The sequence below is a fragment of the Citrus clementina genome, unplaced genomic scaffold, assembly GCF_000493195.1.
Source record: "Citrus clementina cultivar Clemenules unplaced genomic scaffold, Citrus_clementina_v1.0 scaffold_3, whole genome shotgun sequence".
Taxonomy (NCBI): Eukaryota; Viridiplantae; Streptophyta; class Magnoliopsida; order Sapindales; family Rutaceae; genus Citrus; species Citrus x clementina.
In genome coordinates, this window is record NW_006262339.1 from 43,145,218 (window position 1) to 43,212,453 (window position 67,236).

General features: G+C 34.9%; 13 protein-coding genes across 18 annotated transcripts in view; 6 read left to right on the forward strand and 7 right to left on the reverse strand.

The window, feature by feature from the left end:
* The first annotated feature begins 573 nt into the window (after nt 1–573).
* LOC18048033 (probable E3 ubiquitin-protein ligase BAH1-like 1) lies at nt 574–3,141 on the forward strand. Its single transcript, XM_006443726.1, has 6 exons — nt 574–769; nt 1,109–1,362; nt 1,480–1,740; nt 2,106–2,243; nt 2,651–2,709; nt 3,036–3,141. The coding sequence occupies exons 1-6, from the start codon at nt 574–576 to the stop codon at nt 3,139–3,141; spliced, it is 1,014 nt and encodes a 337-aa protein (XP_006443789.1).
* Nucleotides 3,142–6,860: 3,719 nt separating this feature from the next.
* Nucleotides 6,861–9,401, forward strand: LOC18048035 (glutathione gamma-glutamylcysteinyltransferase 3). Its single transcript, XM_006443728.2, has 9 exons — nt 6,861–7,003; nt 7,082–7,238; nt 7,375–7,613; nt 7,708–7,871; nt 7,985–8,036; nt 8,118–8,345; nt 8,438–8,938; nt 9,064–9,127; nt 9,261–9,401. Exons 1-9 carry the CDS (start codon nt 6,929–6,931, stop codon nt 9,314–9,316), a joined length of 1,536 nt encoding a protein of 511 aa, XP_006443791.2. The 5' UTR covers nt 6,861–6,928; the 3' UTR covers nt 9,317–9,401.
* A 320-nt stretch (nt 9,402–9,721) lies between these two features.
* On the reverse strand, nt 9,722–13,765 carry LOC18048036 (glutathione gamma-glutamylcysteinyltransferase 3). Its single transcript, XM_006443729.2, has 8 exons — nt 13,490–13,765; nt 13,228–13,384; nt 12,907–13,145; nt 12,566–12,729; nt 12,330–12,381; nt 11,688–11,915; nt 10,973–11,485; nt 9,722–10,066 (listed from the first exon to the last, which is right to left on the reverse strand). Exons 1-8 carry the CDS (start codon nt 13,562–13,564, stop codon nt 10,010–10,012), a joined length of 1,485 nt encoding a protein of 494 aa, XP_006443792.1. The 5' UTR covers nt 13,565–13,765; the 3' UTR covers nt 9,722–10,009.
* Nucleotides 13,766–15,670: 1,905 nt separating this feature from the next.
* On the reverse strand, nt 15,671–21,674 carry LOC18048037 (glutathione gamma-glutamylcysteinyltransferase 1). 2 transcript variants are annotated; one of them, XM_024188485.1, is made up of 9 exons: nt 21,474–21,674; nt 20,823–20,979; nt 20,012–20,250; nt 19,095–19,258; nt 18,057–18,108; nt 16,945–17,172; nt 16,319–16,828; nt 15,960–16,013; nt 15,671–15,776 (listed from the first exon to the last, which is right to left on the reverse strand). In XM_024188485.1, exons 1-9 carry the CDS (start codon nt 21,546–21,548, stop codon nt 15,687–15,689), a joined length of 1,569 nt encoding a protein of 522 aa, XP_024044253.1. In that variant the 5' UTR covers nt 21,549–21,674; the 3' UTR covers nt 15,671–15,686. The 2 variants fall into 2 exon arrangements, with proteins under 2 accessions (XP_024044253.1, XP_024044252.1); XM_024188484.1 differs by having other exon boundaries at nt 15,671–15,793.
* Nucleotides 21,675–28,185: 6,511 nt separating this feature from the next.
* On the forward strand, nt 28,186–29,879 carry LOC18048038 (piriformospora indica-insensitive protein 2). Its single transcript, XM_006443732.2, has one exon. It carries the CDS (start codon nt 28,315–28,317, stop codon nt 29,716–29,718), a length of 1,404 nt encoding a protein of 467 aa, XP_006443795.1. The 5' UTR covers nt 28,186–28,314; the 3' UTR covers nt 29,719–29,879.
* Nucleotides 29,880–30,205: 326 nt separating this feature from the next.
* On the reverse strand, nt 30,206–31,607 carry LOC18048039 (CRIB domain-containing protein RIC8). Its single transcript, XM_006443733.2, has 5 exons — nt 31,440–31,607; nt 31,191–31,345; nt 30,981–31,081; nt 30,813–30,879; nt 30,206–30,697 (listed from the first exon to the last, which is right to left on the reverse strand). Exons 2-5 carry the CDS (start codon nt 31,249–31,251, stop codon nt 30,291–30,293), a joined length of 636 nt encoding a protein of 211 aa, XP_006443796.1. The 5' UTR covers nt 31,252–31,345; nt 31,440–31,607; the 3' UTR covers nt 30,206–30,290.
* Nucleotides 31,608–32,916: 1,309 nt separating this feature from the next.
* On the forward strand, nt 32,917–37,681 carry LOC112100044 (putative disease resistance RPP13-like protein 1). The gene is made up of 2 exons (XM_024187654.1): nt 32,917–37,421; nt 37,568–37,681. The coding sequence occupies exon 1, from the start codon at nt 33,046–33,048 to the stop codon at nt 37,387–37,389; it is 4,344 nt and encodes a 1,447-aa protein (XP_024043422.1). The 5' UTR covers nt 32,917–33,045; the 3' UTR covers nt 37,390–37,421; nt 37,568–37,681.
* Nucleotides 37,682–37,772: 91 nt separating this feature from the next.
* LOC18049323 (TBC1 domain family member 15) lies at nt 37,773–43,051 on the reverse strand. 4 transcript variants are annotated; one of them, XM_006443734.2, is made up of 12 exons: nt 42,732–43,051; nt 42,452–42,605; nt 42,182–42,277; nt 41,782–41,885; nt 40,992–41,197; nt 40,453–40,575; nt 40,279–40,367; nt 40,011–40,116; nt 39,184–39,281; nt 38,672–38,917; nt 38,495–38,578; nt 37,773–38,378 (listed from the first exon to the last, which is right to left on the reverse strand). In XM_006443734.2, the coding sequence occupies exons 2-12, from the start codon at nt 42,557–42,559 to the stop codon at nt 38,367–38,369; spliced, it is 1,272 nt and encodes a 423-aa protein (XP_006443797.1). In that variant the 5' UTR covers nt 42,560–42,605; nt 42,732–43,051; the 3' UTR covers nt 37,773–38,366. The 4 variants fall into 4 exon arrangements, with proteins under 4 accessions (XP_006443797.1, XP_024043424.1, XP_024043423.1 ...); XM_024187656.1 differs by having other exon boundaries at nt 37,773–38,410; XM_024187655.1 differs by having other exon boundaries at nt 37,773–38,578.
* A 1,966-nt stretch (nt 43,052–45,017) lies between these two features.
* Nucleotides 45,018–46,536, forward strand: LOC18049324 (60S ribosomal protein L14-1). Its single transcript, XM_006443735.2, has 4 exons — nt 45,018–45,117; nt 45,260–45,361; nt 45,620–45,862; nt 46,281–46,536. The coding sequence occupies exons 1-4, from the start codon at nt 45,115–45,117 to the stop codon at nt 46,335–46,337; spliced, it is 405 nt and encodes a 134-aa protein (XP_006443798.1). The 5' UTR covers nt 45,018–45,114; the 3' UTR covers nt 46,338–46,536.
* Nucleotides 46,537–47,017: 481 nt separating this feature from the next.
* Nucleotides 47,018–51,379, reverse strand: LOC112100299 (WD repeat-containing protein 55). 2 transcript variants are annotated; one of them, XM_024189346.1, is made up of 15 exons: nt 51,168–51,379; nt 51,040–51,072; nt 50,875–50,939; nt 50,691–50,778; nt 50,526–50,598; nt 49,946–50,052; nt 49,694–49,736; nt 49,513–49,569; nt 48,959–49,035; nt 48,769–48,817; nt 48,623–48,669; nt 48,441–48,514; nt 48,253–48,308; nt 47,702–47,801; nt 47,019–47,483 (listed from the first exon to the last, which is right to left on the reverse strand). In XM_024189346.1, the coding sequence occupies exons 1-15, from the start codon at nt 51,260–51,262 to the stop codon at nt 47,416–47,418; spliced, it is 1,032 nt and encodes a 343-aa protein (XP_024045114.1). In that variant the 5' UTR covers nt 51,263–51,379; the 3' UTR covers nt 47,019–47,415. The 2 variants fall into 2 exon arrangements, 1 of the variants encoding a protein (XP_024045114.1); XR_002906628.1 differs by lacking the exon at nt 48,253–48,308 and having other exon boundaries at nt 47,018–47,483.
* A 5,161-nt stretch (nt 51,380–56,540) lies between these two features.
* LOC18049325 (serine/threonine protein phosphatase 2A regulatory subunit B''alpha) lies at nt 56,541–60,275 on the reverse strand. Its single transcript, XM_024187552.1, has 13 exons — nt 60,188–60,275; nt 59,777–59,962; nt 59,152–59,224; nt 58,954–59,056; nt 58,373–58,478; nt 58,092–58,182; nt 57,686–57,827; nt 57,403–57,550; nt 57,155–57,264; nt 56,932–57,067; nt 56,728–56,859; nt 56,607–56,641; nt 56,541–56,547 (listed from the first exon to the last, which is right to left on the reverse strand). The coding sequence occupies exons 1-13, from the start codon at nt 60,188–60,190 to the stop codon at nt 56,541–56,543; spliced, it is 1,272 nt and encodes a 423-aa protein (XP_024043320.1). The 5' UTR covers nt 60,191–60,275.
* Nucleotides 60,276–62,692: 2,417 nt separating this feature from the next.
* On the forward strand, nt 62,693–63,769 carry LOC18049326 (F-box/kelch-repeat protein At3g23880). The gene has a single exon (XM_006443737.1). The coding sequence runs from the start codon at nt 62,693–62,695 to the stop codon at nt 63,767–63,769; it is 1,077 nt and encodes a 358-aa protein (XP_006443800.1).
* Nucleotides 63,770–65,600: 1,831 nt separating this feature from the next.
* LOC112099993 (homeobox-leucine zipper protein ROC2-like) overlaps nt 65,601–67,236 on the reverse strand; it is a 1,892-nt gene continuing 256 nt past the window's right edge. Inside the window, exons 2-5 of the mRNA XM_024187553.1 lie at nt 66,299–66,562; nt 66,094–66,204; nt 65,807–66,016; nt 65,601–65,706 (exon numbers count right to left, since the gene is read on the reverse strand). Of these exons, the coding sequence (XP_024043321.1) occupies nt 65,611–65,706; nt 65,807–66,016; nt 66,094–66,204; nt 66,299–66,562 (681 nt within the window). The 3' untranslated portion in view covers nt 65,601–65,610. The remainder of the gene's footprint in view (nt 65,707–65,806; nt 66,017–66,093; nt 66,205–66,298; nt 66,563–67,236) is intronic.

The window sequence follows — 67,236 nt, forward strand, 5'->3', positions numbered from 1 at the left end:
CCAAATAAAAATAATCCATCGCTTTCCCTATAGAATTCCATATTGAATCAAACAATATGAAATTCCATAAATTAATATTTCCTCTCCACTCTCCTTCTTTCCTTTCCCCTCATCTTTTTTATGCTCTTCTTCTCTCCTTTTATTTCTTCAAATGAAACCATCAAATACCACCTAAATTTTGAAATACATCATATATTGACAATACCACCACCTTCAAATTAAAATATTTTCAAACTTCTCAAATTCTATGTTTCTCTCATGGTCTACGCGTCATTACTTTATTTATTTATTTTTTTCTCCAACTGATGTGGCCAGCAAGCTATTGATGGAAGTTGACTTTCCTTTGAAGCCAGCGGCACTGAAGCCATGAATCTTTGTCATTAATAGCCGCCTTCATGATAAAAAAACTGAAGAAATCATTTTCATACGTAAGTTGACAACTTTTTTTAAAAAATTATTTATTCATTCATTGATTAAAGCTTAAAGCTAAGATCAAGTGGTAGCATTAATTCTCTAAGATCGATCGAGCTCGTCGATCTGTCTTCTTACTTCTTTCAGTCGCCTATCCGCGCCATGAAGTTCTGCAAGAAATATGAAGAGTACATGCAACAAAAAGAGCAGAAACTACCTGAGGTTGCTTGCAAGAAGCTAAAGAACATATTGAAGAAGTGCGGGCTAGCTTTTCAATCTCAGAGAGACCCTGAATCTAATTCCAGTGCTGATGGAGTTGTTGAAATTAAAATTACCAGCTGCCACAATCATTGTCCTGGTATGTGTATCTCACAAACATTAATTAACAATCCGATTATGCAATATAATTTGCTGAATCAATAGTATGTGGTTTGATCTTAATTTATTAGAAATTCACAATCTAATTCATAGTCTATTATCTGTTGAAATTTACTTGATTATTGCTTTGATTTCTTAATGCTCAACACAAAAGCTCATTCATAATTATATATGATCGCTTATTAATTTTACATCTGTCTTTTTTAATTTTTAATTTCACATACTAGTTAATTTCTTGAGTATCCATTTCCTTGGATTTTTTTTTAAAATCTTTCTCTTACATGTTTAAATTAATTCATATAAAATTATCAATGTATAGTGTGCGATGGAGCCTTCTTCCCTTCGCTTGTGAATGACATGTCGGCTGTTGTAAGCTACTTCAATGAGCGTGCAAAGAAATTGATTGAGCTTCATCAGGCCGCTGGTTTAAAGAAGTACTTTCTCTGGATTAAAGGAAAAATGCAAGGGGAAGGCACCCATGTTTCCAGCTTAATTGAAGAAGGCAAAGAAGTAGTTGTCTATGCACTAATCAACGCCATTATGATTCAGAAATTACTCAAGAAATATGATAAAGTTAGTGTTAATTGTTGGTTTATTAATTATATTACAGTTTATTTATTTGTTATAAATCATCTATTTCTTATTCAATATTGTAATAGATCATTTAATTTTGTGGGATATATATTGTAGATTCATCATTGCTGTAAGCAAGGGCCGGCCTTCAAATCTCAAGCTCAAAGTATGCAAATTGAAATCCTGCAGTCACCATGGCTGCGCGAGCTTGTGGCTCTGCACATCAATTTGGGGGAAACCAATGTCAGTTCAAGCACCGCAGAGGCCATTTCATCCGAAGGCTACAGGCTAACATTTAACGACGACAAAGTATCACTCTCTTGTCAGCTCTTTGATTCCATCAGGCTTGATATTGAGTTGACTTGTCCTGTATGCCTGGTAAGTAATTAATTAATTAATCCCTTTCTTAAATCCTAGTAAATAGATAACAACAGGGATTTGTTAAAGTAATTGCTGAGCAGTAAAAAAAGGTAGGTGCTATATATATCTCAAGCAATCCCATCGTATGTTAAGCTTTTGACTACTGTTAATTGTAATATATATCGGTAGTGTATTGCAATTTAAAACACAAAAAAAAAAAGGGGGTAGGGTAGTACCATTGATTGTACAAAGCACTAAACACGTCCTTTTATGTACAGATGCTCTGAAGGAAAAAGAACCGAAAAATTTTAATTTAACGTACTTGTGAGTTATGGCCTTTAATATACACATATAAGGTGTGCAAAATTTTATTATGGTAACAGGAGACGGTGTTCGATCCGGTTTCTCTGACATGTGGTCATATATTGTGCAAAATGTGTGCTTGCTCTGCTGCTTCAGTCTCCATTGTTGATGGACTCAAGTTAGCAGATCCTACAGAAAAATGCCCTCTATGTCGAAAGGTAATTTCTCTTTAATTAATATTGCTAGTTTTCTTGAACTAGCTTCTTTGTTCGCTTTATTGAGTTTGAGCTAAATACACTATCAGAGACCATTTTTCATGGAAAAATGAAAAAGATCTCTGCGGCATTAATTTAGTCATTAACAATTCAAATTAGTATGAAAAGCAAGTGATTAAACTCAATTTGAGGGTATGAGTTTCAGCCCCCACCAGGGGGTTATTTTATTCCCTATCTTAAAAATTTGGAGTGGGGTAGATATCCCCAAATATGAGTAGGGGTAGATTCTTGAACTATACTCGGTAGCCGATCTTTGAACTGTACTATAGATTGTAATATATTTGTAGACCATATTAATTTTTTTTTTATTTTTAAATCTCTTTCCCTAAATTGTATTAATTTGATTCCAGGCAGGAGTATACCAAGGAGCTATACACTTGACAGAGCTCGGTATTCTGTTAAGTCGAAGGTTTGTTTATATATGCATATCAACTATTTTTAATTGGAGATAAGTACCTACGAAATCGACATGCAAAATTTATATATAGGAAGAATATCTCCAGCATATGATTTTAATTTGCGAGAGAGGTATGTAGGTAAGTGCTTTTTTGCGACAACTCTCCCAATACATAATGATTAGAAAGCATAGAGAAGTGTTTATTATAGACTCTTCTTAAACTTAAAAGAAATTTTAGCCAAGGTTTGTAATCTTTTCTTTAATAGGGGTTGCCTTCAGGCTTCAGTGTTTATGCTGTTCCTCCAAATTTATCTAATTAATGGTTGTTATATAAACAGCTGCCGGGAGTATTGGGAGAAGCGGCTTCAGATCGAAAGAGTGGAGAGGGTTAAGCAGGCAAAGGAGTATTGGGAGAATCAATGTCGGGCTTTCATGGGAATTTAAATAGCCAAATTACGTACTTAAAATAGTATTTGATTATGCTATTAGATTGCATGAAATTAATAATTCAAAATTTTAAGTTAAAAATTAAAAATAACCTTGGCCATAAATTAATTTATGTCAAGCCATGAAATCCTTCAGGTTCCCTGTCTCCGTAAGGAAGACTATCATTTTTTCCCCCTAAAAGAAAATAATATCTTATCACTTTTTGCCCCATAGATTTCATATTTTTCGGTTGTCCTTAGACAGCAAATAATATGCCCATTTCACGTCATCAAAAGAAGGATTCCACTTTTTGCTAATAACATTTTGATGTCAAAGTACAGGAAAACTTTCCTATGCTCATATGATGTTAGACCAGTTTAATTTTATTATGATGAGAAGGTTATAATTTAGAGTTTTAGTTGCAAACATTTTTGTTTTCACTTAGTTATCCTTAATACGAGTAATATAAAAGTAAATATATTAATAATTAATTAATGGAGCTTGTCTATTTCAAATGAAGTGGATGAGGAGAATGAAAGAGTCATTTCAGAATTAAGTGATCAGATTCGACAACTTCACTACACTAATTGAATGGATATCAATATCTTCCTCAATCATCCAAATGAGTAACAAGTCATGTATGCTTTAACTAAAGAAGAAATCATTGCTCGATTAGACATGAAGAGAAATGAGATGATCCTGAAGATAATAGCTCGGAAATACAAGTTCGAGAAGTTAGAAATATTTTAACTTCAATAAGAAGGTGTACACTCTAACGATTTATTATCTAACTACAAGTTCAAAGATTTTGTAACAACTCTAAAAAATAAATTATTATCTTAGACAACTTTAAAAATATACTTTATTTCATGTTAGAATTTAATAATACTTTTTACAATATATAAAGAATTATTATTACGTAGAGGCAAGTTACTTAAAATGGGATTTAAAAAACTAATAACTTATTATAATATGAAGTTTAAACTTATTTATAACTGGCCTAAGTTAGCCGAAATTTTTTATAACTATATGAAAATTATTCTAATATAGAGTAAGGACTATAAAAAGAATTTACTGTATGTTGGTGCTTAGGGTTTTTGACTTTTGAATTACCTTCCTCCTTGCACATGCATTATGTTGGTGTGTGCTTCAAATTTTTATTAATCAATGCAAATGTTAATGGGTTATTTTTACATACCTCCCCTGAGGTTTCACGTAATAACAATTTAATAGAAAGTATCTCCGTATTTTTACATCCCTCCCCTGCCGTTAGTATTTCTGTCAGTTGACCGTTAATGGACGATAGGATGACGAAAATACCCTTTCAAGGCTGACAGCTACGATTTCCCGTCAAATTTTGGCAGTGTAATGATGCGAGCGAGCGTGGGCTAGCATGCATTTTTTTTTTTTGAAAAGGGAAAATAACATTTTCATAACTTCAACAAAAATAGTACATCAATTATAGGAGCTAGAACACCAACAGCGGAATCACATGGGCCGCGGGAGGGTTACAGAAAAATGTTTCATTGTCTTGTAACTTTCTTTTTAATTAATTAATTAAAATAAATAATTTTTTTGAAATATTCCTTGATTGGGTGGCAAATTGTTGTTTGCCGATTGGGAAAGAGTTAAGAACAAAGTTGTATTTCAAAATTATAAAACCTTAATAAAACCTGAAAATAAATAAAGTTTACTTTTAATCAAAAGAATATGATGCAGAAAGTTAGAAAATGACTTCCATTCAAAGAAAGGAAGCCATTCGTTTTGTTACTATTATTTGTTTAAGGGAAAAAGAAAAGAAAAGGAGCCACAAGAAACTGGTGAGCATTGAACGAAGCAAAATTAACTGACCACTTACTACTTCATATTTAAACTTGGAAGTGGGGGAACTGTAAACAACTCAACAAATACTCAGCATCACCAAACATTGGAGCTGTCAAAGAAGTTCTCTCCGAAACCCGTAAACCAAAACCGAAGCCAAACCCATACCCAGTTTTTGCTGCTCATATGAAACAAGAGTTGCAGCAACAACAAGAACGAGAACAAGAGAAAGAGGCCAAGATTAGTGATAGCCCCCGCAAAGTTGAAGCCTTTGCCAAGAATGCTCAAGATAAGCAGAACTTGAGCAGCAGCAATGAGGAGGAAATCATGTCTCAAGTGTCCAAGATTTGCAGCGTCAGCGTCAGCGAGAGCCTCTCAACGATGACTAATGTCACTGACATGAGAGACATTGAAGATGGCGAGTAAGAAGTGAGGCAACGACCGAGAGTGATTACTAGATCTCCGGCAAAGCCGCCGCCGAGAAACGGCTTCAGAAGAGACCGGGTCGTCAACCAATCCCCCACCAGGAGATCCGACCAATCACCCGCCAGACGAATTGGCAGCGGGTCCCCAGTTTAGATCCATGACTCGGGTCGGGTCAAATTCCCTGGGAGAAGAGACCGGGGCGAATGCTCGAGAGGAGTGACTGGATGAGAAAGGATGTGGCTCTTAGGGCTCACTTTGTTTTGTGAAATTAGGAATTAGGGGAGCGAAATCGTGGGCTGCAACGGCGAGACATGGTGCGGCATGAAGGAATCACCGGGAGGGGTGACCGCATGAGAGAGGATGTGGTTGTTAGGGATTTACTGCAATAGTTTTCCCCCAAAAAAAATAATAAGAAAAAATTTTTGAGTTTTTTTTTTAATTTTAAATGAGATTTTACGATTTTAGCCTTGTATATTGATGCTGTACATAACTTTGTGAAACTGTAGGGGAGGGATGTAAAAATATAGAGATACTTTCTATTAAACTGTTATTACGTGAAACCTCAGGGGAGGTATGTAAAAATAACCCAAATGTTAAGCTCAAAGCTTTGCACATTGTGCAAATTCAATTTTGTTTCCTCGAAATCGATGGATTAGTTGTAGGGCCGTGTGCTTTAAAGAAACGAATAACTCCTCCCAAAAAAGGCCAAAGTCAAATTTTTGTGCCCGTTGCATGTATCTTATAAATTACGTAAGGTAACATAAACCCTTAATTAAGTTCTTAGATCGATTGCTCCTAATCAATCAATGTTCTTGCTGGATATCTTTATTTTAAAATATTTGATAATACGTAACGAACTATATTTAAGAGATTAATTATGTGGGCTTGCAGAGAGAAAATATTTATAACTTTGAGTAATGAAAGATACAATCACAAGTTTTTTATATAAATTGATGTATAATAATATAACTAGTGGTGGTGGTAATATTACGTTTCGAATTTTTGAAATATGAATATTTCAAAAATCAGGAAAAAAAAAATTTACCCTATAGAGTCTTTAAGCTTGGAGTTCTAGTTTAACTAAAAATATTCTAGCGAATCATACTGCCCCCCTGTAAGGTTAAAAGGAAATTCCACAACTTACCTACGCGCATGGCCACTTTTGTGATCTTTCCTCTTTTATCCGTCACCTTTAGGCTTTGATTGAGACTGAATGCCGATTCCCTCTCCTTAAAGAAAGGAGAATAAATTGTCTTGTTCGTTCAATGGACGAATTCAAGTTCGGTTCTTTGCAAATATATATATCTATATATATATATATATATATAAAGAGAAAATAATAGTCATGGCATTGAGGGTGGGCGTGGCATAAATGAGAGTATGCTCTTGATTGTACTCATGATAATGATATAGACAGCACTCACTTAAACACGAGCTCTTAATAAATACATGAGAAAAGATTAATAATAACAGTAAAGCCTTCAAGAACTTGAATAAAGTATACCAAACGCCTAAACTAAACTACAAAGCTTCTTCATGGCTAGAAAAGATTAAAAAAATGGCAATGGCAGGACTTTATAGAAGAGCTCTTCCCTCTCCTCCGGCAATTGAGTTCGCTTCTCCTGAAGGCAAGGTAATTAGTAAGTTAAAACACCAACCTCGTCCTCATTTTCTTTGTTCAATAATTTCTTATTGTTCAATGAATTTGCAGCAACTCTTTACAGAAGCACTCGGAGAAGGGACCATGGAAGGATTTTTCAAGTTGATATCATACTATCAAACTCAGTCAGAGCCTGCGTATTGTGGACTTGCTACTCTTGCTGTGATCTTGAATGCCCTCGCTATTGATCCTGGAAGAACATGGAAAGGTAATAATAATTAATATATTAGCCTCCATTTTATACATATATTGTGAAATTGGTTACTTTCGAGCCAATTAAATTAAAGAAAATGATTGGATCTTAATTTTTTTTTTAATTTTTTTTAACACTTCACGACTTGCAGGCCCTTGGAGATGGTTTGATGATACAATGTTAGATTGCTGTGAGCCTTTAAGTAAGATCAAAGCTGAGGGAATTACATTTGGCAAAGTTGCTTGTTTGGCTTATTGTAATGGAGCCAAAGTCGAAGCTTTTAGGACCAACGAAAGTTCCATTGATGATTTTCGCAGACATGTCATTTCCTGTGCTTCTTCGGAGGATTGTCATGTCATTTCTTCATATCATAGAGGAGTTTTCAAACAGGTATAACGCTAATTAGCTTGTTTGCTTGTTTGTGAACTTTTCTAATTACCACTGAAATGATGATAAAGAATTTCGTTTTCTTATTGGATTGCAGACTGGAAGTGGTCACTTTTCACCAATTGGAGGCTACCATGCAAGAAAGGATTTGGTTCTTATATTGGATGTTGCTCGGTTCAAATATCCTCCCCATTGGGTTCCTCTTGCACTTCTTTGGGAGGCTATGGACACTATCGATAAAGCAACTGGACATCCTAGAGGGTCTTTCCTCTGATAATAGAATTAGGCTAATCTTATTTCATGTAATTCGATATCAAAGGAACTACGTTCAACTATAATTTCGTTATTAACTAAGCTTTTAACTCTTATTTCAGGTTCATGATTATATCGAGGTTTCACAAAGCACCATCTGTTCTTTATACAGTGGTATAACTCCTACTGGCAGTTCTCACTTTTAAGCGAAAAATTATAATGGTCTCTGCATTTGTCTTCGTGGGTTCTTTGCAGAGCTGTAGACATGAGGGTTGGAGCAAGGTTGCCAAGTACTTAACAGAAGATGTTCCACACCGACTGAAAATGAACGACGTAAAAGATGTTGAGAATTTACTCTCGCTTGTATTTAAATCAGCGCCTGTTGATTTAAAAGAGTTTATCAAGTGGGTTGCAGAGGTTAGGAGACAAGATGTTGCCGGTGTTAGCTCGAGTGAAGAAGAGAAAGCAAGGCTTATCATCAAGGTTTCTATTGTTTTCATAGAATCTGTTTGACCAAAAAAAAAAAAAAAAACCATTGCAATTGTTTTCTTTATGCTTTGAGTTTGGTATTTCAGGAAGAGGTATTGAAACAGATTAAAGAGACTGAAATATTCGAGCATATCAACAGATGGCTGGGTTCTGAAATTTCAGTATGCCAAGGTTACAAACAAACATTACCTGAAATAGCAGCGAATGTTTGTTGCCAAGGAGCACAACTGTTGGCTGGACAACTCAGCTCGTTAGATGAGACCTGCTGCAAGGAAACAAACGTAGTACTTGTACAGGCCGGTGGTGTATCGCCTATGACATTGGTTTCAGGAAAAATAACAACTAATGGCGTTGAACAAGGAATTGACATGCTTGTTCCTTCATCTCAAACGGAGCCAAGAAATATTCTGTGTGACTTCGATCGAAGTAACTGCAAAGGAATGCATCCTTCTACAGCCGATGTCTTGACAGTAATTCTATTGGCCCTGCCGCAACATACATGGTCTGGGATTAAAGAAGAGAAGCTACTTACGCAACTGAATCGTTGTGTATCAATTGAAAATATCCCTTCTTTGCTTCAACAGGAGGTATATTTGTTTTCTACTTAGTTCTTAATCCATTACTGTCTATATATCATAATCAACTTTGGCCGATGCCAATAAACCTGACAGGAAATTGATCTTGGTCTGAATTTGATTGCGTGATTGTACAGGTCCTGCATTTAAGACGGCAGCTTCATTTCCTTATGATCGATCTCCACGAACCGTCAGCCTCTGGTTAGTTTCTTCTTGGCGGTGTCTTAAGCCAAGTTTTGGCTTTCACAATGTAGGTATAGTATTATTATTATTAGCACTAAGACGAACTGAATGAAAAATAATTACAATCTGATAGAAAATGTATGAAAATTAGTTGGCTGGTCTACTGGGCATCAGGAGTGTGATTTACTCGAAGGAGCAGGAGAATAATTTTGAATACTATTCTCAAATATAACGGCACTCTCATTGTTCGTTGGCTACTTGTGGCTACATTACGTCCAACAGATGGCAGCAGTCCCTTGTAACAATGAAGTGGATTTTCTCACATTTCAATTGCAGAAATTACTTTCTGATGTATGTTTGATTATGCAGTTAGAAAGTCTTGTGACTATAGGTTAGTTTTAAAAATATTTAGTCCAAGTTGTTCTGTTTCCATTTGATATTTTCTCCATCTATCATGTATCACCGCGCAGCAGTGTGCTCAGATAAAATGATTTAAGTTCGACTCCGATAACAGCAGAATAAGCTAATGAGTTATGGATTAAGAAAAATGAATAAGAATTGGAACTTGAGACAAAACAAGCAGGCGAGCTCTAACAAGAAGCGTTACAATCAGAAAAAGTCCATACGGTAATTACTTATTCCATTGAAATTCAGATGTCTAAGATAAGAATCAAGAAACAAACAATATTAATTATTTTGTTTTGTCAAAGGTTGAGTATTCTTTCAAAAAATAAAAAGTTGAGTATTACAGTTATACTGGAGCTCTTCACTTAATTATATCCATCTCCATAGTCAAAATACTTTACCATTTGTTTTTATTAAAATCTCATGGTTTCTATCACCCCCATGAATGCCAAAGATTGGAATGTTACCTTCATCAAGAAGAAATTAAGGAGAAGGTCAAGGAGCACTGAGATCGGTCATTAGGAAATGGAGCTGCCGGCGCAAATGCTGGACCTGTAATAGCCATGAAAAGTACACTCAGGAATCTTCAAGTATAGTATATTTGACTGAATTAGTAACAATGCTGATATTCTAATAAATTATTAAGTTGTCAGCCTAGGCAATCAGAAAACTCAAATGCAGAACAAGTCTGATGAAACTACGAATCAAAAAACCACGCGCATCAGATAGGGAATGTGGGATTTAAAGCATTGACCAACCAGGTTGCTTTATTCAACTTCTTAATCTGATGTAAACTAATTCAGTAACTCCACCGAACCCAAATTAACTCTGTTGACCAAAATTTCAAAATCAAAACAGGTTAATACCAATAAACCTGACTGAGTCGATTATTGACTAGCACTAGTATTGGCTAGCACCAAACTAGTGCTAAGAATGAAAAACTACTTCCCCAAGTACAAAACTTAGTTAGGAAATCTCTCCTTCTGTTGAACACTGAAGATGAGAGAGCTTTTATGCAATTTGCTAAACAGTAGCACATTTGGCAGAGAATATAATCTTCCGAATTTCAGCATAAACTCATGAAGACTGACGTATTGAAGAAAATTCATAATAATCTTACAATTATCACATCTTCCATATAACTTTTCTGTCTCAAAATGTCAGCTTTATTGCTTTTAATTTTCAATGGTTTTGTCTATTGAAGTCTCATTTGACAGTGTCTCCTAGTGATTGACCAGTAAGGCGATCCATTTTACAAGTTAGCAATGGGTTAGAATTGAAACGGATAGGTTGGAAAACAAACCTTTACGAAATTATAACTTCAGTATAATATTCAACTAAAAGAACGACTATAAACGAAAAAACAAAGAAAATCTTTTCCATAGAATATAAAAGAACACTGGAAAAGGAGACGGAGATCGGATAACTGACAAAGAACTAAGGAGAAAAATGTATTACTTCCTGTTGAAGCAGAGAGGGGAGTTTGTCAACTGATGCAAGGTGATTGAATTGCATGCGAAGCTCCTCTTCTTTAATGCCAGACCATGTATGTTGTGGCAAGGCCAACAAAAGTACTGTCAGAACGTCTGCCGTAGAAGGATGCATCCCTTTGCAATTACTTTGATCAAAATCACACAAATTACTCAGCTCAGTTATAGAGGAAGGAACCAGTGTTTCAATCCCTTTTTCGATGCCATCTGTAGTTACAGTCCCTGAAACCACTGTCATAGCCTTTTCATCATCGACTTTTAGAAGTGTCACACTGGTTTGCCTACAGCATGTTCCTTCTGATGAACTGAGTTTTCCCATGAAGAGTTCTGCTCCTTGGCAACAAATATCCGCAGCTAGTTCGGGTAATGTTTCTTTCAAGCCCCAAGAGGTGACACCTTTACAAAGTGAAATTTTAGAAGCTGACCACTTGGCCACATACTTGAAAAGTTCAGTTTCTCGTGTTTGTTTCAATACCTCTTCCTGAAATGCCAAACATTGAAACGTCAAGATCAGAATTCTACATCAGTTGTTTGTCTATCAAATAAATAATAAATGGAAGACAATCACTGAAATGACATGAAAATTCACCATTTTCAAGCGGAAAAAAAATAAAAGCAGGTTCATAGGAAAGGGAGAAGGCAAAAGAGAGGGGAGCAGGAATAAGAAAAAAGCTAGAGAAAACCTTCATAACCAGCCTTCCTTTCTCCTCTTCACTTAAGATCATACTCCCATCCTCTTGTCTCCGAACCTCTGCAACCCACTTAATGAACTCTTTTAAGTCAGCAGGTGCTGATTTAAATATAACAGATAGTAAATTCTCAACACTCTTCACATCATCAGATTTTAACCGAAGGGGAACATCTTCAGTTAAGTACTTTGCAACCTTGTTCCAGCCCTCATGTCTACAGCTCTGCAGACAGACAATAATGATGAGGGAGCAAATTAGAATATCTTCCCATCACAAGCAAGAAAAAGGTACATTCAAGAAAATAGTGGTATCCGTAAATGCCACCATGAAAAGCAAACAAATTTTTTCATCGTGTAGCTGATTGATCAACAGTTTTATTTTACCGTCCATTATATTGATTTCAACATCTTACTTACCTTTTCATCTCAAGAAATGCCTTTAAGAAAGGTGCATATGCATATACATGAGAATAATTTAACAATGATTCATATCCTCAGGTTCTCTACACTGGCCAAATATGATTAGCTCTATTTGAACCACGCTTACATGCTACAGTGGCCCATATGGAGGGAAAAGAAAACATGATAAAGAAATTTCCATTGTCAAGTTAGAGAAAACTTCTAATAAGAACAGTACCACAGTATAGAGAATGGATGGTGCTTTGGGAATCCTTGAGACAGTCATGAATCTGAAAACAGAATAAAAGCATAATCAAGAATATGTGCAAGTCAAATATGCATAATACTGTGGTGTCTTTTGAGAAATCAAAAGCTGGAAACCTTATTACAATAGAATAAGACTATTCGATAGATAACTCACTGAACAAATGATACCCTGATACAATAAGGAAAACTCACAGTAGAATAGATTACCCCCTACGATGTCCTGTTGCATTATCAATAGTATCCATGGCCTCCCAAAGTAGTGTAAGAGGAACCCAATGGGGTGGATATTTGAAACGAGCAACATCCAAAATAAGAACCATGTCCTTTCCAGCATGATAGCCTCCGATCGGTGAAAAATGACCAGTTCCAGTCTGCAATCAGACAAGACAGTGAATATTTCAAATGACTCTTAGTATATTTAAGTAGAAGAAACTTTTGTATCTTCAGTATTGAGATCAAGAAATATCACAAATAATCAGATTGCGAATTATAACATAAAGATCAACTACGCAAGGCCAATAGGAATAAGCTATAAATTTGAATTACACCTGCTTAAAAACTCCTCTATGGTATGAGGTGATGACATGGGAATCCTCTGAAGAAGCAGAGGAAATTACGTGTCTGCGAAACTCATCAATGGAGCTTTCATTTGTCCTAAAAGCTTCGACATTAGCTCCATTACAAAAAGCCAAACATGAAACTTTACCGAATGTAATTCCCTCGTCCTTAATCTTGCTTAAAGGCTCACAGCAATCTAACATTGTATCATCAAACCATCTCCAAGGCCCTGGAAATTAATTCGAATATATCTAAATGTTTCTTTTAAGTAACCAAAGTGGAGATATGCTTAAGAGTTTTAAAACAATTACCTTTCCAGGTTCTTCCAGGATCAATAGCGAGGGCATTCAGGACGACAGCGAGGCTGGCAAGACCGCAGTATGCTGGCTCAGATTGAGTCTGGTAGTATGATATCAATTTAAAAAATCCTTCCATGGTCCCTCCTTCAAGTGCTTCTATGAACAATTTCTGCAACAAAAAAAAAAAAAAAGGATTGGAAGTTTTTAGTTGAATTAAATGCATGCAACAGAGAGAGAGAGAGAGAGAGAGCAAGTAATTGATTATAGTAATTACCTTGCCTTGAGGAGAAGCGAACTCAATTGCAGGAGGAGAGGGAAGAACTCTTCTGTAAACCCCTGCCACTGCCATTTTTCTTTTTTGATTTTTAATTTTACTTTACTTTTCTAGCTAAGGGTTGCAAAACCATTCAGTTAAATGTTGATCAATAGCTTCATGGATGGAGCCAAAGGAGAATCCATGTTAGAAATGATGAGTGAGCCCGCGCCTTAATCGCGTCAGGCAAGAAAAATGAAGTAATGCAATCACGAAATCAGTCAACGTCCAAATACTTTTTTTTTTCCATCCTTTGAAAGTAAGAAAAATAAAAAAATGACTGTTGGGTTATATAGCAGTGATCGGGACATTCCCTCTATCTTATCATCGTACGAGTAAATTCTGTTAATATAATTAATGATTAATAAATTAAAAAAATATAATTAAATTTTAATTTTATATAAATTTTAATTATATATATATATAATTAAAAAAGAATTCAAAGTAAAACTAAAAGATACAAATTGCATACATGTCTAGGAGCCATATCAAAGGTGTTATATAACTTGTCCAATTAATAAATTCTATTAGGGGTCATACCGTGCTTGCTCATTTCCAAAGCAATTAATGATAAGAACTTTCATCATTAATTTATAAGGCCAGTGTAGAAAAAATGAAAAATCCCTCCAAGATCAAAGCACAAGGATAAATTTAGAATTACACTTTTTAATTTTTGGTTAATAAATAAACGTCTATATGAAAATAGAAAATCGTTTTGGAATAACCTTTTTTTTTCTTTTTTTTAATGAGTGTAGATATAAAATTTTAAAATCGCCATATCGAAAAGAAAAACTGGGGAATGAGAAGAGAGCTCATTTATCTCCTAAATATGAATATAAGACAAAAAAGAGGTGGTGCAATAATAATTTCTCATTAAATAAAAATCAGCTAGCACCTTTGTTTGAGATTTATTTTTATTAAATTTAGAGATATTTTTATAATTATAATTTTCTTATTTTCAAAAAATTTGTAAAATATAATAGTCTTTTAATTTATTTAAGGATAAAATTATCATTTTATTTAAATTAGTTAATGAAGTTAGTTAAAAAGTGACTAGTTGATACAAATTTAAAAAAAAAATTATTTAATGAAGTTAGTTAAAAAGTGACTAGTTGATACAAATTAAAAAAAAAAAAGATAGTGCAGAGAATATGTTAAAAATTTTTGGTAGTTGTATGAACATAAAGCAAAAAAAAAGTGGTGCAGTGATAATTTTTTTTTATTTAATTTAGATTTTACAAAATTTTAATAATTATTTTTATTAAAAAATTATAATTTTACAAAATTTTATTAAAATAACTGAATTTATTTATTAAAAAATAAATCCAAAATTTTAATAATTTAGGAGATTTTTATTAAATCCCAAAATTTTGTAATTATTTTTATAATTATAATTTTTATTTAAATTTTTATTAAAAATACAAATTCTAATTTTGGGATTTATTTTTTATTAAACTTAGGGGTATTTTTATAATTATAATTTTCTTATTTTTTAAAGTTTTTGTAAAATAAAATAATCTTTTACTTTATTTAGAGATAAAATTATCATTTCATTTAAATTATTTAACGGTGTTGGTGAAAAAGTGGTTAGTTGGTACAAATTTTAAAAAAAAATAGTACAAAGAACATGTTAGAATTTTTTAATAGTTGGATGAACATAAGACAAAGAGATGGTGCAGTGATAATTTTTCTTTAATAATAATAACCGTGAAATTATTAAATTATATAATTTAATAATATAATATAATTATAGTATTAAACTATATAGTTTGATAAGTTTCTCAAACTTAATAAAATTTATGATCGTAAACTAGATCTATGATATATATTTACGTGGAATTTACTCGAATACTAATAAATACAGGTGAAAGCAAAGATTGATCACATCATGTTTATATTCTACACCTGCTTTTGTTAGGAGATGTAACCCGCACGAGATAAACCCAACCCAGACCCGGCATGCGAACTCTCGGGTCTTTATCTGTTGCGGGAAAGTGTTTTTAGGTCAGGTTCCGAACCTTCGGGTTCACTATCACTAATAACCAGCTTGGACCCAGGTTTTGTCATCCCCAGTATTCCGCTCTGAACAACACAGTTAATCCTCAGAACACAACTGTAGCCTCTGCATTATGGGATTTTGATCCCTGAAGGGTGCCTCTTACCTCTTCATGGTTAGGTTTTGATCTCTGGAAAGTAGCTTTCCGTCATTGACCAAGTCATTTGAACCCTGGGGAGACACCATTTGCTTCTGCAGGAAGGAACAACCTAAAGAAGGGAAATAAATGGCCTTTGTGCAGTTGCATATCTAAGATTTTCACACATTCAGAGCACAAGATAAATTGCCTTCTTTGATGGCAAAGCAACAGTTACTACATTAAAATTTAGATATAAGAGGGAGCTAAATGCTTGGTGCAGCAAGATCCTCATCTACCTTATTCTCTTGGCATCTCCTAAGGATGTGGAGTTGACGTCGCAGGTGCAAAACCTGCCAAAATTCATATTTCACAATGAGAAATCTTGCATGTTGATATTAAAGAATTAGAGGTCACATAGCCAACAGTAATGAACTTATTGCACTCATCTGACTCACAACAAAGATGAAAGTTCCCTTCTGATACCACAATCTTTATACTCTTAAGACTTAACATACTTCACAATGCAGATTGACAAGTTCCTTCCATTCATCTTTCATACAATTACAATACCACTAACAGAATATCCAGAGTCAACATTTGAAATGCAAAAGAATAGAGAATTTTTTTTTTTTTTTCAAAAGGATAATATATTTACCTCTTCTTGAAGCAGTGTAGGAAGATTTTCTGTTGTAACAAGGCCAAGAATTTGTCGTGAAAGTTTCTCATCCCTGATGCCAGACCATGTTTCTTTAGGCAAGGCCAATATGAGAACTGTCAAAATATCATTTCCTGCCGGGTAAATCCCAATGCAATTACTTGGGCCACAGCCACAGCCACAGCCTCCAATTTGGGATGAAGGAACCAGTACATCAACCTCTTGCTCTATGCTACCATTCACCACTGTCCCAGACACCAATGTAACTGGCTTATCGCTGTTTGCTTTTAAGCATTTCACACAGGTTTCCCGGCAATAAAACCTCTCCGAGGAATCAAACTTTCCAGCCAAAATTCTGGCCCCTTGGCAACACACTTTTTCAGCAATATCAGGCAGTTCATTTTTGTGAACTAAAACAGACATGCTTCTGCAGCAAGAATTTACTGAAGATAAAAATGTCACAACATGTTTAAAAAGCAAAGTTTCCTGCACTTGTCTTAACACCTCTTCCTGCATGACAAAAAATATGGGCTTTATCTTTGGAGGAAGTGTGTTAAAAAGCAGAAATAGTGTTTCACTCATCCAGAGAAAAGTGAAAAAAGAGTGAAGGTGAAGCTCCAAAACACCTTGAGAGCAAGCCTTCCTTTCTCCTCTTGGCTTAGACTATGATCACCATCCTCTCGTCTCCGAACTTCTGCAACCCACTTGACAAACTCTCCAAAATTTGATGGGAGTGAAGTGAAAAGAACAGTGAGGACTTCCCCAAAATCCTTAAAATCTTTTGACTTCACAATTTTAGGAACTTCATCCAGTAAATACTTTGCAATACCAACCCAATTCTCATGCTTGCAGCTCTGCAATAAGTCAAGTAAATCCTTAATCAGTATAACAGTGATCAGAAACTTAAGAAATAGATTCAATAAAATTTTAGCAAACAAGGTGAACATGAGACTGAAATCAAATCCAGCCATGACGCATCCACTTCACAAACAGAGAGTACTGAGAAAGTAAGTTTACTAAACTCTAGCATAATTAATAATCCAAGTTCCTTTTTATATTTTGCATTACTAATAAAATATGTCAGCCTAAAGATCATATGATCTGTACTTTAGAAGTAAGTTTACTAAACTCTAGCATAATTAATAACTCAAGCTCCTTATTATATTTTGCATTACCAATAAAATTTGTCAGCTTAAAGATCATATGATCTGCACTTTAGAGTAATCACTTCTACTAAGTGAAAATATCAAGAACTACATCTGTGATGATCGACAAGGAAATGAAGGTTCATCCAAGCTAGGACTTCTCAGGATGATCAGCAAGGAAATGAACGTTCATCCATACGGTATGGTCTAGTTTAGTCATGAGAAAAAGAAGCTGATATATTTTACTGATGAAAATATTTAAAGCCTCTAAAAGATGTAGAAACAGCTAAACAAACATTTACCTCATATATCTTTGATGGTTCTAAACTATAAATCTAAGAAACTCACATCCTCTAACAAGCAGTAGCTCTCACATTTCAAACAAAATAGAGCCAGTATCAAGACCACGGAAACGAAACACGAGAAAAAATAATAAAATTTGAGATTGGAAACATGACATAGAAGGAGAAAATTGAAAACTGAACAGGATGAACAAACTAAACAAAAAATTAAGAATGATGTATCCATTGTAAAAGCAGAAATGTATGTCTGATGTCTGTGTGCACACAATTTAAATTTTTAAGTGATCATACCAATGTATAGAGCAGTCCAGGCTCTCTGTGAGGCCTGGACACTAGCACGAACCTGAGAAACATCAAACTTCAAAAGTCAATGGAGAATTAAAAATTAAAATGCAGCCGTAGATTAAATAAAGCAGATTTAACCACAAAAAAGATAAACTTCTATACAATTTCCAAAACCATAAATAGACTATGCTATAGGAGAAAGTACTAGAATAAAGAGTCTAAAATGCAGTCCATTGCATCCAAAAATACATGAATCTTGGTCAATTTAAATTTGTTTATGTAAGTCCCTAGATCATCAAACTTGACAGCAGACTAACCAGTTAAAAGACACTGTTTCTGGAGGTCTTTACAGGGTAACCATTGCTTTATCATTCCTAATAACTAGTTTGGATGCATTCAACACTACTGTTTTTTTGGTTTATAATAACTTTAAGAAATTTGACCCAAAGAGCAGTACACAAATATAAGTCATGTTCACTGAATCTACACGGTAGAATTCCATCAGCAGTTAGTAGATCATTGCCATCAAAATTTTCGCAAAACAATGATAGTTCTTGCTACCTAACTTGATATCGATACTTCTTGCCACCTAACTTGATATCCAGGCCACCAAAGGTAGGCCCCTTACTGATTAAATGAAAAACAAATTATGGCAGATCCTAGATATTTCCAATTGCTCATCATTTACCTGGTACAGGTTTCCAAGGAAACAAATTTCTATTTCTGTGTGCATTGAATGAAAAGGAACTGTGCTATTCATCATCTTGGTAAGCATGCTGTAGAACAGAGACATATGTCTATTGATATTAAAAGTAATGTTGTAAGAAATTTACTTCATGTAAAAATACTGCATGTTAGAAACTAATTAGCAATCTGACCATCGATTTAAATATCATTATCATTAACTAAACAATAGCAAGCCAAGTTCAGAGAAGTTTCTTCAGGAGAAGAAACATCCAAAAACTGCTTCCAGCATGTCCAATATCACTGCCAGCAGGGATAATGTGATATGATAATGAGTAAAAGAAGCATACAAACACGTACCCCCTACGTTGTCCAGTTGCGTCATCAACTCTATCCATGGCTTCCCAAAGAAGCGTAAGTGGAACCCAGTGTGGAGGATACTTAAAACGTGCAACATCTAAAATTAGTGCCATGTCCCTTCCAGCATGATAACCACCAATGGGTGAAAAATGCCCTGTTCCAGTCTGCACAGAATATCCCCACAATACAAAACATAAATAAAAAAAATAAAGACAAAAAGTTTGTTGATGCCTATCAATTCTTTAACATGTCTGAAGAGGATCAACAACACAATTTAAACGGCAGCCTTCTAATGAAGTACACTGAAAAACACCTGTTTAAAAGTAATGGCAGCAATAAATAATTAGTCAGAATGAACAATCAAGACATGTGATGAAACTAATCTGGAGGATGCATACTTCATATTACATCCTTCTGTTTATATATAATAGGATACTTTTCAAACATAAGAATAGTAAAAACAGAAAAACTCCCTCTAAACCTTCCAACTGCATCAAATCTTTCGACAACAGACTTTGAGGTTGTGTAAACCTGTGAAGACCAACTACAGAGATATAACAATTCATAAACATCAAATATTTTAATGATGCAACATGGACTGCCATCAAATGTGATTAAGCAGTACCATGATTTTCCCAATCACAAGGTAGATACAAATACAATCAAGCAGAAACTCCCTTTAGAGTAAGGTATTCAAATTATTTTGGTTGTGTCAAAATGCCTACATAATGAAAAAGATGTCATAACAGTCTTTGGAGAATCAAATCTGTGGATTGTGACCAAGTACACACTCTTTACATATAAACAATGATGATAAAATATTCCATGTAAGGCTATAAGAACCAACCAATTAGTAAAAAAATGTATTGGTCCCAAAATATAGATCATGGAAAAACCAACTAATTTAAAGTTGCTACCTGTTTAAAAGCCCCTCTATGATATGATGAGATCACATGACAATCTTCAGAGGCAGAACACCGAATTATATACTTCCGGAAATCATCAATGGTACTTTGATTTGTTCGGAAAGCTTCTACCTTTGCACCAGCACAGTGAGCCAAACAAACAAGCTTACCAAATGAGATACCTTTCTCTTTAACCTTTTCCAAGGGTTCACAACAGTCGAGCATAGATTCATCAAACCACCTCCATGGTCCTACAAGGAGCATCAATGAATATTTGATATCCTTCTAACTACAACCTCAGAGAATAACCAAAATGATGTACAAACTACGAACGATCAGAAGTTTCCACACACACTAAAGACCTATACAGACTAAAAAAACCATAACGATAAAATATGAGCAAAAATGACTTCCTGAAAGTGTTTTCCGTGCCTTGTTACATCTATAGGCCCCAACAAAGCAGTCAGCTAAATAAGTGATATTATATATCCAACCCAAAAAAAAAATTTGATGAAAACAAGAATGGATATGACAAGCGATTAAGAAAAGTTAACCATGAAAATCATAGAGACACCATGAAATCAATGAAACTTTTTTGCTTCTTAAGCCTAGTATAACTTTTAAAGCACCAAATAACAAGCACAAACGTGCCCTTGCCTGCCTGCTGGCAACTCCAGGTACAAGGACTATGAAGGCTAGGGGCAAGCACAATGTAAAACATTAACAAGGCAGAGACCATAAAACTGAACATATAAGATAGATTAAGTTTGCAGTTCATAGAAAACCGCCCACATCACTGCATGCAAAAGAGTTTAAAGATTACCCTTCCATTTTCTTCCAGGGTCAATGGCAAGTGCATTCAAGACCATGGAAAGGCTAGCCAATCCACAATACGCAGGCTCTGATTGTGTCTGAAAATAAGAAATTAGCCTATAGAAACCTTCCATTGTTCCGCCTTGAATGGCCTCGAGGAAAAGTTGCTGCAATTCCAAGCCATAAATGTGGCAGATCTTAAAAATAGCTCAAATCACTCAACACTCACACAACAAATGAATTAATTCAAACAATGACTAGGTTTTTTTTTCCTAACAGAGATGGGGAACCATTAAGCAACTTTCTTTATTTACATTGTCTAAAATCAAGTCCTGGAGAAAATATCACCTAGCAGTCTCAATTATTTGCAAAAAATATAAAAGTTGAATGGCCTGATTTATATAGGTAAAAATCACTGTGGAAGTTGATAGTCATGAATCATCCCATTCCTCCATATATATATGGCGATACATTTCAATCAATTCACCAATTTTACTATCAATACAAAATGAAATAATATCTTCAAAAAGGAATAGAAATAGAATTTAAAAAATGTAATTTACATTAACCGAAGGCATATTATAAACTTAAACCCATAAATGTTCCTCAAAATGAATGGAGTATAAAACCGCCAAAACTAAATGGGAAAATAAGTGAATACCTTTCCTTCAGAAGAAGCGAAATCAATTGCAGGAGGAGAAGGAAGCATCCGTCGATACAAACCAGCCATCGCCATTTTCTTTTTAAGTTTCTGCGATTAAAGTGTTATCGTTTTCTCTGTGGATTAGCAAAGAAAAAAATATGTACGTTTCGCGGACTTTAAGACACGTCAATTTATTTCTGTCAGCTAGGGCTTTGAGAATTGAAAACTGCTAATGAAACGACATCACATCACTTACCTGGCACAGAATCGAGTATTAAAAGGTGTCAACCGCGCGTAAATTTTAAAAAAGAGTAATTAAATAATTATTCATTTATTCGCTTTGATGATGATATTCATAGGAAGCCACTTGCTGTAAAAGTGTCAACACGGGGAGAGCGGGTAAAACGGGTCGGTAGGTTGTATTTTATATTATTTTAAATTTAAATTAATTTAAATATGACTTATTTAATAATTTTATTAAAATATTAAAATTTTAATCCGACACAAAAAATAAATAGACATCTTAATAAATCATTTCTAAAAATTATATATTTACACTATTAGACATCTTGAATGCTTGAATACATTATGCTGCTACAAGCTCCTGCACAAAAGGTAGAGTTTAAAGGCTGATTAATTGGGATACAATCCAATAAGTTCCATTTTCCAAAGCCTTTTCTTAGTCACTTCTAGTGATTTTTTTTCCCCCAAAAGTTTAATGTAGAATCGCAGCAAATGATTAACGTCCTAATACTTTGTCGAATAATGTTTTCAAAATTTATGAGTGAGGATCCACTTTCACCCAGACTTTTTCTGAGTTATTTCCTTCGGGTTCAATGAATTTGCTTTGATACTGTTATTATTATTGAACAATATTTTTCACCTTATAATTCTATTTTCAAGTTGTTCTTAAAGCATTAATATTATATATATATTCTTATGGGATAGGTTCAAGAGATACGACTTTTAAACACATTTTTAAACATAAAATTTAAGTCTTTGGATTAAAGATTAATAAAGGTCAGGATTTGACCTTTATTAATAAATAAAATTTTTTCTCTTCTAATTAATGTTTTATGATCTCAATCTCTCTCCTATCTCGAGCGATTTGCTCTCTAATTTATCTCTTCCTATTGTCTTCTCTTTCTTATCTTCTGTGTTGATCGATCTCTGTGCTATAAGATGCCTTATAATACTAAGGTAAGCTACGACCACCAAGACGATTTTTAAATTGTCATGCATAGGGGTGAGCATAAACCCGCAACCTATGGGTTTACCCAAACACGAATTAAATAAAATAATTTGGGTTGGATAAATCATGAAAATGGGTTAGATTTGGGTTTTATGGAAGAAACTATTTCATAATGGTTTGAGTATGATTTACATATGGGTTATGAACAAATTCCCAAAACTGAAGGTGATATGCCAATGGAAAATAAATTAAATAAATAAATGAAAACAAATTAATTGAGTTGTTTTCAATTCCAAAATCTCATATGATTTGATCACAAACTGGCCACAAAGAGTATAGTTGTTGAAAGTCTTGAACCAGAGCCCAAACGAGTTGTTGTTCCAGCTTCTAAAAAGAAAGCTCAACAAAAGGCATAATTTTTCTTCTTTCATTTATATATTAGTTTTCTACATTCATTTGTAAGAGCTGTAAGGAAGAATCTCGTTTTAGGTTAGACTTTACCCATCTTTAGGTAAGAATTTTAAGCCAATTTTTCTTGAGGCTGGACTATAAACTCATTTTTATTTATTTTTATCTCGACATGTAGGTTAGACTATAAATTTGATTTGATTTAATTTAATTTAATTTTATAATATGATTTGATCGTATAATTTTAACCGAACATAGAAATTTATTATTAGAGATTACGTTCTCATTTATTGAGAAATAATGATTTTTGTGATTAAACTTTATTTTAATTTTCTCATATTCTTTAATTTAAGGATAAAATTATTGTAAAATCTATTATTTATAATTTTTTTCCACTATATTCTTTCATATTTTAATATTAATTTAATAATTAATAATAATTAATTATTATTATTATTTTGATTTATTTTGATTTGAACTTGTTATTTGAACATGTTATGTGTTATTTGAACATTGTTCGAGACATATTTTTGATTTTTTGTTTGTTAACTTTTTATGTTTGTGGTAGATTTATTAATTTAAGGTTTTAAATTTAAAAAAAGCCCAAAATAGGTCCAATAGGCCCATAATCGAAATAATCGAACCGAACCGAATCGAATTATTTCAATTAATCGAGTATTTGATTTTTTCGGTAATTTGATTAATCGCGATTATGATTTTAAAATAATCGTAATCGAATGATTATGAAAAATTTAGTAAAAAACCGAACCGCGCCCACCCCTATATGAGAGAGATGACAGAAAAAAAACAATAATGAATACTGAGAAGTAGGGGTGTTCATAATCCAATATGATCCGCTCAATCCGTCTGATCCGCTCAATCCGATCCGTGGATTGGTGGATTGGATATAGATTGAAAATTTAAAAATCCGTAGTCGATGGATTGGATATGGATTTACTTCTGTAAATCTGCAGAAATCCGTGAATCCGCAAAAAAAAAAAAAAAAATATATATATATATATATATATATATATAATATTAAAAAATTATTATAAATTTAATTAAAAAAATAATAAATGTGACATTACATAGTTACATAAGCATTATAACATATCTTAGCCATTACCCAATAATAATATAAAATGAAAAATAATTAAATAATCAAATATACAAATATAACTTGTAGACATTGTAAAACAAAATAAAAGCAAAGTCACACACACTAGCAAAAGTAAAGTAACATAACGCAAAGTCACCAACAATTTGCAAAGTCACCCAAAAGCAAAGTAACATAACGCCAAGTCACAAACAATTTGCAAACAAAAAACCCTAAGCTTCCCTGCCGTCACACACACTAGCAACATTCAATACTAATTGGATACACTCTCGACACGGATTTGAAGGACATCGGCCGCGCGATTACAGCGAGAGCAAGCCAACTTTTTTCCCAAGTCTATCGAGCCACTTCACATTCACTGGTTCCAGCTGAACAATTTCACTATCACAACCTTCAAGATCACCACCCGTACGGCTTCTCCTAGTTCCCATGTGGACGGCTCCGTAATCACCACTTTTCGACAGGCGCAACAGCCCTAGTGAAGGATCAGACTGTGTTTGGTTTCTGAAACTTCGCCATTTCAATTAATTGTGGCTTTATTTCAACAATTAATTTCAGTGTTATATTAACGTATTATTGTAACTTTATTTAAACAATTAAGTTTGGTGTGTTATATTTTGAAACTTTGAACGTATTATTGTAGCTTTATTTGAATAATTAGTCTCGATGTGTTATATTTTGAAACTCTAAATGTATTATTTTAGTTTTATTTAAACAATTAATTTATTTAAATTTTATTCAATTTTAAATTTAATTGGTAGAAAAATTATTTTTATATTAGATTTTTTTTATTTCATTAGTTGGAGAGAACTAAAAATTTTTAATTCGAAAACTAATGCACAAAATGGTGGATTGGATATGGATTGAGTCAAATCCGCATCCGATCCGCATGTGTATGGATTGGATTTGAATTGAATTTTATCAATCTGTGAATTGGATTGGATTGATAAATTATAATCTGTAAAATCATGGATCGGATATGGATTGATGTCCAATCTGTAAAATCCGATCCGCGAACACCCCTACTGAGAAGTGAGAAGTGAGAAGTAAAGAGGGAGAAGAGAGATATAATATTAAATTAAAGATATATTAATTCATGTCATCAAATTTTAGCTCTATATTGTTCTTTAATTCAACAACTCTAAATTTTAATTTAAAATTATGTCTCTTGAACTTATTTTTATTCTTTTTATATATTTTACATTACTTATTGTTATTTATACAAGTCACAGCTAATTAAGTCACCCCAAGGGTAAGGCACCCCTTATTTTGTTGTTTAGTACGAAAATAATTGGATTAGAGAGGTTGTAGGTATTAAAGAGTCAGAAAATAGACACTTGGCAAATGTAGATGGAATAAACTATTATGGACTTATGGTTAATAACAAAGAATAGGAAACAAGAATATATATATATATGGAGAAACAACTTGTTCAATATCTTGTAATAACATAGCTAATATAAATGCTATTAAAAAAAGAAAAAACATGTTGCTATATTTTCATAATATTGGATCAAAATTTAGTTTTATAACATTAATGGTACATTTAATTCATGGAGTGAGAATGTGGTGAAATGAGAATAGGCTAGGAATGTGAATAGTTGGAATTAGAATGAGATTCTAATGTTTATTTGACAAAAATAAATAAGAATGCGAATGTACTGAAATGCCATTGATGTGTTTACTTGACAAAATAAATGGGAATGAGAATCAATTTATCAAAATATCCATAGTATTAAATAATGTAATTTTTATTAACTAGATACATATATAAATATTTATATAAAATGATATTAATTAAAAAATAAAATTAATAATAATAAATGTTAATAATGATAATATTAATAAAAATAATAATAACAATAATTAATAATAACTAAAATAATAAAGTTAATAAAATTTAATAATAATAATAATAATGACATTTTAAATAATAAAATTAATTGTGATTTGAACGAGGGTAATTCGAAAAATATGAAAAAATTATATGAATACAAAAGTCAGTTCAGGAAATGTGAATCTCCATGAGAATGAGATTCTCATTACTTATTTCCAAATTGTGTGAGACCCACCCATTTTATTCCGACTCTCAAATTACATTATGCTAAATAAATATGAGTTTTATTCACATTCTTTCATTAACATTCTCTAAACCCTCAAGTAAACACACAATTAGTTAGTGACACAATTTCAAAAATAAAAATAAAAATAAAAATAAAAAAACAAAATCATGCAACTAAATTCTCGATTCCGTATTTAGTTAAACATTTTTTATCGACTTCACGACTTCATGAAAAAACGTGATCGAGCACATCATGCTTCTATTTCCTCTCTCAAGTAGGAGTGGCATTAGTTAAAATTCCATCCTCCATTTTAATTCATCCCCGCCATCCATTATTCCTTATTTTTCGCGCCCTCCATTTATTGGCCCTAATTTAACGATTAATTTATTTCTTTAGAAAAAGAATACATTCCTTCTTAAAATACCATTCTTCATTTAATTCACCCCCGCCGTCCATTAACTTTACTTCGCTGTCACCTGTCAGCTGTCACCTGTCACCTGTCACCTGTCACAATCCAATTATTTACTCTACTCCAATTTAATTTTTAATTTCTTTATTAAAAAGAAAATTCCCACATTTACTAGACATTAACATTATTGGTTAAAAAAGAAAAAACATTATTGCATTGTTTTGCTTTATTATCTCCGTCCTTTTTGGTCTAGTGTCACAGGCAGTGTAGCCTAGTTGCTGCCTGTCCATTGAGCAGGAAAAGAGAACAAAAGCCAATACAAAACCGGTAACTTTGTAATAAAAAAGACCTTTGGTGGACCCCACTTCTATCCTTTGCAAGGTAAAGAAATTCCCATGCTCCCTGTCATTTCTTCTTTCCGAAACGATCGTCCCTGCTCCCTACGCGTCACCCCCACCCTATAACCACCCGCAGTTCGACACGTAACCCCACGCACAAAACCCCTCCTTCTTGCTCTGTTACACGTCGCTTTCTCTGCGGGCCTGTAAAACCTCAGACAGTAAGTCGGCGGCTGCGGCGCGTCACTGTCGGCTTCCGCAGTTTGCTTTCCACCGCAGGTTGCTGTCGGCTGCTCCTTTTTTATTTTTTTAACTGTTATAGGAGAAGAGAAAGCCAAGACCAAACCGAACCTTTTCAAATGTTATACCTCGAGTTGGTTTTGGGAAACGGTGAAGTGATCCTAGCCGTTTGTCGGTAAGGTTTTGTTCGGAAAGTGTTCGAGGTTTAATTTCCGGGTTTTAACTTTAGCCTTAAGCAGTACCTCTGGCGCTCTGATCATTGGTTCTGGCTTCGGCAGTTGTGTTATTTTCGTGCGAATTGCGAAGCCGTACGGCTCCTGTTAAAAGTCTATTATGCCCTTGTAGATTCGTTTGATATGTTTTGCTCACTCGTCCTAAATATAATTTCAATCAAACATGAAATCGACATGATTGACATTTTGACACACAAAAGAATGTTAAAAGTTTATTATTTTTTAGTTTTTTTTAATATGATTAATTTAAAGAAAAATCATTTGATTAAATTATCATTTCTGAAGAAAAATAATCTTATCAAAAAATAATTTTTTCAAAATAATATCATCGGTCAGACACAAAAAAGGCAAAAAAAAAACATTAATGTTGAATACAAACAATATGAATTATAATTAAGTATTAAAAAGCTATCTAGATTAGGCCATGGTCCATGGCATTAGTTGGCAAATGACGCATTATTTTTATTTGTACACTTGGACACACAAACGGAAAGCCCGAAACAAAATTACGTGGGTCCCAGTATCCGTTACCTTCAATTAGCCAGGGTCCATTCTTCATCCTCTTAGCTATATAATGCTATGTATATTATAACCCTTTGTCTGGTCCACGCCAAGAACCACAGTCCAGGACAAGGCCGTTTCGGTAATTTCATCGAACAGAAGCAAACGAAAAATCATAACAGTGGCAGCAGAGCAAAAAGTACATCCATGACCCAACAACTTCACAGTCTCAGTCTTGGCCTTTCACAATATTAGTTACCTTCCTCTCTCTCTCTCTCACCAAAAAAGAAACCTCTTTGTTCCCCAACTCAAGCCTACAAAAAGCCTCTGTCTATTCAGTCTCCATTCTCACACCAAAATGACCCTTTCATCTTCCTCAATGCGTACTCTCGTTTTCTTCACAACCCTACTGTCCTTTTTGGTCGGTTCGAACCAACAACCCTTTCTCAGCTCCCTCGAACAAGACTCGGTCTACCAAGTCCTTGACTCAGTCAACCCGACCATCCACTGGCGTTCACTCTTCCCCGACGACCTCTGCTCCTCTCCCCCACACGGCGTCGTTTGTGACTACTTCACTATCTCCGCCAACGACACCGTTTCATCTCAAACGGAAACCGTTCACATAACTGAACTGAGTTTCGGGTACGTTTCGGACTACTCGCCAAACCCACCTTGTAACGCAAACTCCACTCTGAACCCACTTATATTCACTTCCTTTAAGCACTTACGCAAGCTCTTTTTCTACAAATGCTTCACCGAGAAACAAGTTCCGGTGCCCGATAACATTCCAGCGAGTTTCGGGTCAAGTCTTGAGGAGCTCGTGTTTATAGACAACCCATCTTTCGTTGGCCCTCTGGGTGGTATTATCGGTAGTTTTACCAATCTGAGGAGGTTGGTTTTGACTGGAAATGGCGTTTATGGTGGCATTCCAGATAAAGTTGGTGACTTGGTTGGTCTTGAAGAGATAACGCTTTCCAGGAACAAACTAAGTGGCGGGTTTTCGTTCAGTTTGGACAAGTTGAAGAAACTGAGGATTCTTGACTTAAGTCAAAACCAATTTGACGGAAATGTCCCTGAAGAAATGGGTAATCTCACGAACTTGTTAAAGCTTGATTTGAGTTCCAATGTCTGTTCTGGTAAAATCCCTGAGAGTCTTGGTCACTTGAAAAGTTTGGAGTTTATGGATTTGAGCTTTAACGGTTTTGGTAACTTTGGTGTGCCAACATTCTTAGCTGAGATGGACAAGTTGAGAGAAGTGTATTTGAGTGGGAATTTTCTAGGAGGGGAGATTCCGGAAATTTGGGAAAGTCTCGGGGGTATTGTGGGAATCGGTTTATCTGGGACAGGACTTGTTGGTAAAATTCCAGCTTCTATGGGGATTCACTTGAAGAAGTTGAGCTACTTGAGTCTGGATAACAACAAGCTTCAAGGGAATGTGCCAGAGGAATTTGGTGTCCTGGAATTTGTGGGTGAAATCAATTTGGAAAACAACAATTTAAGTGGCAGGGTCCCATTTTCTGCCAAGTTTAGCACAAAAGTTGGAGAGAAACTGAAGTTGAAAGGCAACCCAGATTTGTGTATTGATGAAAAATTCAGCATTGGCAAGAATGCAAGTGGCAGTATTGGTCAGTTGAAGCTGTGTAAGAAACCAGATAATCCCAAAGCTGCAATGTTCAGTGATGCTACTGCTGCTTCTCCTTCAGGGCTAGTGGTTGCATCTCATATGCTCATGTTTCTTGGCTTTCTAGTTTTCTTTGCTTGATAGTGACATCAATGGCTCAAGGTTAGAGGGTAAACAGAGATTAAGTTTAACAGGATATACTTAGTCTAACTGGATAGCAAGGTATTTTTGAGTGCATATATTTTGCTTATTGTATTTGTATATGAAGTTTGTTTAATTAATCTGAAGATTTTTGAGATCAAGTTGGTCCCATTATTATGCAAATTCTGCTTCTTCTTCTTTTTTTGGTAATAAGTAGATAGGTAATTTATTGCAACTGTGTGCTTTCTTTGGCGTGTGGCTGAGGCAAAGCATTGATCATCAGACAAAAATTCATTGACATTTACATCTAGCAGAGCCTGAGAGACAACTAATGGATACAGAAAATAACAGCCAAAGTGAATAAAGGGCCCCCAGAAGAAAATTCTCATTTCTAAGAAAATTTATAATTAGTTCAACAATCAATATGTACCATGGATTTGATCATACAAGTCTCAGTGGTGTGAGTAAAAAAAAGAATTTTTTTTTCTTTTTTTTTTCTGGTTTGTTTGTTTGGTCTCAACTAAGCAAAAGATTCTAGCTACCAATGTAACAGTTAAAAATGCACCAATTTCTCAAGAAATTCCCGTATGTTCCTTCACTTCACCTCCCTCGGAATGATTTACGCCTGAAGTTTGAGAACATTCATTGTTAATGTTATTGCTTTTTGATACCGATCCACATTCAGAAGCTGTATCTGACTTTGATGATTGTCCTCTCCTTGATGTTCTAGATGATCTTGATGATCCATCCGCAGAGTCCTTGGATTTCTTACGCCGGGATTTCTTGGGGATGTCAGTGCCACCCCCTTCGCTGGCACCTTTGGACCTGGTAGATTCAGACAAGTCTTTGTTTGATTGTTTTGACCTTCTTGATCTACTTTTTTCTGATCTTTCCGGATCAGCAGAGGAACCTGTTGATGCATGGCGTCTTGATGATTTTGGCAATTCTGGGTCTCTTGCACTTCTTCTGCTGCTTGAATCTGCACGAACAAAAAAGAACATGACTCAAACTCAGAGCATATTCATTATGTAATTGTGCAAACATGGGTATTGTATTATTTTCAAATAAATAATTTGAGAAACCAAACATCATACCTTCAGATTTGATTGAGGCATCATCCTTGATATCTCCCCCAAGCTCTGATGCTTTAAACTCATTCATCTGCCCAAGTTTTTACAAACGCGGTCTATGTGAGACTTGTGATCAAATCATTCATCACAAACAGTTTTTCCAAGAAGAGTAAATAAAAATCTAAAATATACCCAGCTGGGGGAATTTACAGAAGGACCATCCCATCCTATGTGGGCTACATGCTTTACATCTGTGGGAAAACCAATCTGCATTTCAGGCTCTTTTTCATTTTCTGCAAAAACGATGAAAATTGTCTCAGCGATCTCAAGAAAAAAACTCATACGCAATTTAATTGCTTATAAAAAGAAAACAAACAAAAAAAAAAGGAAAAAAAAACATACCAAATATATGAGAAATGTATCTTAGGCCTTTTAGAAGGCCCTTCATCTTATTGTTTGACATTTTACACCGTCAAATGTGTTTGCTTTAGTTTATGAAAGAGAAACTATCCTCGAGTAGCTTTAGTTGGAGATGGAATTAAGAGAATACATGCTTTCTGAAACAAAGAAAACAAAAACAAAAAAAAAGAAAAGTTATTGATATTGAAACTGTTGTATAAAAACTCATAATAGGTTTGAAAAATATTGCACCTCTGAAAGAAAGACTTGTTGCCATGCAAGCCAGTATTTCAGAAACTCACGCAACCTACGTAGAATTTAGATTGTATTGTTACCATTATGTGCTTATTTTTTTAGAGGGAAGAAAAATTAATTAAACCTCAATTCCGAAGAGTTTGTGATGTCTCTTCTCTGAGATTAATTGATGAAAGGAATTAGAAAGGAAAAAGAAAAAGAGGGCAAAAAAAAAAAAAAGGAAAATTGGTTCAAAAACATGTAACTGTTTTTGACAAATGTGTCTGTGTGAGTGGCGGTGATGAGAAAAGGGACGTACTAGCGAGGCAAATGCTGTTTAAAGCAAAACTTTCGTTCATTTAATGGCCAACAAAACATGAACTCAAAACCAAATGCCCGTCGAAAATTTAGGTATTTGAAATTAATGATGGGAGAGATATTCTCTATATTTAGGGACGTTTTAACAGGTCTTTGTTACTCTCATGATAGGCTGTCTTTCAATGCCAAATTGTATTGGTAGCTTTTGCAATTTAATTATTTGTGACTCCCCCATATCATGTGTGACAAATAGTCTTCATTGTTGCCCGAAAGATGATCATATTATAAAAAGGAAAGCGTCGCCTCCTGAATTTCTAAACATACTAGCTGCATCTGTTCATTACTAGTTGTATATGGTCAAAGAATTGCTTATTTTATATAAATTCTCGATAAATTTAGCAAGAATCCTAGTACCTACAGTGACGAAGTTAGAGGAATATGCGGTTTGATTTTGGTACGAGAAACAGAAAGTGAAAGAGATCTAATTGTATTCGGCCTACACCCTGGCCAATTTCAAAGAAATTTTTATTCAAATAATGGGAGGAGACTATGAGTTCCTGCAACATTCTTACAGCTCGGCCAAATGATGAATGGCATTTACCACGTTGTTAAATAGAATATGCACACAACAATTAATGAATGAGTGGCATGGTAATCACAATGCTGATGTCCCTTAATGACGTAATAAGAGTAATTAAAACTGAGAATTGTGAAAAATGTGGAGAAAATTGTTAGGACAATATTAAAAAGTCTGTTGACACAGACATGAACAAATCAGTTATTAAATTTGCATGATTCCTGAAAGCGATACACTTACGCATAAGCTATTGTTTAACTGAGATGGGCTTTTTTTAAATTTAAAAAAAAAATAAAAATTCGTAGGTAAATTCATTTGCTGTTTTTTGGGAGTTTTTGTTCTGGTAAGAAATTCCAAAGGTGATGTTTTTACCATCAAGGAAACGTAGGTGTAATTTTCGGAAAAGTTTGTCTTAAACAGTAATACTTTCAAACCTTGAGGGAAGTAAATGTATATTATCTTGCTAATGCAAATGAAAATGAAAGACGAGTTGAAGTCAAATGACTCGGCGCGGTCGGCACGCGTCTACGGAAACAAGCCGCCATTAGACTTTTTACTGGTGGCATCCAAAGAGCTTTCACAAACAGAAATATAGTGATAAGAAAAAAATTGATATTTTGGTTACTCGTCTGCAGATTTCTCATAGAATATCTGACCAGTTCAATTCTGTTCTTTTTTTTTTTTCTTGTTACATAATCCCTGTTGCTTGTTCCAACCCAGAAAAAGAGAATGTCTATCATTGGAGAGGCGATTCTAGGAGCCGCAATTGAAATGCTGTTCAAAAAGTTGATGTCAGCTGACTTGCTGCAGTTTGCACGGCAAGAGCAAATCCAAGCTGATCTGAAGAAGTGGGAGAGAATACTGTTCAAGATTCATGCGGTGCTTGATGATGCCGACGAGAAGCAGATGACAAAGCAGTCAGTGAGGCTCTGGCTTCGGGAGCTCAAGAATTTGGCTTACGATGTTGAAGACATTTTAGATGAGTTTTCAACTGAAGCTTTGCGGAGGCAGCTGTTAGAAGAAAAGCAACATCATGAAACCAACACAAGCATGTTACGTAAACTCATTCCAACTTGCTGCACCAACCGGGGTCCGCGATCTCTGGCGTTCAATTCCAGTATGAGGTCCAAGATCGATGAGATATCGAGCAGATTGCAAGATATTGTGACAGAGAAAGAACAGCTGGACTTGAAGGAAAATCCAAGTTCAAGAGGGAGGTTCAAGAAAGTTATTCAAGAAAGATTACCCGCGACTTCTTTGGTGAATGAAGCTGAAGTACATGGCAGAGATGATGATAAGAAGGCAATTGTTGAATTGTTATTGAATGATGATTTGAATGCTGATTGTGATGGTGGATTATTTGTTATCCCTATTGTTGGTATGGGAGGATTGGGCAAAACAACTCTTGCCCAGCTTGTTTACAATGATCATATGGTGGAATCCCATTTTGATCTTAAAGCCTGGACTTGTGTTTCTGATGATTTTGATGCTATTAAGGTTACAAAAGCCATTCTCAGGTCGATTTGTATGCATACGGATGCTGATGATGATCTAAATTCGCTTCAGGTGAAACTAAAAGATGGATTGTCGAGAAAGAAGTTTTTGCTTGTTTTGGATGACATGTGGAATGACAATTACGGCGATTGGACTAGCCTGAGACTTCCATTTGTTGCTGGTGCATCAGGAAGTAAGATTATTGTCACAACTCGGAATCAAAGTGTTGCATCAATGATGGGGTCTGTTTCAGCTTATGAATTGAAAAAGTTGACTGATGATGATTGTCGGCTTGTATTTACTCAGCACTCCTTGGGGACCAAAGATTTCAGCAATCATCAACACCTGAAAGAAATTGGTGAGGAGATATTGAAAAAGTGCAACGGTTTGCCTCTTGCTGCTAAAACTCTTGGTGGCCTCTTACGTGGTAAATCCAACCCTTTTGATTGGAGAAATGTGTTGAATAACAAGATATGGAATTTACCTGAGGAAGGAGGTGATATTATGCGGGCACTTAAAGTAAGTTACTATTATCTTCCTGCACATTTGAAACAATGCTTTGCATACTGTTCGTTGCTCACAAATGACTCCCACTTTCTTGAGAATGATGTGGTCTTAGTATGGATGGCTGAGGGATTGTTAGAACCTGATACAAGTGAGATGAAAATGGAAGAGTTAGGCCGCAGTTATTTCAGAGAGCTACATTCGAGGTCATTCTTCCAGAAATCATACATGGATTCACGGTTTATAATGCACGATCTCATTACTGATCTTGCTCAATGGGCTGCGTCAGACTCATATTTCAGATTGGAGAATACTTTGGAGGGTAACAAGCAACAAAAATTCTCCAAGAATCTGCGTCATTTCTCATACCCCATTGGCCATTTTGACCACGTTAGAAGGTTTGAGGCTATCTCTGATTGCAAACATTTGCGAACCTTTGTATCAGTGCAATGGACATTTAGCAGGCATTTTTTATCTGATAGTGTTGTTCATATGTTGTTGAAACTGCAATGCTTGAGGGTTCTATGTTTGCGTGAGTATAACATCTGCAAGATATCAAATACAATTGGTGATTTGAAGCATTTACGACATCTTGACCTCTCTGAAACTCTCATTGAAACTTTGCCTGAATCAGTTAATACACTTTACAATTTGCATACACTTCTATTAGAAAGCTGTTCTCGATTGAAGAAATTGTGTGCAGACATGGGAAATCTGATCAAGCTCCGTCACCTCAATAATTATAATGTACCATTATTGGAGGGGATGCCTTTGAGAATCGGTCATTTGTCTTGTCTCCAAACACTACCTTATTTTGTGGTGGGGAAGAACACTGGCTCTCAATTACGAGAGTTGAAATTCCTGGAGAATCTTCAAGTGAAGCTCAAGATTTCAAGGTTGGAAAATGTAAAAGATAGCGGTGATGCAAGGGATGCTGAGTTGAATGGAAAAAGGAATCTTGATGTATTATTTCTGGAATGGACTAACAGTAGTGGCAGTTCAAGGGAGCCTGAGACTGAGAAACATGTGCTTGATATGCTGAGACCTCATGAAAATTTGAAACAGCTTGCTATCAGGGGCTATGGGGGTGCTAATTTTCCAATTTGGTTGGGAGATTCTACCTTCTCGAATTTAGAGCTCCTCAGATTTGAAAACTGTGCTATGTGTACTTCCTTGCCATCAATTGGGCAACTACCTGCTCTGAAACATCTTTCTATAATTGGAATGGCTTTAGTAAAGAGTGTGGGTCTACAGTTCTATGGAAATAGTGGCACTGTGTCTTTTCCATCATTGGAGACTCTTTTTTTTGGGGATATGCCAGAATGGGAAGATTGGATTCCTCATCAACCTAGCCAAGAGGTTGAAGTTTTTCCTCAACTTCAAGAACTTTCTCTTGTAAGATGTTCTAAATTGCTTGGAAGGTTGCCAGAACACCTTCCTTCATTGAAGACACTTGTCATTCAAGAATGTGAACAGTTGCTAGTGACTGTTCCAAGTACTCCAACTCTTTGCAAATTAGAAATTGGAGGATGTAAAAAAGTGGTGTGGGGAAGTACAGATCTCAGCTCACTGAATTCAATGGTCTCTAGTAATGTTCCGAATCAGGTGTTTTTGACAGGGCTACTTAAGCAAGAGTTACCAATTTTAGAGGAATTGGCAATTTGCAATACAAAAGTAACTTATTTATGGCAGACTGGAAGTGGATTACTGCAAGATATTAGCTCACTTCACAAATTGGAGATTGGAAATTGTCCCCAACTTCTTTCTTTGGTGGCAGCAGAAGAAGCAGACCAGCAACAGCAAGGATTGCCATGCAGACTTCATTATCTGGAATTACGCAGCTGCCCGAGCCTAGTGAAGCTACCACAAACATTGCTCAGCCTTAGTTCCCTCAGACAGTTAAAAATCTCAGAATGTCATTCAATGAAATCTTTGCCCGAGGCATTGATGCACAATGATAATGCACCTCTTGAAAGCTTAAATGTTGTTGACTGTAATTCTTTGACATATATTGCCAGGGTTCAGTTACCCCCTAGTCTTAAGCTGCTGCACATCCAAAGTTGCCATGACCTCAGGACTTTGATAGACGAAGATCAAATTTCAGGAATGAAGAAGGACGGAGACATCTCCAGTGGCAGCAGCAGTTACACCTGTCTTCTTGAGCGCTTACACATTGAAGACTGTCCATCTCTCACATCCTTATTTTCACTAAAGGGGCTTCCTGCTACACTTGAAGATATTAAGGTTAAAAATTGCTCAAAGCTTCTTTTCTTGTCAAAGAGAGGTGCTCTGCCCAAGGTTCTCAAGGACCTTTATATTTATGAATGCTCAGAGTTGGAGTCGATAGCTGAAGGGTTGGACAATGACTCATCTGTTGAAACTATTTACATTTGGGGCTGTCCAATTCTTAAAGTTTTACCTGGTAATTTGCATAAAGCCTGCCATCTTCGACAACTTACAATATATGGATGTCCAAATCTTGTTTCCTTTCCTGAAGGAGGGTTATCGTCTAAGAAATTGACTATGCTCGACATAAATGGGTGTGAGAAACTGAAGGCCCTACCCAACAACCTGCACCAATTCTCTATCGAAATACTACTAATACAAGATTGTCCAAGCTTAGGATCGTTCACTGCAGATTGCTTTCCCACAAAAGTTTCTGCGCTTGGTATTGATTATCTGACTATTCACAAGCCATTCTTTGAGTTGGGGTTGCGCAGATTCACCTCTCTTAGAGAACTCAGACTTTATGGAGGAAGCAGGGATGTGGCGGCATTTCCTCCGGAGGATACAAAAATGGCGCTTCCTGCCTCACTAACCTTCCTGTGGATTGATAATTTTCCAAACCTGCTGCGCCTATCCTCAATTGAAAACCTCACTTCATTGCAATTCCTTCGATTCCGTAACTGCCCCAAGCTAGAATACTTTCCGGAGAATGGCCTGCCTACCTCACTTTTGCGACTACAAATCATTGCATGTCCTTTGATAAAGGAAAGGTGCAAGAAGGAGAAAGGACATTATTGGCCCTTGATAGCCGATTTACCTTGTGTCGAAATAGATTTCATTTGTGTTTGATCCAGATAACTGAATCATTCACAAAATGCCAGGTATGAGAACTTAAATTAATTATTTCTCTTTAGGGAGTTCATAGTTATTTATGCAGTTTTTGCACATATGCTGTATTTTGTAACCATTTCTCATTCTGAAAACTTTCTAGTTATTAATTTGACTTCTCTCCATTTTCTTTTGGCAGGATTTGTACAGTACTCTTTGATGCTAAATCCCCTACTCAAGGTTCATTTCATTGTACCCTTTTTTTTTTTTTTGGGTGGGTTCTGTGACATCTCCGTATCAGAATTTCATCAGATTATTTTCTCATATTAGAATATCCCAATAACCGCAAAACTATCAGAAACCTTGCTTGTATTGCAAAAGCAATTTTTATCAAAATATTTGCATTTTCACAGAAGATTGGCGTCAGCCCGATGAAATTAATTCTCTTGTAAAGTAATAAAACATGATTCTCTTGTAAATCGTGAAACAGAATGAGCGAGCTACAAGAATCATGTTAACCAAAGAAGTTAAATAAGACACAACTTATTGAATATAATAAGAACTCAACCATTGGCTGCAATATATGACAAGAATGTTGCTACGACCACGCTGTTCCTACAAGGTGTTATTTCTGTGAAGAAATCACTGCCAGCAGCAGCACCACCTCCTCCTTCAAGCAAACTTAACGCTTGAATTAAATGGGGTCTGTGCTCAATTTATGTATAGGGGGTATCCTATTGATTTACATGAATTGGAACGATGACGGGTGTTACAATGAGCAAAACCATAACGCCTATGACAAACAACCGAAGCTTGTTATGCTGTAGACACAGCTCATATCACAAATCATGAATGCAAACACCATCATTTAATCAGAGCAACAGAGACCGGATATCCATCAGAACACATAGAAACCTCAGCAAATCAAGTCGCTGCCCAATGCCACCAAACATTAGGGTACAAAAACTGTTTTGCAGACTAACACTCTCCTGCTACACTTACTTCTTGCTCTGCATCCACAAGCATTCTTTTATTTATGTGTCTTGACAAAGAGTGGGAGTACGATCACTATTCAGATAAGGAAAAGATATGTACAACTGTCAGATAAGGGAAAGATGAAAAGTACCTTGCTCAGATACTTTTTTTGAATCTTCAGTGCTTCATTACATGCTTTTTTAGCGTCCAGATTTCCAGTTATGTCCGCTAAAATCTGGGAAGAAAAAGTTCCATAATTAGATTACTGCTGAAGATTTATGCCTGCAGAAGAACTATGCATTTGCAGAGAAAGGAGAGAGAGGGAAACCTTGACAACATCATCTAGACCCTTTGCTTCCCTTAAAAGTTTCTTATTCTTGGTCTCAAGAACACTTGCAACAAGGAAAACAGAAAGTGCACTGGTTTTATCTGGCTGTCCGGTCTTCACATTTTTTCTCTCAAATTTGCCACACTGCTTTAGCTGCTTGTCATTTACTTGACGTCCATCACTTGTACTTGAATTTGACTCATATAATGAGAAGATATTCGGGTTGTACTCCATTGCCCACATCAGCTGAAACCAATCTATCTTATGTCTTAAAAGAAGCTAACGATAAAAAGAAAAAAACTGAAAATAAAGAATCCAACAAATGCCCTCCATTGCCCACATCAGTTGAAACCAATCTATCTTACGTCTTAAAAGAAGCTAATGACATTTAAAAAAAAAAAACTGAAAATAGAGAATCCAAAAATTGCCCTGGAGAATAGAGCTTTCCATTAACAAAGTAGAACCAAATTCTCAGAGAAACTCAAATAAGTAAAAAAGAGATTTCTCCTCACCTCCCAAAGATACAATGCATCTACAAACGAAAATTCTCTTCGGAAAAGGACCATCAGCATGCGAAATGCAAACAAATATTCTCCTCCATCTAGGTCCTCTGCCAAACAAAAGAAACGGAACTTATGATGTAGGACACGAAATAGAAAGAATGATATTAGGAAAAAAAAAGAAAAAAGAAGAGAAACATACAGAGGAAAATAGTGAGACGAGAGAGAGAGAGAGAGAACAGCCAAAGCTCAGGAATAAGGAATACAGAGGAAGAAAGGCAAGAAAGAAAGGAGACATAAAGCAAATAACGGTTTCAAGTTCTCAAGATTAATCAAAAGCTCTGCTAATAAAAATGAATCAAGGCCTTATACATGGTAGCCTTAGTGTTTGTAAGCTAATTTTCTTTGAACTCTATGCCTAGAACCTGATCTTTCATGGTCATAATTTCAATCTCTTCTAATTTTTGCTATCATCTTCTTTGTAGCTTGACTTTAATGATCATTTGTGTACTTTTAGCTTAAGATGTGGCATCATGTTACCATATCTCATCAGTCCCACAATAGATTTCATTCACTTCATATATGCTGCACAAAAAGCTATATTGTAAGAAACCAAATTAGAGAATATTTTTGCCATAATTTCAAAGATTTGTTTTTTCCTAATGGAATTTTAAAAGCCTATATGTTTGACTCTTTTGGGTACCTTCCTGGATGGTTTATATTAGCTGAGTGTTGTAAAAAACTTAACTAATAAGTTCAATTAAACCAAGCAATTACAGCAAATAAAAATAAGACATAAATGTTTAAAAGAGATAGAGAGAGCAGACAGAATTTCATACCAAGATGTTGATGTAGCTTAGGATCAATTGTTCTGATAATTTGTGAGAGTGTGCTCAACTGCGATTGCACCCCTATCATACCAGTATTGGTCCTGAAGTTTTCTCTCTGTTATTCAAAACAAAAGGAGCAGAAACAGAAAATCACGTATAACAACCATAAAGTGGCGTTGCATGCTCAAAACACTGAAAGGGATCTGCTACATTTCATGCTGGAATCACTTGACAACAATTTCTATATAAAAAAAAAAATAACAAATTTTTTACATACCAGTCTTCGCATTGTATGCTCAAAACACCAAAAGGCATCTGCTTCATTTTCAAGAAGGACTATCATAGGTGAGCATATATCATTCATTCCTGCACATAGAGGAATACCAAGATAATCATCTGAAAATAATAACACTACAATTTGCAGTAAATTATACGGCTTCTGCTAATTCACCTTGAACGTAACCAATATCATTATCCACCCATGAATAAATTGCCAGAACATCCCAAAGTTTTGCCTGATTAGTTTCACTCTCATAAAAGACAAGAGATCGATCTGTTCGAACAACATCCAGACCTACAAACCAAATTGTACTGTCTCTGTTAAGTGCTTTATAAGTCAATAGAAGACGCAATAAAATCAAAATCAAGTAGATTTGCGAGTTACGAAACTAATAGTCACTCCCACATAGTAACAAAATTTGTGCCTTAGCTTAATTGGCATAGGGCATCCCCTTGAGGGCATGAAAAACAGATGCAGTAAGAACTTGTCACACTCGTATGCCCAAGTGTACAAATATTGATAACTGTACACGGGATGTGCCCAGGTATCATTCACTTTAAGCTGTTTGACTCCACTTTTGTTAATGAAAAAGATTGACTGACCACTTTGATAAAATGCAAGCAGCCAAAAGTTATATGCTACCTTAAAAGCCAAAAACTAGAAAGGAATACAAATTAAGTAGAAAATGAAATTATGAACCACATATGTACCAATTTGGTGCAAGCCAAGCATCCATTGAAGCACTTTCTTGTCTGAAATAGTACCATCTACATGCCAGCCCTGATCTAGCGAATCTCTGTTCGAATCTTGTAATGATTGACCATCATCAGTTACAATAGCTGCTGTAATGAACTTCCCACTACCAATAATGGGAACTATGTTTTGACATTCAGTTTTCCATGCCGCATACTGCTGCCTAAAATGATTGGTGTAAGATATTAAGCCTCTATGTTCAGTAAAGAAGGAAAAGAAATAGCAAAGGAGAAACTTGCTATCACTGGCATAAAATCAAAACAAGGACATACTGGGAACATGTAAAGCCACTATTCGTCATTTCAGGAATTTGCTCACAAACTTATAACCAAAGGCTGAACAGGAAAAAGGCAAATAATTTATGGATGAAATGGTTCAGCATGATGACTGAAAAAGAATATACATGCATGAAAATTTTATGTATAACTATATCCATGCCCCATTGCGTGTGTGTGTGAGAAACCCAGTAGAAAACGTTTCTCGTGAAAAACCAATCAATGATCTAATGCAACATAATATTTTTACTATGTTATTATTATGCATGTCAAAAATTTTATCAAAATATTTGATCCAGGAAAATAAATGTCTCCATCAATCAGACTGTCCGATCATAATCAATTTCCAAAGCCCAGATGAGAGTCAAGAGAAAACCCAAGTATATCACAGAGCATTCATTTTCTTCCCCACATTGTTTAAAAAGATTTATTACACCTACTGGATGAGTCACCATTTAGCAGAAGACATTACCTCCTTTGTTGCCTGATTTGATTCCGTTCTTCAAAGGTGCTGTTAGGATCATAGCAACCCAGCAAGAACTCCCAAACTAACCCTTTGATTGAAGGATGGATACCCTACCGTACAAGCCAAGTAAGAAGTTAAAACTCTCCATTAGTTCGTACAACAGCGTTTATGATTCAGTGCACAAGAAGAATTATCAAACAAACCGACAACGCGAATATAAACAAAATCAGCAAGTGACACCATTATGACTTTCGCCAATTCGGGATCAATCTGATGCCATAAGTAACTTTTCAAATTAGCCAGTCACTGGTAATAACATTAATTGTTCTTTGACGGCTCTAAGGTCCAGATTATGGATTTAGTGCACCAAAATAAGACAACATGGCTACAAGTAGAAGAATCTTACCCCTCTTTGGATCCGTCTAAGCACTTTAGCTATATCCAGATGACCATCTTCAGAGAATGCAGCATGCCACCTTCTTGCACTAAGTGTTTTCCCAGCCTGTCAAAGACAACAAAGTTTAACAATTACACATCCATTCACGCACCAATCTATGCACAGACCACAATAAAAGTGCATAACTAAAATCACATCTGCACAACCAATGAAATACAATCCCTCAACAAAATCCAGAAACAGGTACATGGGATGAAGACAACGATACAAAATACCTACCCGGGCTTTAAAACGGACCTTGGGGACATCAGCTTGGCATTCGGGTCGAATTGGATAGTAAGAATCCAGATCCTCCCCTCCATATTTGTGAAAAAGAATGCCCGACATTCTCTCTGCAATCTACTCAGTAGGCACCCATCAAACAAAAACAAACCTGGCAAACACTTAAAAAAAAAAAAAGATCAAATCTCTCAATCAAATCCAATCTCTTTTCAACAAAACTCAAAACCCCATTGCATACTTTTCATTAAAAATAAGGAAAACAAACAAACAAACGTACTCAAGTATCAAAGAGGGGGACGATGCTGCTATAAGAAATGTTCCATGGAGGTCTTTTGAAAGTTGACGAAAGATGGCAGAGAGAAAGGGGAAAGTTTAGAGAGTTGGTTAATGTTTATGGAGAGGGATGGGAAGCGAAGGGGACGCTTCAACTTGAATATTTCTTCATTCCACCCACAGACACTCTCCCTAAAACGGTAAATAACACCTATCCGCCTATTACAAATACAAACACCTCTCTCTTGTCTTCACGCCTTTTAACTTTTCCTTTCCTTATCATTCGGAAATTTTCGGGAGAGAGGTGATTCACCGACTGGCCCAAGGTGGCAATTTCGCATATATGCTGTCATGCTTTCTTTTTTTTTTTTTTCTCTTTCGGTAAATTACAATTTATATTAAGATGGACAAGGTGTGGTTCGGTTTGAATTTGTAATTACTTTGTTGATCGATAGTTTTTTTTTTAATATTGATTATACATCATATTATTATATTATACATATATTTACAATTATTATTACAACAAACATTACACTGATATTTACAATCCGATATACATAATTGAAATTTATATTATTACATTAAATCTATAAAGTATATGTTCAGATAAGTAATCCTCACAAACGAGAGATGTCTCTATTCCACTCGCATTTAACAATGGAGAAAAGCTTGTAAATAAACTCCACATAATCATTAAATAATGCTTAATTAGAGAATTTTGAGTCTATGAGAGCTGGAACCCCTACCCTCACAATCTTTTTTAATAGTAAGAGTAGAGATTCATTACAGGGCCAAAGTCCATTGGCACTTTGTTGATTGATTCTAGTCATTAAGTTTTGATGAGGATTTTACTTTATTGAAATAATAATAATAATAAAAAATAAGTGTCGGTTTTACCTCTAATCTTGTAAATAAAAATTTTACTATTATAGATCATTTTTAAATATTTGAAAATAGATTAGATCTAGCCTTTTTTTCATTAGTATTATTATTATGTAATTGTTGTCTTAAAATAGGGTTTAAGCATTAATTTGGAACGGGTTAGTGCCAACTAATGGACGGTAAAAGCTGAACGTGATGTTGCTATGGGTACTATGAGCTATGAGGCATATATATGAATATGATGGCAAATGTGGCTGCATAGTACATCTGTACATGCAGCAATTTCTGATGATGTTGATTTTGCAACACGCAAAGGCTAGATCTAACAAAGACATTACTTGTTAATTAAGCATTACTTGTCGTCTGGGCTTTCTAATTTCTCTGTGTGTGAAGTTGATTTATTTATTTTTGATAACTTGTGGAATGCTTTGATCTGTGAAATTATCCGAGAGATTTTTAAATTTTAAAAAAAATGGAGACTTAACTAATCAATATAGACTGCCTTTTAAATAAATTAAAGAACAAAAAAAATTCAAAAACAATTGTAATTTTCTTCTAAAAAAATTTACGTAAAAAAAGTTATTATTGACTATGGTAGAACAGTAAATACAAAAACAACAATGGGGTAACAATTAACATAGAGGAGTAAATAATGAAAGTCTGGGGCTGGCAATCTGAGTAAGAATTTATTTTTCGATTCAATTTAATGTGAATTAAATTGGTTTAATATTGAAAAAATTGATTCATTTAATAAATGAGTGAATTTGATTTAATTAACTAATTAAACGAATCGAATCTAAGTTTGAGGATATTGATTTGTTTATTCGTTTACGATTCATTTAGTAAATAGGTCACAAAATGAATCAAACACGATCCATTCATTTATTATTCATTTAATTAAATTGCTTTTTTATCATTAAGTATGTATGAAAAAAATTTAAAGAAATGATAATAAGTTTGTATTTCATAGAATGTTAAATTTATGCATTTTATATTTTATTTTGTTTAATTGTTGTTTATTGATTATAGCTTTATAAATGAATTCGTTTTAAATTCGATTCGTTATGCATTTGTTACAATATAAACGAATAGTAACGAATCATGAATCGATTCGATTCATTTAGATTAATTCTACTAAACTAATTAAACGAATTGTATCAATTATTCACTTGATAAACTAATCGAATGCGAATTCTAAGGATTTTGTTTGTTTAACAAACATATCGAATTCGAATTAACAAAGTTTTGACTCAATTTATTTACAATTTTATTCAAATTTGAATCGTTTATTCATTTTACCGCGATCGGTGCCAACACAGTTAACATCGGACCAGTAAAAATTTAAACACACAGCACAAACATAGACCTGCCCGTAGACAATCACATTGATAAACTGAAAAACCCTACTTGTAGTATAATTTGACCTGGGAAACCCTAAATCGAAGCCTCTTGCCTCATTCATTCATCTCCTCGCTCCTCCGGCAGAGCCTTGAATATCTTCGAAAATGGTAACCACTTCGCCACTAATGGGTCCTTCTCAGATCACGAATTAACCAACACAGTGATTAATTAACTTGAATCTCTCGTAGTTTTTTTTTTTTTTTTTTCAACAAGTAGTTGATAATTGAAAGTTTATGACCTTGAGTGTAGCCGTTCAAGAGGTACGTGGAGATAGGAAGAGTTGCTCTCGTTAATTACGGCAAGGACTATGGGAAGCTTGTGGTCATCGTCGATGTCCTTGATCAAAACAGGGTACCTTTATTCACTTTACGCTTATGCTTTATTTGAGTTGAATCTTATAAAATTGTCACAAGAATTCTGAATATTTTGGTTTAGTTGATGATAACTGGGTACCCCTTCTTTTTTTTTTTCTGTACAAAAATAGGAAATTAGAAAGTTGATGTGCTTTTGTAAACAGAGTGATTTTAGCTTGGATTTCTTTGAATTTTGAACTGTTTCGTTTATTTTTTAGTTGTATACAATTGTTATTATTTTTGTGATGCTTTATAGGCTCTTGTTGATGCCCCTGATATGGTGAGGAGCCAAATGAACTTCAAGAGGCTTTCTCTCACGGATATTAAGATTGACATCAATCGAGTTCCCAGGAAGAAGTCTTTGATTGAAGCCATGGAGAAGGCTGATGTGAATAACAAATGGGAAAACAGCTCCTGGGGCAGGAAGCTGATTGTCCAGAAAAGGAGAGCGGCACTGAATGATTTTGATAGGTTCAAGCTCATGTTGGCAAAGATCAAGGTATGCAATTCGGTCTTACTATCTCACTTCCTGAATCAAATTAAGCAAACTGTGTTTCAGATAGGAACAATTGATCTTCCACATTTTGCCTCCATCCTTTATTAAACTATACTTGCCTGCAAATACAATTTAGTGCCTTGGCATGCGCTATTCATAATCTTCATTCAAACAAGACTTGACGCGGGTGCATAATCCAAGTTTAACTACTGTTTAATCACTAATTCACCAGATTGGTGCCCTTTATAATTAACAAGTGGGTTGATAAACAAATAAAATACCTATGAACTTGTATAATTTTCTGGAGACATGGTCTATTTATTTATTTATTTTTACTTTAACTTTTAATTTTTAGTATGTATTATATTAAGTACCCGTGCCCTTTTACAAGTTTCTTATATGCCACTGTTATAAATTGCAGAAGGGTGGACTTGTTCGACAGGAGCTTGCAAAACTCAAGAAGGAGAATGCAGCATAGAATTTCTCTCTTGTGTTCCCCTTTCTGGTTTTTAGTTCTTACAGCTTCAATTTGATTCTATTAATGTATTGATTAATATGAGAAAACATCAGCTTGGCGTTTTTGGGTTAATTGTTATTTGGACAGAATTTTTAGATATTTTCGTAATGTCCTTTCTGTTATAATCTGATCTCAAGCTTTGTTGTTCGGTAACCTTTAATATCTGTGAATCTTGTATATCGAGCTTTGCCAAAAGATACACTCTTCACTCCTGTATCAACCAACTCGATGATTATTATTGGCTCATTGCACTCCACGCGTGAATATGTTAACCATGTTTAAATCATTCCATGGGGCTGTGGCGGTTCAAAATGGATAAGGATTCTTCCGTAATCCAACACTAATTAAATATGCTCTTTAAAAAAAAAAAAAAAAATCTTGTATGACATGTAATATTGATTGTATTTGGTCAAGAGTTATTCTGTGGCAACCACATACTTGTAGATCGACTACCATGAGCAACAGAATTTTTTCCTTTTTTCTCTTCTGGTAGCCATCAATATCCAAGTTAGAGTGTAGATTTTCAATGTTTTGCAGCTCTAATAAAAGGCAGAATCAACCAATAATAATAATAATAATAATAATAATAATATAAATTAAAAAAATTCGGAAGTAACCAAACGGCAAGTACCGTAGTCTTGAGAACAAAGAGAAAACGTATCATCCTCTAGCCCCGCCTAGCAAATCTGGAGCAAGTTATTGGAAATGATTTGTTTCAAACCAAAACATAACCGAATATATATATATATATCATTTCACCACAATTCATTAAGTGTCCAGCCCCACCAGAGCAGAAAAGGTCAAGAAAGAAAAACTGTGTACTCTACAACTTATCAAAACTGAAATCCACAATCTTTCCAAGGGAGGCCCACCTGAAATGTGTGGATACCATTGCTTGGCCATGGGATGATGAATTGGAAGAATCCCAGGATATGTTCTCGCGGTATCACTCATGGAAGGAGACTAGGTGCAGTATAAGGACACAAGACAGGCACTGTAACAGTCATTATATGCGCAGAAGGAAGTGTGCCACTGCCATCTATAAATCTGCAAAAAAATTATTCGAACTGCTACCAGCATGTCCTTTGCTCGCACTTTTACTTGTCACTGGGGGTTGGGGAAAAAAATCAAAGTCAAATACATGACGTGTAAATGCCCTCCAGGTATCATATCATAATTGGTGCAGAGCAGCAGATAATCTGCTAGACAGTGCATCAACTTGTCCAGAACGGAAAGCCTGAAGGGATGTAAATGAGGGAAAAAAAATAATTGCAAGTCCAAGAATCACCACATGTTTATGACATTTCCCAATAAATCTAACACACCTTTGTTATCCACATCCATGTCATCACCGTCGCTATCTGACTCAGCTGCTTGACTTATATTATTTCCTGAACCTTTTAATATATCGTCCAAATCCCAGAGCTGCATGAAAATAACGGCAATTTCAACTTGTCATGTTATAATGAAGATGACAAAGTATGGAAGGAGCGTAAATGCAATGAAAAAATTAGGCAACCAAGAAATGACAAAAGAAAAATAGAAAGCAAATATAGGTTAATCATTAATTTTATTTCTAAATTTGCTAATTAACTTATTTTGACCTGCAACAATACAAAAACTATCTCTACATGATAACATATTTGGCCTTAAGGAAACATTCAACCAGTACAAACAGCTCTGCCTTACACAGATCTAATCACAGACATCAAATTGGCTAACTTGTATACTGATTCTCTGTTGTCTTCATATCCATCTAACATGATTTACGCATAGTTTACCATATAAAATGTGTTGTGTGTGCGCATGAAGGGGGGGGGGGGGGGGAAGGGGAAGGGAGAAAGGGGGAAGAGAGAGAGAGAGAGATGGCACGCACCTTCAACATCGAATCATGTGATATACTGCCAAGAAACTTTCTATCATGAGATAAAGCTAGAAAACCAACCAAAGTTGTATGTTAAACAAGCTACTTTTAAAGATCCACAAGTTTTAGTAAAAATTGAAGAGGGTTAACATTCAAAGATAAGAAACCACTATTTATAAAGCAAAGGACGGATGCAATACCAAGGCTCTCAATTGGATATTCCGAGTGCTCTGCAATTGGCTGAATGATTCTGTTCGGTAATATGCCTACCAGGCTAAATGAATAAGAGTAAATCAAACAAAATTAGAAATATTAAGAATAACAAACTCATGATCCAACATTTAAGATCAAAGAGTTTATCCCGTCAAGCACAAGTTATTACCTAATGAGGCCATTCTCAGATCCAGTAATTACCCTATCTTCATCAAGCTAACATAAGAAATTCACATTGTTAAAATAAAGCAAACTCCTAGATTATTTTAAACTTAATTGATGCTACCACAATCAAGAAATAGGAAACCAATTCACCTTTAACAATGCATCAACAGAATTTGGAGATAGTCCAACAAAACGATCACTACAAATACAAGCAAATATTTTACCCAACAAGGCTATTAACATTCACGTGTTTATCTTTGCAAGAAGAGAGAGAGAGAGAGAGAGAGAGGGAAGAAGGGAGTGAGATGAGAGAGAGAGAGAGAGAGATCAATTTAAAAACCTGCAATCCTTGAAATATCCCCAAGAATACAACAGTACAGTTCCACTCTGCGATCCACATACAACTTTGCGACCATTCTGTCAATAATATTACATTATGAAGAATGTCAGAATACAGTAAATGAATGGATCAGCAAATGTAGATAGAAAACAACTTACTAGTAAGTGTTCAATCAGAGATATTCCAGGAAGTAAATTATTTTCTCTGTAAAGGTAAATGCATCTTTTAAGACGGTGACTTACTTTCCCCCGATTTTGCCCAGGGAAGTGGGCAAGGGCTCAAGAGAAGGGATGGTTGGCCAAACACCACCAGGAATACAAAATCCATCAGTTTTAATATGCCAGTGTTCATAGTATCTTTTTTATGGATTACAATCAGTGCACTCCCGGTAAAACATAAATTTTTCTTGGTGAAGATAGAAAAAGAGAGGCAAGGAGCTGCCAGCTAGTGTAAAAATCTATGCTGATAGTAAAGATATCATTGGAACAAGTTCATGCTCTGTTACAGCTCTAAGGTTCAAAAAATTTCCAGCATTTAAAGGATAATAAATCAACCTTCATCAAAACAACTGATGTTAGCTCTTCTTCAGAGAACTCAGACCGAGTTTGGACCTGCCATTAATGTGGAACACATTGTTAAATGAAAATTCTGAAAGAATTTTCAAAAATCTTCATCTGGTGACCGGTATATCAAGCGATCTACAAGTAGATATTATCAAGGACAGTGAAAGCTTACTGTATTTTTACGAAGATTGCAAACAGATAGAGTCCCATCTCCACTGGACAATGCAAAATTGAGACACGTTAAAATCTCAGTCAAACATCTACCCAGAAGAAGGAAACACTTTGAAAGAGCAAATTATTTAAACACATAAATATATGGAACTGTGTGCAGGATGTCTAGCTGAAAAGCAAACAATCTGAAGACCTTTTCAAATAGAGAGGGAAAAAAAAGCAGAATCATTAAAGAGTAACAGCATTAAAGTACCTTGTTCCTAGCAGTTTCATTGCATCAGCTGCAAAAGTCATATCTGAAACATATTCCTCATGAGCGTCAAAAGAATTGCAGAGAGTACGTTGTCTGGTATCCCATACCTCCAATGCAGTAAAAATCAAACAAAAAGATAAGTGGGTTGAATAAAAAATTGAACCCTTAAAAGTAAATTAATAATTCAAACAGATTCAGCACAGTGATTAAATATCCTCAAAAACAAATAGACAAATAAAAAAAAACAAATGTTAATATTTTCAAATAAAAACAATGAACTTTAGATATCATTTAATGATAAAATGTAATTAGAAATGATTTTACATTCACCAAAGATCACAAAAGTAAGAAGATAATTAAAGAACCTCAAAGCCAATAAGCAAAAAGCCATTGGAGAAAACCAAATGTCATTGGAAGTAGACTTCAATCATGTAAATAGCTGATTGAACTATGTTTGCAGGAAATTTATTTGCTAGACACTATACTTATGACAATACTTTCCTGAACACTGTTACGGCTTTCAAAGAGAAAGAAACAGGAAGAAACCAGTTTCATAGCAGCTACTGGGGAAGAAAACCACCTTAATACAGCCTTGATCATCGCCAGAGGCAACAGTTGACTCTGTCACGTTGATCAAACTATAAATAGCATCCCTGCAAATAGATAACATATCAGAGCATCAGAACCATATTTCTTGGACCATTAGTGATCAATAATTTGAGAAAAAATAAATATGGGAACTTACTCATGAGAATCCTCAAGACGAGCAATAGTGGCTCCAGTCTCCACATCCGTGGCCAGAATTGAACGGTCAGTTGAACCCGTCAGCATTGCTGCACAAGTCCATCGGAAGGAAAAAAATTAAGACTTTAATTACAAAAATAAAATAAAATAAACCACATAACTACAAATTAGCAAAATAATATCACCTTGTCCACCGTTGACGAATCGAACAGCTCTACAAGACTCTTCGTGAGCATGAAGATCCAGCAACCTATTTATCATCAATATTTATTTATTTTAAAAAAAAAAACTTTTTTTTTTTAACACGGAAATAAGAAACGAATATTTGAAAAATGAAGTTTGAGGCGTACTTTTGGGGCGGTGAATCCGCATTGTAACGGTACCTATGATAAAAGAAGTAGTGATGCTTATTAATAATTTTCATAATTAAAAATCTAATTTTATTAAAAGTAAGTTTGCAACTAAAGAAATAGGTTACAAATGAAGGTCGCCCGTGATGAGGGCGGCGGCGACGAGCTGATCCGACGGATGAAAATCCAGACCAAACGGTAAGCTTCCTAAACTTAACTCCATTTGCCGAGACTTGATTTGTATTTACAGAATCAATTTCCAATTTGCTTAAACCCTAAAACCCTCCCTCCCACTTCTTAGGGTTTTACTGCCAGTCCTCTGTTTTCGTTTCAGCTATTGCCGTCCCATTTTATTTTTTTTTCTTACGATTTCGGATTTTATTTTTAGGCCGGAGACATCTAGGCCCATGGGCCGCAGCGTGGAGCTATTGTACGAGCAGGTGGCCAGTAACTAACATAACTAACCAATTTGATAACTACAATTCCGCGCGCTATTCATTTTTTAATTTTCAGAAATCCCAGTAAAATTCACAGCAACCCAATTTTGTTGCAATACAATTGGAAAAAAAATAAATAAGTAAAGTGTGTTTAACCTACTGAAATAACTTGCACATCAAGTTAGGTGACCAAGCAAAGCTTTAAAATTATTTATCAATGAGGTTGAAGAATTTCATTCATGCAGATGCAGTCAGTATCTTTCTTCATTCTTCGGCCATTCACTTCAATCAGATTTAAGTGGTTGATCTCAATCATCATCGTCGTCAATTGTAACAAACTCTCTCTCCATATAGTGATCCCATTCGGTCAAATCCAGGTTCTCATCATAAACGCCAAAAATGCCATTGGCAATTAGGCTGTTTTATGTAACCGTGCAAGCCTAATTCAAACATGCCAATTTGACAGTTTTGCATAACTAGAAAATGATCAAAACAAATTTATTAGTTGGTGACGAAGGAGTTTCTGATGCTGACCGAGTTTCGATCGTTTGAAGTTGCGTAGTGGGATGCACTCTTGACTCCTCAAGAAAGATTATGTCTCTACAAGTATATGTATTATTTATGAAGATACTTGATTATTCATAATCAAACAAAGTTTTAATGGACCTCTAGTGCCATCATGTCTAATATCTGTTCAAAGTTGGACTGATGCAAAATTTTATTCAAGTGCATACTTAGAAAATATATTTAATTTCTTCCGATAAGAAGCAACAAAGTTGGTTCAATGCAGCTGCATTTTTATCAAGATATCACTAAACCTAAAATATAAGTAATCCTGTGTTATGTTACTCTTGTGTTAGTTTATATTTCCAAGTGCAGTGCAATATTTTTAGCGTTATGATCAATCTGAAGTAGTGTGACTATTGAGGAGTGCTGGATTAAAGAATCTCTTCTTCTAAGGCCAATTCTTGCCCAACCACACTATCATGATATCATCTATCCCATAATGTATTAAATTCTTATATGCTGTATGTAGTTAAAATCATTAGGACGACTACCAAGACTTAACGAAAATAATTTAGCTGATGCACCAATTGACTGCTTCCTATTGAAGAAATTGATCTATTCTTGTTAACAAAAGTAAAACAAGCTACTCAAAACTGTATTTTAAAGATTCTCAACATGAGCCATAAATGAAAAGAAGACACAAGAATGTGGCGATTACCATGTAAAAACCAGTGACGGTAGCCAAAGAGTTGGCAATATGAACTGAAATCTTATAAGAAAAAACCGGAAAACATTACATCACTCATTATGCATATGAGCTGAAATCTTATATGAGAAGACAAAAAAAAAAAGTAGATTTTGCATGAAGATAGGAAAGTATAAACTAAAATGATTTTGAAGAAAGAAATGTGTTTAAAGTGGAGTAAATAGTGTTCAATTAGTAGAAATACAGAGATAATAGCAAGAAGCAACAACAATTCCAGAAGCACACGTACTAAATCTCACCCAGAAAGCAGAAGGTAGCAAATGACCATGCAAACCGCTGAAATTCAACAATTTTCACACAAATTAAACCAACTTTTCCAAATTCACAACAATTCTATAGAAAACCACCATATTCAAAAAACAAAACCCTAAATCCAACACACCACCAAAATCAACACGCCTAGAACTAATTCAAACCATATAGAGCAAAACTAAACAACCCAATTCACCCGCAAAACAAAGATCCAAACTTTAATTTAAAAAAATTAAAAAGTCAATATTTCCTTAAAATTTGTCGTCGGCACTGGCGGCTCCTGTTCGTCACTGTTGTCGTCAGTGGTGTTGGTGACAAGATGGGGCTACGGTGGTGGACGGAGGTGGTATTTAGTTTGTTTGCCAAGAGAGCCGTTCGAGAGAGGGAAAGAGCGCTGCTTTGCAGTGACAGAGGAGAGTATATGAGGACTGACGACGGAGTGAGGATAAGTTGACAGGAGAGTGGCCCTCCCTTATTGCTATACGGCAGAGTTCCATTACAGCGGCCTTGCATATATTGTGTGCTTGAACTTGCCACTGACTGCTATATACTTTAGCCTCTGGGTCCATCTGCAACAAAAATAAGCAACAGTGAACGCTTGCAGAGAATAAAGAATGATGTGAAATAGGACAAACTTTCATCTATTGAATGAACTATACAAATGATAGCAAATCTGATTTCTAGATTGAAAATCACAAATATTATATGGGGGGAAAAGAAAACATTAAGCATCAATTATCCTCTAATTCAGTACTTAATAGTGAGATAATCCACTCTATATTATATTAGTTGATCAAAGAATTGAGGGTCCTTGCATATTGAATTCAAACTGGAAGAAACCATCCAATTGCAAGCAGTAGAGAAAGAAAGTAAGAATGACTAAGCATAATGTTAAATAACTTTTAAAACAACCCCTGCAGAGGATCATATATATCATTGTTGAGGCTCCATGTGTTTTACAAGATATCAAAGTAACACAAAATGTATGATCAACTTTTAGAATTCTCAACACGGTAAAATAGCATGGCACGCGTTACGAGATTATCAATAAAATGTAATATGTAACACCATGATCTAAAACAATCCAATTGGGCCTGCAAAAGACTTTAAGTGACATGACATTAACTGGGAAAAAGAATCATAACAATAACAGATAAAATCAATCTTCTAATGCTTAGAATCAAACCTGGATATCATTTGACATGACTGATATAAAATAGCTAAACTCCTAAATTTGAGGAAAGTAATTCATTTGACATGAATGTGTCACATTACAGGATTTTGACTATTTAAAGTAGATGGAGAGAAAGTAACTGGCAAAAGATAAGGTAGCATCCAAGCATCCACCAACACACATCCTCAGCACCTACAAACTCGCATACAATTGACCACAAAAATACAAAATTCATTCAATCAAATGAAAAAGTTTCACCACAAATTCCAAACTATTCATCCATTAATGATCCAAAACATTAACACAACAGTGAAAGGAGGGGGCAAAAAAGGAAAAAAAAAACACAAAGTAAAACATTAAGCTGCCAACTGGCTACATAAAAAAGAAACTAGTCTATGTGCACTCAATGACAGATTGCATGAATGTCCCGAACAACAACATTCGCAAACTTGTTATTGCAGATTCCACATTCATTTCTTAGAGTCCTGTGAATCTGAGCATAATGACAGATTCCACGTTCATTTCCTCTTACAATAGTTTCCAATTGTGAAAAATTATATTTAAGTCATCATCTCTAGTGATTTGTCAATATTTACAAATATTGGCATAATTTTTAAAATTAATTTATTCCAATATTTCAAAATATTTTTATAATATTTTTTAAAATTAGATTTGAGGAGACATATAACTTTCTTTTTGCCGCTTGAAAGGAACAATAAGAACAAAAACAGTGAGAAAGAGATATATTGAATTTCTCATAAATTGTGTGTGACAATATTAAATTTACTGTAAGTAACTAAATACGATTTTCATGAAAAATACTATAACTACTCATATGAATGTGAAATAATAAACTAAAAAAGATCTAATGAATAAATATCTAATTTAATTTTGACAAATAATATGTAGTTTTAGCATGATACGTCAAACCGTGGATCTTCAAAAAGTCACCGATTTATCTCAAAAGAATCGAATAAAAGAAACCTAAAAATAATCAAGTTATTCGTTGATTAAAGGGAAAAAAACTGAAAACTGAACAGTAGAATAACTATAAAATTGTATTATATTTTAAATATGAAAACCAGTGAATTATAACATTCATACTATTACAATAACATAAATAAATATTAATTAATAATAAATTTAAATTAATAGTGTTATTAATTATTTAAATAAATATAATATTACCTTTTAATATTTTATTTTCATGATAAATAAATAATTTTCTTATTACTTGTTATTAATATTATTTGATTATTATGATATTCTTATATAATTTTAATATGAAGAAACTATTTAATATAATTACTTTCTAAAATTAATCCCAACTAATCCCATGCCTCTTCAGAGAATAACTTTGTTCATTAACATGGTTATTTTATGGGAATCTTAATTTGAGTTATTGAATTTAACTCCAATAGCCCATGATTTTTTTGTTTAAAATCCTACACTTGATGCCCACCATCGATAGAATTAGCAAGGCATTAAATTTAACTAAAATGCACGTGCATTCTTTATATCCTTCGCCTCACTAATCTAACAAGCAGGAAAACAAAAACAAAAAATAAAAATAAAAATTCAATGAGCAAATTCGAAGAGCAAATAAAATATAAAATATCAATGAACGGGCCAGGATCATCAAATGTCGTATGCAATCAGCCTGAGTCATGGAGCCAATATAATATATTAAATAGAATCTCAGCCCTCCATTTAATCCAACGGCCACTGTTGTAGGTCTGGATGAATAGCAATTTGCAGGTGTCCGAATTGGAATATATATATGTATGGGGGATCCGCACTCTATTAAGGAGTAAGATCGACATTTGTAATACTGTAAATTGTTGTATACATTGTAAAACTCATTTTTTTTTCGATCATATTCAATCAATCAATCAATATTAATACAACGCTGTACGGAATCCAGAGAGCAACTCCCCTGCGAAGAACTTCATACAACTCAATTTTGTTGCAGAGAAAAGAAAGGGTGCGGAGAGCATGGCCTACTACTGAATTTAACTTGCGCAACGAAACTTCAAAAATATATCAATGAGGTTGCAGCTATTTTTGTGACTCGCATTCATTCATGTAGTGTCTTCAAGACTCCTCCACTGTCCCTTCTCCCACTCGAGTTGAAAACCGATGAATCATATATCTAAATCTACCTGAAAACACAAAGATTTGTCATGGGAATTAGATTTCAGAACCACAAACTATAGAATAATTAATTAAAATAAGATTATAATAAACTTTATGCATGAGTTTCAGAAAGAGAAAAGTATAAAAAGAGAATCAGAGAATTTGGAAAAATAGTCTTTCACCTCAATCATGCATTTCTTCAATCGGTTCACCCCAATCTTCCATTGGCTCATCTTCTGAACTTGAGATGAACTCAGCATCTATTAGCATACTCTCGAACTCTTTATCAACAAACCGAAGCCATTCAATTAAATCTGGGTGCTGATGGCCCTGCAGCTAAACACCAAATGAGCATTCAGATTCCCAGTATGACAGTTTTGCGCGTAGCCTGAAAAGTGAGCGAAATATTTAATTACCCGGCGACGGGGCAGTGGAAACCGAACCCGATCGTCAAATGCCAGGAGCTTTCCACGATTGGAAAGGACTTCAAAAACAATTCTCGAGAGATCTGATCGTTTCAAGTCACGTAGTGTGATATATTCTTCCCTCTGCATCAAAAGTCATGTCAGATTGAAAGTAGATTTATGTTAAACAAGTAAACAGGAGAAGACCCCAAGCACCTCTGGTGCAATCATGTCAATTATTTGACATAATATCATCTCAAATGACACAGGTTTTTTGGCGTGGTCCTCATAGAAATATCTCATTTCACCTGGGGTAAGCTTTCCATTTCCATCCAAATCTAACAATTTGAACCTGTAAAATCCACCAATAAATTAACAATTGTGCCCATTGAAAACGAAGCATTATGCATCAGAGTACATCACAAATAGACAAGCATACCAATATTCAACACTAGGCTCGGATGATTTGTCCTCCACTGATATCAAGAAGTAGACGAAATCTTCATAATTCATGTGTCGTGCAACCTCACATGTAAACTTCCTTGGAGCCTGAGACGAAATTTGGCGCATTAAGCACAAGCAAATAAATGAACACCTTACTAGAAAAATGCATTTCTAAACCTCAAATTAATTAGAATTTGTTTGTTCAGAATGTAAATAGGAAGATACTATTGGACACAAACTAGCCTGTTCAAATATCCTAGCAACGATCCGAGAGGTAAGCGCACCATCACCATAGGTCAGTAGGTCTCCTTGGTCGATCAAGAAATCATGATTCGCATCCACTTCGCCAAACTTGCGATATATAACATAAAACTGCTTGTATGAGAAGTACCTATGGTGTAAAAGAGGCCAAATAACTCCATTAAAAATTTACAAACTCAAAAAATTCAATGGAGGAACTTCCAGTCACTATTTCAAGTTGACTCCTATAAAATAGGTCGTGTAAAAGATCAATTAGGATAAGAACCTGAGAACTCCATCAGTGTCCTCTTCATCATCAACACGTTGCATGGCAGGAATTAAATTTCCACGCTTCAGCTCCCTGAGTGAAAGACGACCATTTCCTCTTCTGTTGATATGATAAAAAATTCTGTATATCACAGTCTCAGCTGAGCCATGTACACAGATGTTTATGTACGGTTATCAGTAGTAGTTTATACTGAATTCCAAGTTGATTGCATGTAAAAATTAAGAATGATTGGTAGGATATCGAAGTCGTTTGTTTAATGCCTAAAAATATCAATCAACAATCTAAAGCATCTATTTGCTAACTGTAAATTCAAGTAAAATGAAAACGTATGGAAGAAGTAACAAAACTTTACTAGATTAATACTAAAATTAGATGGTAAAATGCATTGCCAGTATTCACGCACCATATCTTTTTTGAAAATTGGGTTTGGTCTTTAAGAATTCCAAACCAGGATGGGTCTCCAAAAGTTCTTGAAGGACAGGTTTGAAGTCAACCTGTATCCAGTGTCCAATAAATTGCCAACAGAAAAAAACTAGTGAAATCAACCTGTATACAAAAGTTCTTGAAGGACAGGTTAAAAAATAAAATGGAGGAAAAGAATAAGTAAAATCACAAGCAAATTGCCAACAGCAATTATCAATACTCTACAAATTCTCAGCAAAAATTTAGGGCTCATAGAAAAACCTGAGAAAGGTATTCGTGGTCTGGTTGCTTCAGAATTCTATACATTTGAGTCACTGTATCCATTGTCAGCATATCTCTATCAACCCAGTACCGAATAAATTTGTCCCTACAAGCATATTATGTGATGGAGAATACATGAGAATGCATTTATATGGGCAAAGAATCAAGCACAGTCCAAAAATGATCAATGAGAAAAGCAATAATGCTTGAATGGATCAACATTCCAAGCAAACTAATCATGCACTAACATTATGAAACTTGAATAGTTGAATGTTTTGTCATCAACAAAAGCTTAATGACCTGATTTCATAAATAAATCCAATTTGTCATACAATTAGATATTGAAACTGTAGGCATATTATCATACATCTCAAACGCTAAAGAACTAACAGATTCTAGCGGACATGTAGGCTTCACATCCAGCATTTAAAGATGGCATAAATAACTACTAGATAAAAGAATGAAGGAGAGAGATATATGAAGACTGGATGGCAATTCACAACTAAAAATCTTACTGTTTTATTTAGAAAAGCAAAAGCTGGGGTTGAGGAGAAGGAAGAAGAAATTGCACAAGCGTATACCTGGTCACTATTCCAGAACTCTTGATGTCTATCTTTCTAAAGAGTGCAGCAGAGAAAAAGGATGGTAACTGGCATACTTTCTTGGTAATAACTGATTTAAATTCTGCATCTGCATAAGTCCATTTAACTCCTTATGAGAGACATCCTTCTTTTTGTTAAAATATATGAAAGGGGTATTTATAGATATAAACTTCTTACCATTAATCCGAAATCCACCAAGAGGATTATCGAAAAAGTGGCTAATTCGTAAAATATATTGTTCCTTTAGCGACTGTGATGCAGAGCAGGACAATGATTTCGGTTAGATATATCATCAATGAGTATATTAAATCACTCACTATTTGCCATACATTGATATGTATATCAAATACTATTTGGAACGTAATGAAACCTCAGTATATATTAACCTCAACATGATGATAAGATATAGCTAAGTTTAAGTTATCTCGATGACTATCTGGGAACATGCAAGGGATCTAATCTTAAGCATAGATTTCAATGAAAATTGAAAACCCGCAGTTCAAGTATAATAAACATAGCTCTGCACCAGGATTAACTCATTTGAATCTTATAAAATTTTCTAAGAAATTGCTACGCCACAAACCCAATACCATGGCATCTCAAAACACAATAGAGCTAAAGATAGTACAACAGTTTCTTCCAATACATGATCTTTTGTAACAAAACATTACATCCCAATTTCTAACCTATCAAAGGAGATCATGTGACTTTGATCCCCTTCCCAACAAGTCTATGAAACGATGTGTTTTAGAGGCTAAGTACTTGAAGCTACTGATGAGAAAGCGGCAGAAGTAAATCAAACCTGTCGCATGATTTCATGGTGATTTCGGAGAGCTAATTGCAATGGAGGATCAAACAAAGGAGGAATATTTCCCTCTTCTTGATTGCTAGGGGATCTGGGCAGAATTATCGGTGGAAGTGGAGGAAACGTGTAAAATGAATTGCTGCTGCTGCTGCTTGCATCTGCATTGTCATTCCCTGTTTCCATCTGCATTCACATCCAAACAGCAACATAAATTGGGGATTAAGAAAGCTACAAACAATGGCCAAAAATAAAGAAAATCAAGAAACATAAAGCAGAAAAATCAATTATAATAAGTTTCTTTAATTCTTTCAACTCAGGAACATTTAATGCATGTTTAAATCATTAACACTTAATTTTTGATTAATCTAATAAAAGCAGACAACACACAAAGTGAAAGTGAATTCTAACCATAAAGCTTCAATAACTCAAATCTTGAAAACACTTTTTGGTTCAGTTTCTACTGCTCGTTGTTAGCAGAAAATCCTCTTGAACTGGAAATGCCAAAAAGAAAAACTTATCGTTCTTGAAGCATCTGCAATATTGCATACACCTGATCGACGGCCTGGAAAGCACTTTCTGAAAAGACTTGTTTTACAATGTTACTTCAGGAATTGAAATGAAAGAACAAGACGGTGCGTTTTGGCCTTCAATCAGAGATTCTAGAAGAAATGAATGAGCATGCAACGCTTGAAGACCGCAGACGCTTGCTTTGGCGCAAAAAGAATGAGTGAATAAAATGTACAACCGAAGCCGCCAACTGCGTATCCAAGTAACAAGATTCAATTTCTTCGTACAGTATTTGTACTTTCAATACGTATGTTTAAAGTGTAAACGGTTTGACACAAGTCAAAGTCACGTAAATTAGATCATTATTTTAAAATTTTTTTAATATGCATATGCACATTTATAATGAGTAAAAAATATGGATGTGGGTGCCCAATAGTGAACATCTCAAAATTGTAGCAAATAATGCAGCATTTATTTAGCGAACATTATAATAAAATAATTAATTTTGAAAAGTAGTTGCATTTATTTAGCCAATATTATAATAAAATAATTAATTTTGAAAATCTATCAACTATTTGATGATTAACATATATCATTTGCGACCAAAATTTGAATGCAATGTTTCAGGTTAGTAACCACATTATATACCACTTTCATAATATCAAGCAACACATCACACTTTAATGGAAGTGCAAAACACCATAAGATTGCAATATTAGTATAATACTAATGGATTTTAGTTGTGGTTCACATCACTTATCAAGATTAGTACAAAACACCGCGTGCTATTCATTTTTTAATTTTCTGAAATCCCAGTAAAATTCATGGCAACCCAATTTTGTTGCAATACAATTTGAAAAAATAAATAAGTAAAGTGTCTTCAACCTACTGAAATAACTTGCAGATCAAGGTAGGTGACCATGCTTTAAAATTATTTATCAACGAGGTTGAAGAATTTCATTCATGCAGATGCAGTAATCTTTCTTCATTTTTCGGTCAATCAGATTTAAGTGGTTGATCTCAATCCTCATTTTATGAACTCTCATCGTCGTCATCAATTGTAATAAACTTTCTCCGCATAGTGATCGCATTCTGTCAAATCCGGGTTCTCATCATAAACGCCAAAAATACCATTAGCAAGTAGCAACAGGGCTGTTTTGTGTAACAGCGTAAGCCAATTCAAATACGCGAATTTGACAGTTTTTGCATAACTAGAAAATGAGCAAAACAATTTTATTAGCCAGTAACGAAGGAGTTTCTGATGCTGACCGAGTTTGGATCTTTTGAAGTTGCGTAGTGGGATATACTCTTGACTCCTCAAGAAAGATTATGTCTCTGCGAGTATATTTATTATTTATGAAGATACCCGATTACCCAGAATCAAAGAAAGTTTGAATGGACCTCTGGTGCAATCATGTCTAGTATTTGGTCGTAGCACATCCTCGAATGGCATCTCATTTTCACTCATACTGCTCCTCATAAACAATTTCATTTCATCTGGTGTAAGCTGTCCATTTTCATCCAAGTCTAAGCATTTGAACCTGTAAAAACAACCAAATTAGTTACGTGCATCAGACCTTGAACTAGAGAAAGCTCAATGTATAAAGATTAAAGAAAAAGAAAAATCAAGACTAGGGTACCAATACTCATTGCTGGGCTTAATTAGATGATCTGCCCGCCACTGGAAGCAAGAAGTAAACAAAATCTTCATGATTCGCCCTCCTTCTAACCTCACTAGTGAACTTCCTGGGAGGCTGAGACAAAATTGATGCATAAACACAACCATTTGAAATATCCTGGCAACAATCCTAGGGGTAAGGTCTCCAAAATCATAACTGATAAGGTCCCTTTCTATGATCAAGGAATCGTAGTCCCTATCTGCCTTTTCATACTAGTGGAATATAACATAAAAGGGCTTATATGAGAGGTACCTAGAATGAAAGAGTAAATCATAGACTCAGTTACTCACTGCATTCATAATTTACAAACACTTTTTAACAATATAAATGATGATACAAGTGTTGTGCCTCGTTATGTTGAAACACATAAGGAAAATGCCTCGTTATGCTTGTTTAAACGGTTTGACTCAGGTCAAAGTGACGTCAACGACAATACTAGGAATTTATTATTATTTCTAATTATACGGTTCTTCTGTTTTTTCTAATTATTATTATTTCTTTTGTTCCGGCAAATTAATTAGAAGAAGACTAGGAATTTATTAATTATACAAATTCTGATGGAAATAGGAGTATTTCTAATTAGTATTTTAATTACTGCTTTTTCGTTTTGCCAAAGTAGTATATTATTCAATTTATAGTTTGCACTATATATACAGAGAGAGAGAGAGAGAGTTGTGTTCCTATTACATATATCATCTGATCACTAGCCAGGTGACAACATAGAATAATGTGGAGCATTCCCAAAGATATCCTAGAAGCAGAGATACTTTGCAGGTTGTCTATCAAGTCGTTGCTGCGTTTCAAGTGCGTATCCAAGGAATGGCACTGTCTGATTTCCGACCCCAAGTTTGCTCTATACCGACAGAAGAAACAAGGAGAAATCGACAATAACAACACTATTCATCAAAGAGTCCTTGTGTTAGCAATATCACCTGATCGTCTTCAGTCGTTGCACTGTCTGACAAGATGCATTACTGAACTTAACTTCAATTTTCCATTTGAATCAATACCAAATGTTATTATAGGCTCATGCAACGGCTTGGTTTGCATGGCTCTTCATGGGTGCAAGGATTTTTTCATATATAACCCATCCACTCGAGCACACAAAAAATTACCCGATCCCGATATTTCATTGGGGTCCCCATATTTATATGGTTTTGGTTATGATTCATCCACCGATGATTACAAGGTTTTAGCTGTCTCTTGTCTCAGAGTTCTTTTAAAAGTTTTCTCAATGAAAGCTTTCTCTTGGAGAGACGTTCATTACAACCTTGGTGTCAAATTATTTTACGGCACTGAGTCCCCACCAAAAGGTTGCCTTTTTAATGGGGCTCTCCATTGGCTTGTCAGCGGCTTTCATTTTGGTTCACAAGACCCTGTGATTATTGCTTTTGATTTAGCAGAGGAGAAATTTTGTCGTGTTGGGGAAGCCTGCCACCCCAGATCGGTCAGCTTGGGAGTTGTAGGAGGATGCCTAAGTTTAAACGTCTGTTGCTCAAATTGTGTAGATAAGACTACTGATTTTGAGTTATGGGTGATGAAACAATATGGAGTGCATTCCTCCTGGGAAAGATTAACTAAAATTGATAACGATATAATGGTTCGTTATCATGGTAGTCTGGTCACTCTTTGCACAGCAACGGGTACTGATGGCGGTGATGAAATCATAATGATAAATAAATGGCGGGAATTTATAAGCTGTAATCTCAATGAGAGGACTCTTGAGGAGATTTATCGTCCCAACTTTGATTGGTGTGAAACTGTGTCCTACACGGAGAGCATCCTCTCCCCTAATGTTTTATAGCTGAACTTTCGATCGTTGTAGTTATATATACAGAGTAGAACATACTTTCACCTTTAATTTCCATATATATATATTTGGGTTATCATATGAAATCATGATATTAGGAAGAAGAATTGAGATGATGCTATGTCTATTTAATCTTTTGACACTCATGGGTGGGTGTGCGTGTATTTAATAAATGTAACTTACATTCGACCCAAACATGCATTCAATTAAATAATACTGGAGTTATTGGGTGCAACTCATAGGTTGATGTAATCCGTAACTTAACATGATGATATGAAATGATGATCTTTAGAAAGAACATGTTATATCCAATCTTGACGCCTCACTGCTGTAAATCTATTTAATCTTTGACAGTATGTCATTTCTCAAAAAATGTAAGTTCATAAATGTTTCTACCAACTATTTAGTGTGGATATCACCAAAAACAAATGAGGAGACTAGTCTTAAATCTATCATCAGTTTCTGTACAAAAGCTGCTGCTATTCTAGGAAAGTTAAGCCGTAATCACATTATAAAGCAAGAGGGAAGTATGTACGCACAATGCATATTTTCATTGCACGTCCAACAATCTGGATCAGCATTCTCAGGTAACTGTCCCTGGTTTTCCGGAATTTGCTGATCCAGCTGATTCGGCATCGGATGGCTTTTACAATGATGAAAGAACAGAATTAAAACAGCATTACCACAACCGCCTATAAACAGAATTAAATAAGGATTTCAGTTTTGCAAATATATACCTTAATGATCCTAATCAAGAGCCTAAGGAAATGTGGCCAGACTTTAAGAGCTTTGTCATTGCATTTGGCACTTAAAGAGCTGACCCCGGTAGAACCACCAGGGTGGTTGACTTGACCTGACAAGCAAGGTTGCAAAGCCTGATGGATTTATGTCAGACCAGCTCCTGGATAGAAATGCTTCTTGGCTCAGTGGCATCGATGTAACAACATAACAATATCCATCACCTGAAATTACATTGACCAAACGGCAATGGTCCTGAAAAAATAAAAAATAAAAAAGATACAAATGATGGCAATATTTGATTCTCATCTCAAAATCCAAATAAACAAAGCAGCATGTGCACGCTCACCGCTAAACATATCAAACTCTACCACATCAATGATCTCACAGCTACCATGCTCTCGTAGCCTATAGGGCTGCTTAACTGCTAATGATACTAACTCCATGGTAATTACTGCTGACAGTAATGAGGCAACTAAATCAATTAAGCTACAGTTGTCTAATAACTACCTTGCTGAAGACTTGGATGCCGTTAATTCCATCAGTTGATGCCAGTTTGATTTCAAGTTGCGGCCTTGTTATAATCTGCAAATTCTCCCACTGCATCAATTAAAATTACATACACAGAGTCAAGAAAACAATGAATATAAAAAGCCAAATCTAAACTAGGTAAGCCAGGATTTCATAAATTGACAATTTCAGAAATTACCTGAATTGACGAATTCAAATCTGACACTTTTTTAAACACAGCATAAGGTTTTTCCATGAGATTAAAAGTAGCCAAACAATTAAAAACGCCAATTGATGCATTTCCAGCCCAGAATATCATCAGCTCATTGCTAGTTAAATGGGTCCATTTCCTTCCATCAGGAGTGTCACTGATACTCCTGATAAACTTTACCTTCAATAATTTTGCAAGTTGATGAAGTTCATCTTCACCAAAATTAAAAATTCAGATTATTATTTTAATTTAACACCGGCAGCCTGAATCAGAGCCTAACTCAGAGAACTAGAAGAATTACCTTTAGCTAAATGACTTTCTGGTTTGCTTTCAAATAAGCTATAGTTTTTATCCAAATTCCTCCACTCGAGTGCAGTCAACCAACGGTTGCATCAAATGCTGATTTAACGTTTAAACTTTGGAAAACATTTGATTGACTCTTGCAGGCCTCAACATTCTCAATCCAGATAACCTGCAGTCGTCAAAAATTGTGGAGAAAAATAAGATGCAAAATAAAAATAATATTAACAAAATGAATTAGTGATCTATCTCATGGCATTGTCATCACTAACCTTGCAGCCCCCAGCAGACTGTTGCTTAACGATCAACCCTGATGGCCTCCTAATCAGAAACTTTGGAAAGTGTGAAGGGGAAACAGGTAAGTAATCAATTCCGATGTCAACGACTGCCCACACACTTGGATTAACTTCTGTGTGGAACATCATCAAGGTGCAGCTTCTTCTTTGTGTGAACGGCATAGGGATATGAAACTCTACATCCAGCTACAACACAGAGAAACAATTATTAGACAACACAATAAGAGTTAGTCTTAAATTTTCTTGATAAGGAGAGAAATTACCATCTGTACATGCTTCAATTCCGGTGCAAAGCTGCTGAGGTCCTCTAGCCCATCCACACTCACATGATACCCACTGGAGACAATGTTAGAAAACATAGAAATCCATTTATCCTGCCAAAAAAGCATTATCAGTTTAGGTGGTGCATTTATATTATGAGGAATTGAAAAGTATTGCATTTGTATTCAAGGTGTAATAAAACCTTACCAAATTAGTAATATTGGAAATCAAATAGGCAGGACTGAACTGAAATACACTACTATCAACGGATAGTTCCACTATCATGCCTGGTGAAGGTGCTGACTGAAACTTCTTCGCTAATTCTCCAGAGACAACCATGGGTGGATTCTCCTGTTTACCCAGCAGACCCTCCCTTACTGCTATATTAAAGAGTTCCATTACAGCAGCCTTGAATATATTGTGTGTTTGAACTTGCCACTGACTGCTATATACCTCAGCCTCTGGGTCTATCTGCAACAAAAACATGCAACAATAAAGCCGTGCAGAGAATTAAGAATGAAAATTAAGAATTACGCGAAATAGGACAAACTTTCGTATATTGAACTACACAAATGATAGTAAATCTGTTTCTAGATAGAGAATCTCGAAGATTATATTGAGAGAGAGAGAAGAAGAAGAAGAAAAAAAAAAACCAACAACAACAGCAACAACACACAGCACTAATAATGCTCTAATTCTGTACCTACAGTGAGATAATCCACTCCACGTTATATTAGTTGATTAAAAAAATGAGGATCCATACATATTGAATTTAAACTGGAAGAAACCATCCATTTGCAAGCAGCAGAGAAAGAAAGTAAGAAAACACTTTTTGGTTCAGTTTCTACTTCTCATTGTTACCAGAAAACCTTCTTGAACTGGAAATGCCAAAAAGAAACTCAAACTTAAAGTTCTTGAAGCATTTGCAATATTGCATACACCTGATCGACGGCCTGGAAAGCACTTTCTAAAAAGACTTGTTTCACAATGTTGCTTCAGGAATTGAAATGAAAGAACAAGACGGTGCGTTTTGGGCTTCAATGACCGCAGACGCTTGTTTTGGCGCAAAAAGAATTAGAAAGAGTGAATAACATGTACAACTGAAACCGCCAACTGTGTATCCAAGTAAAAAGAATCAATTTCTT

Bases quoted from the DNA above. Each gene is read 5' to 3' on its own strand.
- LOC18048033 (XM_006443726.1), top strand. From the start codon at position 574: ATGAAGTTCTGCAAGAAATATGAAGAGTACATGCAACAAAAAGAGCAG. The intron at 1,363-1,479 runs GTTAGTGTTAAT...TATATATTGTAG, and splicing joins TACTCAAGAAATATGATAAA to ATTCATCATTGCTGTAAGCA. The intron at 2,710-3,035 runs GTTTGTTTATAT...TTATATAAACAG, and splicing joins GGTATTCTGTTAAGTCGAAG to CTGCCGGGAGTATTGGGAGA.
- LOC18048035 (XM_006443728.2), top strand. From the start codon at position 6,929: ATGGCAATGGCAGGACTTTATAGAAGAGCTCTTCCCTCTCCTCCGGCA. The intron at 8,037-8,117 runs GTATAACTCCTA...GGTTCTTTGCAG, and splicing joins CATCTGTTCTTTATACAGTG to AGCTGTAGACATGAGGGTTG. The intron at 8,939-9,063 runs GTATATTTGTTT...GTGATTGTACAG, and splicing joins CTTCTTTGCTTCAACAGGAG to GTCCTGCATTTAAGACGGCA.
- LOC18048036 (XM_006443729.2), bottom strand. From the start codon at position 13,564: ATGGCAGTGGCAGGGGTTTACAGAAGAGTTCTTCCCTCTCCTCCTGCA. The intron at 12,730-12,906 runs GTGTAATTCAAA...GTCTGATTGCAG, and splicing joins ATAGAGGAGTTTTTAAGCAG to ACTGGAACTGGTCATTTTTC. The intron at 10,067-10,972 runs GTAATACATTTT...TGGCTATTACAG, and splicing joins CCTCTCTGCTTCAACAGGAA to GTCCAGCATTTGCGCCGGCA.
- LOC18048037 (XM_024188484.1), bottom strand. From the start codon at position 21,548: ATGGCGATGGCTGGTTTGTATCGACGGATGCTTCCTTCTCCTCCTGCA. The intron at 17,173-18,056 runs GTATGATCACTT...GACTTATTGCAG, and splicing joins CTGGACTGCTCTATACATTG to AGCTGCAAGCATGAGAATTG. The intron at 16,829-16,944 runs GTGTTTTGGAGC...TTTGTCATGCAG, and splicing joins AAGGAAGGCTTGCTCTCAAG to GAAGAGGTGTTAAGACAAGT.
- LOC18048038 (XM_006443732.2), top strand. From the start codon at position 28,315: ATGACCCTTTCATCTTCCTCAATGCGTACTCTCGTTTTCTTCACAACC.
- LOC18048039 (XM_006443733.2), bottom strand. From the start codon at position 31,251: ATGTCAAACAATAAGATGAAGGGCCTTCTAAAAGGCCTAAGATACATT. The intron at 31,082-31,190 runs GTATGTTTTTTT...TCGTTTTTGCAG, and splicing joins ATACATTTCTCATATATTTG to AAAATGAAAAAGAGCCTGAA. The intron at 30,880-30,980 runs GTATATTTTAGA...AAACTTGGGCAG, and splicing joins CTGTAAATTCCCCCAGCTGG to ATGAATGAGTTTAAAGCATC.
- LOC112100044 (XM_024187654.1), top strand. From the start codon at position 33,046: ATGTCTATCATTGGAGAGGCGATTCTAGGAGCCGCAATTGAAATGCTG.
- LOC18049323 (XM_024187655.1), bottom strand. From the start codon at position 42,559: ATGTCGGGCATTCTTTTTCACAAATATGGAGGGGAGGATCTGGATTCT. The intron at 42,278-42,451 runs GTAGGTATTTTG...TGTCTTTGACAG, and splicing joins AGGTCCGTTTTAAAGCCCGG to GCTGGGAAAACACTTAGTGC. The intron at 40,117-40,278 runs GTATGTAAAAAA...TTTGAATAACAG, and splicing joins AGCATACAATGCGAAGACTG to AGAGAAAACTTCAGGACCAA.
- LOC18049324 (XM_006443735.2), top strand. The intron at 45,362-45,619 runs GTACCTTTATTC...GATGCTTTATAG, and splicing joins ATGTCCTTGATCAAAACAGG to GCTCTTGTTGATGCCCCTGA. The intron at 45,863-46,280 runs GTATGCAATTCG...TATAAATTGCAG, and splicing joins TCATGTTGGCAAAGATCAAG to AAGGGTGGACTTGTTCGACA.
- LOC112100299 (XM_024189346.1), bottom strand. From the start codon at position 51,262: ATGGAGTTAAGTTTAGGAAGCTTACCGTTTGGTCTGGATTTTCATCCG. The intron at 50,599-50,690 runs GTAAGTTCCCAT...ATCTATTTGCAG, and splicing joins CGTCTTGAGGATTCTCATGA to GGATGCTATTTATAGTTTGA. The intron at 49,570-49,693 runs GTAAGCTTTCAC...CATTAATGGCAG, and splicing joins GCAATCTTCGTAAAAATACA to GTCCAAACTCGGTCTGAGTT.
- LOC18049325 (XM_024187552.1), bottom strand. The intron at 57,265-57,402 runs GCTAGTTTGTGT...ATTTCGTCTCAG, and splicing joins TTGCTAGGATATTTGAACAG to GCTCCAAGGAAGTTTACATG. The intron at 56,642-56,727 runs GTAATTAAATAT...GTTTAGCTGCAG, and splicing joins TTCCACTGCCCCGTCGCCGG to GGCCATCAGCACCCAGATTT.
- LOC18049326 (XM_006443737.1), top strand. From the start codon at position 62,693: ATGTGGAGCATTCCCAAAGATATCCTAGAAGCAGAGATACTTTGCAGG.